Raw genomic sequence first — 60948 nt, forward strand, 5'->3', positions numbered from 1 at the left:
TACTCTCACTCTGGTTTTAAACCCAGCAGTACCAGAAGTATACTCTTGCTCAAACCATAATCTTACAGTGATCTTACCCTCCTAAATTTCATTTACATTTCAGTTAGAAAGCCAGATGTGTCAGCTGCAATTTTATACTTTGTAAAGGCAGACCTCCCCAAAGTTTTCACTTAATTCTTAATGACTGCTCATAAAAGTTGTTATTAGTAGTCAAATGGGAATGCTCTGGCAAAATAAAAAGTAAAGCACTATTTATTTAATTAGCTGTTAAACTGAGTCATTTCATACTGGAATATCTTGTCCACAAGACCTTATATAGCAAAGGCTGGAAATTTAAAATTGGTTTCTGTGGGAAATATTCAAATAAATGCTCCAAAAAATCAGATCATGATCAAATAATTGTTAAATACATTTTGATTTTTCTGTTTTAATACGGAATAGGTCATGTACAATATTATCCACCTTGAAATGATAGGAAACTTTTGTTCTGGTCTGACATATTACTAAATATTCAAGGTCTTCCAGATTTAATGCTGTTTGAGAAGAAACTGGCACAAATTGATATTTCTTTGATGAAATCCAGCATACTTATCAAGAAGGCAGTAAATTTCATTTCCCTGAATAGTAGAGGGGAATGAGATACAAACCAGGAATTTTCCTTCCTTACACTTTTCCCATCATCCTGTTCATTACATGGTGGCTCGTTTAGTTGGAGACATGGTAATGACTTCTTTTCCTCTGTTCCTCCTTCGATGCATCCTCATGAGTGAGTCTCTAGCTACTGCCCTTCCTGTCTGCATCTTCTCCCCCATCAAGCCAGCTTAACTAGAACTGAATTTGCAAACAGCAACTGTAGTCCCAAGGCCTCGCAACTGAGCTGCATTCCATACCTTCAACAGGGGTATTATTTCCAGTTCTAAGGAGTAAATAAATGGTTAGGTCTCAGAGAGCTGTGCCTTTTGTATAAAGTTATGAAAACTACAAGTAACTCCAAATCCTCTCATCAAACCTGCTCTATAGGCTAGTTTAAGTCTTTGCCCCATTCCTATTCTTGTTGTAAAGCTTCACAGTCATATTTTGGGGAAAAAATTAACCACACTTTGAAAGTAGATTCCATCAAAGAAAGAGTGTCATCTCCTGCTATTTTTTCCCTGTATGTCAGTACCTATGTGGGGGGACAGGCTTACATGTCACCTCTTTGATATGAATCTTTATTACGCTGATGTTGTTATTAATCTAATTTTACCAAAATGAAAAGCCTCATAAGCAAGGGTGAGTCCTTCCACTGCTGAACAATTCCAGTGAGGTATTTTTCATGCTGTTTTAGGTGGATGATAGACACTCTATCTAGCAGTTTACCTTGCTCTAGTCTCTGTGGGTGCAACCCTGAATGCAGTTTCAGAGAAAGTCCAGGAAATTTTTATTCACATTGGCTACAGGTGTGTATCCATCTGTTTATTTAAAGCTGGGAGCAACTTTTATCCCATCTGCTCTGGAAAATGTGTCCTTTGATAAACAGTGGGTAGGGATGTTGACCACAGGAGTCCTTCCCATGGAGACCAAAAGTGATCAATGATCAAAATCCCCAGGGAGGGCAGGGAGATATCCCACTGCAGAGGATGGACTATGGCAAGCTACTGACAATCTTTAGCTCAGGCATGTGGACTCCTGGACCTGTATCACGGAAAATCTGGCTTTAAAATATTCCACACTGTAGCTGTCTAAGGCATCACAGCTATCATGTATTTTAAAAGGTTTGGATAATTTGGATATGTACAACAGTTGTACAAATTACCTGACAGACTTGCTGATAGGTGAATATACAATTTAAAATGAAGATACAAAATGTATGCCATATATGAACTGCATCTACTACTCAATATATACACTGTAGTTGTAATTCAGCATGTGTTTTCTTCAAAATGAGTTTAGATAGGTAGACTCTATTCCTCTTGTAAGCCCAAGACATCCTACATCTGTGTATCTGTATCTCTACTACATGGTAAATGTACACACGGGATTTCGTGAGCCAGAAGATTGGTACTGCTAAAGCCCAGGTCACTGGATTAATAATAAAACACATGAAAAATGGGCTAAATTTAATAACACTGGAAAAATTAGGGACTTTGTGCATGTTAGTTGTTTTACATATCCGATAACTCACAGTTGCTGCTATGACTCAGCGATGCTATTAAAAGGTACCAGTAACAGATATTACGACCTGATACATGATCCTCTCTAGGGAGGCTTATACCTACCTCAAGCCAAGGTCTGGTCAGAAATTACCTAAAATCAGGAACTGAAGGAACATGAAACTCCTAAAACTAGACTGAGAATCCTTGACGTCATTGGTAGTCAAAGTCTAGCTCTCAAGTTCAGCCATGGATTAGATAAAAATATATTAATTCTTGTGAACAATAGTCTGCAATAAGAGATGTCTTCTGCCCTGATAAGTGAAGATACATCATCTACGCTTCCTACATTCTTCAGATTGCATCACTGGTATTTGGGCAAAAAAAATCTCATTACTCCATGGGAACTGATTATTTTAAACAAAGTATTGAAACTTGTCAAAATATACACTGTCACTTTTTGGGCAGCAATTTGAATAAATCTCAAAATTTATGAGGGTGAGTCACTGACAGAATTTATTACCTTTTTTTTTTTGCTGCACTGTTATCAACTCCAAACAATACATCATGGTTCTGATCGCACAAGGAACCCAGTGGATGTTATAAAGTTGAGCTTGCAGGATTGGCCCATAACTGAGATTAAAGCTTAATATACATTAGTCTAATCTAAAGAGTGAGCACACCGAGCAAAGGACTGAATAAGAAGTTTTCTGACAGAACGTACTTGGATAAGAAACCCAGGAAGCAGCCGTTTGAACCTGACTGTTTACTTCAGAAGTTCTGCTAATGGCAGGATGGAGGATAAGGGTTATGGAGCTTAAACCCTCCTGATTTAAAACAATTCCAAGTGTCTTCTCAAGAAGAAATTAAAGTCGGGACAGGAGTAGCTTTTTAGATTAAAAAAATCCCAACAACAACAACAACAAAACCCAGTTTACCCAAGAGGGGATGAAAATGCCCCTTTCTGTCTGAAGGCAGGCAAATTTGGAGGGCTTTAGGGGTTGAGGGGGGTTTGAGTTGTTTTGTTGTTTTTATCTTTAATGTCTTATCCTTATCTTTAATGTCTTATCCTTTTGTTTTGGCAGAAAAAAACACCATTGGAGGGTTGGGACTTTTTTGTTGGGTTGGTTTTTTGTTTGGGGGTCTGGTTTACTTTTTTAAACCAGGGGCTTTGTGGCACTTGGCTGGTCTGGCTGGGACACAGCCATCCTTCCACATGACCCAATCTGCCATTGGCACATGCTCCCATTCTGCTGGCAGTGTCTCATGTAGCACAGAAAAAAAGGGAACAACCTGGAGATCTACACTGTATTTATGATACATTACCAGGGTGAGTGCAGTGTGTAGCTCCCCCTGGACAGCAATAAACCCCTAGTCCTCAGGGTGTCAAGGAAAGGTACGTGGCTTATCTACAGTAAAAAGTGACACTGATTACATACTTAGTTCTATTCTGCACCATACCTCACTCTCTTACCCTGCCAGCAGGGAATGCAGGAACGTACCCACCCTCAGCACAAGTAAAGGGGCACTGCTCCCCCCTCCAATCCCTGTCCACCCCTGCAGAGAAAGAAGACCTAAGAGGAGACTTCATGACCTGGCATTTCTAGCTGCAAGAGAATGAAAGATGAAGGTGGGTTCAGGACAGCATGAGTGCTGTGAATTGCTTCAAAGAAGAGTGTCTTGGGAGCAGGTGACTGAAAGTGCTAGAATTGTGATGGCTGCTGGGATTTTGGGATTGATTTGTGCTGATGAGATTTTATTGACAGGATTTCTGGACCTCCCTCACCCATTACTCTGTCATGCAAGGCAACCAGCTCCTTTGGTGATACCTGCAGACAGCCCTGGGTTTTATTAGGTCAGTTAACACAGTTGTACGGAGAAAGCCAAGCTTCCAAGCACTCTTTTTACTGACTGCATTTACACTCCAGGAAATAAACTAGTCTTCAGACTAATTTAGAAGTTTTTTATGCATTTTGTCTCTTGTGGCCTTAAATATGAAGTATGATGTATCTGTTGCTTCATACCATCTTCTCTTCTCAATCAAGAACCCACCAGGAGAAAGGGGGAGAGAATATAACAGAATCAGAGAATGGGAATAGTTGGAAGGGACCTCTGGAGATCATCTAGTCCAACCTCTGTGCTAAAGCAGGATCACCTAGAGCAGGTTGCACAAGAATGTGTCCAGGCAGATCTTGAATATCTCCAGAGAAGGAGATTTCACAGCCTCTCTGGGCAACCTGTTCCACTGCTCTGCCACCCTAAAATATGGGTGAAATATTTCTGACTATGAAATTGTTACTTTCCCTTGCCAAATTCTTGATGCTATCCAGATCTGCAGTGGCAGATAAATAAAAGGCAGTTGGGATATCAGTATCAGGTACAGCTAACTGCAGTAGCTTAACAAAAATGCAGCAATGAAAGGTATGACAATGTAGAGCACTGCAGCTGCAAATGAAGATGGAATACAATGGGGAAGAGAATTGGTGCTCAAGGGTGTAGGAATGAGAAGAAGAGAGGGAAAGACCACCAAAAAAACCCCAAACAAACCAAACGCACCAAACCCCAAACACAAACCAGAAAAACAATGACACCTACACCAGACCTTCTGCTGAAATGAGCAAGCCACCTCTGGTATGTGGTACTGGACATCATAACACAACTCTCCACTGACTGCACTGCGGTTGCTTACTTGCCATTTAAAAGTAAATCACGAGGAAAAAGCCGTAATTGTCAAACACGTATCACATGAACCAAGCTAAACCAGTCATGTGATACCAGGAGGACAGGCTAACAAGTTGGTTGGGATTCCTGCCAATGCCTGTTATTTAAGTGATATTTTTTAACAATGACCCTGCACCTCTCAAGATGCTATGCAGTAAGGTCCTTGTAAGGAAACAAAGAAGCAAGCACATAAGCATGAGATTTCTTAACTGGATATGGTAAGGATACACAAGAAGCTGTTAAGAGCCCTGAGTGAGATTCTGTAAAGATTATCTCTTTACATTGGCTTGCTTTTTAGCTGTGATTGCCATTTATGAGAAATAGGTTTTCCTACCCATATCAGAGATGTAACTGACCAAAGAGAAACCCAGTGCACAAGAGGAAGGAAACCAGATTGGGAAGAGCCTAGAAAAACAGGGAATGAGGAATAACACATGTGCACATTCAGAGGGTAACAAAAAAAAGGCAGATTTGGAGCAAAGGTGGTCAGCTGCAGGGAATTACTCATCCGCAGCTGCCATTAGCTTTTTTCTCCTGCTTTGTTGACCTATAGAGATAAGGATGGCTTTTGCAGACCTGCGAGTTCTTACACACAAAACTCAGCTGGCGTATCGTTTCCCCATATTCCCCAGGAGCAGGGGAACTCAGACTTCTAACCAGCAAGGTGTCGTGGCTTCTGTCCCACTCCACCACCTGCCGTCCGGCCGAACATGGCACCTGCAAATCACAGCATGGAGAACAGCCAGTGTTGTGCTACCAGTCAGTAGGAATGTAGACTAACCTCTGAGTCCCCACCTATCAAGCAGCCCTGATAAATCAGGTGCTCATCAAACACAATGTAAGATTGCCATCTTTGTGGCAGTCCACAGGTTGTCTCAAAAACTGGGAAAGAAAAAGCTGCTGAGGTCTGTGCCAGGCAAGGGTGGGGGGGAAGTCTTCCTCTCACCCTTGCAGCTGCATGTGAAGCCTTGGACTTAACAGGTGTTGGTCTGCAGAGCTTGGTACCATGTCCAGGTTTTCTGTTGAGAACATAGGTATATATTTCATTAAGCCCCAATATGCAGAGAAAAAAAAAAGGTATTTTATTTCCCTGTGCTCATTCATGAACTGAGAATTGAGCTCTCCTCAGTGTTCCTATTTAGCATAAGTGACTTTTTTCTTCAGGTTTCTCTAGAGGTGGCTAAAGAACTTTTACCTCTGACCATGTATTGCTACTGTTCTTTAAGCTTCATTTTTCCAGAAATGTTCACAGGTAAGTCAAAAGAGGTTCAGATACATTTTTATACCCGTTATATCTCCTTGTTTTTTTGAGCAAGACAGCATTTCCTCACATTTGCCTCACAGCAGTAGAAAAAGTCACAACCTGACATTTCAGACTCTTGAAACACTCTGCTTTACAGACGTGCGGCCACCCTCAGAGCTGAAAGTGGGCATTAGTGCTTGGTTTCAGAGGCCAGCAATCAGCTTTTCCATGCTATCTCCTTGAACTCTCTTAGCTTGTTTATTAATTATCCTGGGATTTTCAAAATTAGTATCTCATCTTAGCAAATTAATTTATGTGAGAATTTGATTACATGGCCCTGTTACTGATGCACATAGGAATAGATTAGTGGATTGAAGTTTCTTGTATTTACATCAGCCAAGGAGATGTACATAGTGCCACACATCTGCTCTGCTTAAATGCAGGTGGTGGTACCTCCTGGTACTGAGCCTGAATTAATGACTCACCATGATGAACAGACGGGTAAAATATTCAAGAGCTCAACAAGCTTCACCTGAATGCAGGTCAACTAGATTTCCTCTAGAAGCACACAGAAAGGAGCCTTGGGGCTGAATTTGCTGTTCACACCATCTGGATGTGATACCTTCAAAACCAGCTTTTTAAACTGTCTCTCCAGCTTTAACGATATGAATCCCATTACCTCATACTAGTGCGGAGCCACTTAAACCACCGATAAAGATGTTTTTAAGCTAATCTTTCTGACTGAAATGGATTTGAAGCCCTTTCACTGTCAGCTCTAGCTGAGAAGCAATTCAAGAAGATGCTGCCTTGCAGCTGTTGATTGCAGCAGCTCAGCTGAAGCACAATAGCTGACTGGAAGTCTAGTCCTTCCCAAGGCAAAGCCAGACAGGTTAATTAAGCCATAAGGAATGATGATGTGAGATACATTTAACTCATTATTGAGACAGACCAGGTGGTGACTGGTGAGTGACAGCAGCTACAAATGCTTTTGTGGACTGCCATTGCTCCTCAGAGCAGCCAGGCGCACAGGTGAGGCTGAAGCAGGTGGTGGGGATGAGGATGCTTCCCCCTGCGAGGGGAAGGGCAGAACAAACAGGCTGGATCCTTTGGGTCTCTGCTGCTAGTATGGCTGGCTCATGGCACTCAGGCTGCCAGGCCAAAGCTCAAGACCCACGCGTGGGCTTTCCTTACACCGATTTCCCACTTCCTTTCTGACGATGAAACGCTATAAACGTTTATTTAGGAAACGGGAGCAGCCCATGAGGCTTCCACCAGCGCTTTCGGCAGCCGTCATCCAGCCCGAGGCGTGGGGGGTCCCTGCCAGGTGCCTGGGGAGAGGCAGCAGCCGAAGGCACCGCCGGAGCGGTCTCTCCAGCTCTGGGGACAGCGTGGGGGCTTTAGGGCTGAGCGGCGAGAGGACGGCGGCGGGCTGCGCCACACCACACCGGGCAGCGGAGAGCACGCTGTCTCGCCCGGGCCGCTGGGAGCAGTGCGGAACCTTTCTGCGAGGCACCGGTTTTCCTCCGGCGCGGCCGAAAGAGGACCGGCCCCGCTCCCGCAGTTGCCTGGTAACGCCGGTGAACGAGACGGGGTGCCGCAGGGAAAGCGGCCCGCTGCAGCAGCCTGCCTGTGGGCAGGGGCGCCGCGATGCTGGACCCGGACAGCGGGCTCTCCCTCACCATAGCGCGGATCGTGCAGCGGCTGAAGGGCTCCAGCCTCCACTCCCAGCTGGAGCGACAGGCCCGGGTGAGCCCCGGCCTGGCGCTGTGCCCCCAGGCCCGCCTCCCTTTCCCGCTACCCCTCCCCGGTGCTTTGTTCTCGGCCGTCGACCCCAGCCCAGCCTACGCGGCCTCCGCCGGGGACGAGGAGCCGGGGGCCGGGCTGGGCCTGGCGTTGCCTCCCCTCCCTCCTCGGCTAAAGCTGTATTTGTAGTTTCTCCCCATGGGACTGCGGGATTTCGCAGGGAGTATGAAGGCTGTCCTTTTGAAATCTCACTGCCTCAAATAGTTCCTAAAATGAAGCGCTTTGTCTTTTAATCTCTCATTTGGAGAGCTTTAAATAACCTCGTTCCCCCCACTTCCCCCTCCTGAGAAGATGAGGATTTGGTGGAAGGAAGTGAAAATAAATGGAAAACGTGTGCTTTTGTAGCTGGGGAAACAGTTGCTCTTTATATTTAGTAACTTATCTGCACTACAGATTTTTGTATTTCAGCTGAACTTCATTTAGGATGTTTCAGATTAAAGCTGGGTCAGTTTTCATGGCAATAATAACCTGGTAGTTGTGCCGTAACGATTATTGAGTGTTATTTTGGGTTGGGTTTTACAAAATCTCAGTGTGGGTTTTTTTGCCAAATATGCAGTTTCGGTGTGGCATTTTTTTTTTTTTTTTGTTATTGTTGTTTGGTTGGTTTTGGTTTTGTTTTTAGGATAGTATGTCCATTATCTGCCTTAGTTTTGTTGGGTTTTTAAATGAAATATGATTTTCTTTTCTGAATGTCCCCAGAGCTTTCCTTAGCAAATGATGTCACTCTTTGACTTCTCTGGTTTTTGTTTTGTTTTTAAATTTGCTGCTTTGATCTCTAAATGTCTTTTAAAATGTATGTCTGCTTTGCTGCTCTTGACTGACTGCTCTTGGGATGTGTGAGTAAGCAAATGTGCATGAGTTGAAGGGGGCTGAAACTGTTGGGTTCTGCTAAGTATTGGGGAATTCAGTGTCCCAAATAGCCTGACATGAAATGTGGAGAGTCAAATGCAAGACTTTGTCCTCAATAAAGGCAGTGATGGGATTTCAGAACAGGAGTCTCTAACAACTTCATTGCTGATTGTAACAAAACCTGTATGTACTTACACAATTCTTCTGCCTGCTTCCTGTGTGGCCTTGTTTCACAGTCTTGATATTTTGCTTGTTTGCTCTGAAACACGAGGAAGGTTGGTGCTTTCAGCACTTGGCAGGGTGTTTAAATGCTGCTGGTGGGTGGCTGTTCTGTACAGGTGGACACTGAGGACCCTGGCAGTGTTCTTTCGTGGTGGTTGATATCTGAAAGGGCACTTACATGCCCAAATCCCTCCCTGACTATAGTATATCAATTTACTCAATACAAGTAGAAACTTTGTATAGTGAAAGCATAAAGGTAACAACCTGTAAAATAAATAAGTGTAATGACACAGCCAATACTGTTTTACAGATTTTTTGGGGAAAAAAATAAAACCCAAGTCTATATATAAGTCAAAAGTTGATGCTAGTCATTTGAAGTGCCAAGGAAAACAAGCACGGCAAAAACTATTCAGGTTGATTCTTAGAGTAGGTGCTCGAAGAGTTTGTAATAGAAGGTTAAGTCAGAGCTATAGTTCAGTGTAGTGATCTGAAAGACTAGAAGGTTTTTAGATGCATCTAGAAGATGTAAAGGATTATGGAGCTTGTAGTTTAATAAGGTCAAATGTGCACACTATTTCTCAGGAATGATAATGTACTCCTTGATTTTATTTTTTTTAATTGACTTTGCATTTGTGTTCTTTCATTTACAGAAGAGAGTTTATAATGCTTGTGCAGTCATATTATTGCTGTACTGTGTGGTTGCAGAGGCCCTATCACAGAGTTCCTTATCTTTGTCCATCCTTTAGCAGCTGTATAGAATTCTGAAGCCTTCTGACTTTTGCTACTCTCTGTACTAAACGAATGCTTGATTCCTCTCCTGTTACATGGGTTATTTCTGAAGTTGCATTACTAAATATGAAGTCTTTGCTATTGCTATTCACCACACCTGAACCCCAGTTTATTGATAGGCTATGATGGAGTGTTTTCTGTCTGTTGGTTGACAGTCAGTTTCTGAACAATGCTTGGTCTGCACCAGCTGCAGTGTTCATCTACAGGTCGTTCCTTTTTTAGGTGGTTTTAAGCAATTTTGGAGATACATACTGTATTTTGAGAAGTCTTTTGAGGCAGTGCATCAGCATAAAACTAACTTATTGCTCTGGGTATTTATACTACTGTTATGCTTTACTTTTACAAGCATTCCTCTTCATCTGTCAGGGTAGAAAAGGATGTTGCTGATACTCGTTCCTCAAAAACATTTACCAACTCCTAAAGCATGACAGTCAGAGCGGATTGTGAGGTCCATTAAATATAACATTCCATGAAATTTTGGAAGGGTCAGGTAGTGTCACAAACAGTAGTTGAACTACTAGCAAATTCTGTGAATTCATCTCTTCTTTTAATGTCCAGCGAGGAGAGCTCAAAATGAACAGTTTCTTTCATGAGTTAATACAGTTTTGGGGAAAATCCAATATCCTGACACTATTTGCAGGAGGTGATAGAGTAGCCCTGTGGTTATGAACTGATCATGCCAGCGCTGTGCTTGGCTGTCACTGGGAGCCCAAGGTAGTGTCAGGGACTGTGATACACAATCTCTTTGAAATAAGTTTGGTATGGACACCAAATGATTTGCTGTCACAGCTTTAGCTTTGGGGATACCAAGATAATAGTGTTTTTGTCCCAGGACTGAAGTAGAAGTAGGCTCACATGCTTGTTAGTGACTGTCTGGAAAATAAGTGTTAGGTTGATCTTATCTTTCTTTTTTTAGGTTGAGTTTTGGTATATTAATAATGTGCCTGAAGGTAATACAAAGAGATTAATGCCAGAAAGAGTGTAAATGTGCTGGTTATTTGCTTTGAAACTTTTTCACTGCTTCTGAGCAAATTTTGTAGTGTTTTTGAGAGGAAAAAGTAACAGCTACAGAGAAAAAATATTAGACAGTTGACTTTTTAATAGGTAGAATCACTGCTGGCATTGTTGGGGTATCAGAGGAGAAGTCTGATCTTGGTTTCTCAAGCATAACCAAATTAGTTTGCTTTTTTTTTCTCTTCCCATTCTGAAATGTAAAAATGTGGTTGGAGGAGGAACTGAGACACAGACATCTTCAATCACAAAATACAGTTTAAAAATGATTTATGAAATGTTTTTGGGAAAATCTTTGTCAGTGAACTAGCATGGATAAACATGTAACAGTTCAGAGACATGGAAAAAGTGCTACCTTTTGAACACAGCTTTCATTCATAGACCATTAAGAAACTTTGTTTTTTATCATGTTTGAATGAAGCTTTATTAATCATTTAAGACTAATCAGGCTTAACTTTTGCTTTCTGCAAACCAATAATAGAAATCAGTCTGACTCTGAATTGCCTAGAACTTCTAGTGGCCAAAGGCAAGTAAGGTAAAAAAAACCAAACCCAAAACTAACAAACAAAAGGCCCAGTAGCTTATTCATAAAAAACTTCTCTAAAACAGGAGTTGAAAATAAAATGAGAGAGAAAGGTTCTAAATTGTTTTAATTAATGAAAGAAAGGCTCACTCACTGTGAATTCCTGTGGGCATTTTCTGTGTAGACATTCTCAGATCTGTTCCTTGTAGTGGGAAGTGAGTAGGTTCTCAGATCTGTTCCTGTCTGTAGTGGGACAGCTTGAAGGAGAACTTGCTGAAAAACAGGATAATTGCTGTCACAAGCAGTGACTTGTGTGTACGGATCAGCCCTGACACCCCATCCCACCCCACTCTGACAGATAATAAGTTTGGGAGCGAGAAAAGATTTCAGGAGGTACCTGAAGAGATGAGCAAGGTGTAGAAAGATGTGCTAGGGTATGTCATGATCAGAATGATTGTCCAGAGGGAACTCTGCTGTCACTCTTTGAACAGACCTGTGACTAGTACCAGAAAAGTTTAAAGAAAATAGTAATCAAAGTGAGAGGTAAAGGTCTTCACAAGACTTCCCATGGGAAAAGAAGGGAGAGGAGCTTGCTTTGGGAGCACTGGGAACATTGCAGGTGGGGTATTGCCTCACTGCTTCTAAAGGGAGTCCAGGTGAAACTAGCTTAGAATGATCTATGTGGAGTGAATGGTTTGCAAGATATCTGAGGATGTTATTTTCTTAATGTTTTTCTCTGAGTTAAAAAAAATAAAAATTGCTACTGATGATCGCTTAAGTAAAAGATCAAATTTAAAAGGAGAATGTTCTGTGAAATGTAGCATTTATTAAATAAAACTTAGCAAATAAACATAGGCTCATGAGTCATCATAGATAATTAATGGTTCCTTTTCATGCATTGTATTTAACAAAGGGCTTACTATGCACTCCTGATAGAGCTTGTAGCTTGGTTTAACTGGTTCAGCAGTAACTTCTGTGGTGCAGTGAATTTTAAACTGAATGCAGTTGTGATCCTGTTGAACAGATTATGGAGTTCAGAAGGAGTGCAAGCTTCATTCAGATATTCTAGTAATGTTTTACCTATATGAGTGTATTTTCTTAGCAGTCCTAACTTTGTATTGAAATAGGACCTAGAAAATTTATTAAAACATCCATCAGAATTATATTATCCAAAATGTATCATGCATATCTTGTGGGAGAATGTAACACTTGCAGCTGCTTACTTCTGTATGAGGCTAATTGACGTCCTCGGTTTCAACTGCTCTGTTACCTTTACTTGTAGAAGAAAGTTCACAATACTCTTTCCCTCAGTGTAATTACTGTAGAAATGCAGAAGGGTTGGAAAGTTGTCAGTGTAATTAGGGTTTTGTACTTACTGAAATTTGTTTGGTTATGCTCTGAGTTTATTCCTTTTTCCTGTTACAGAAATGTATAAACCATAATCACTCCCTTAAATTTGTAGGATTTTAAGTGGTTAGAGAGTGTTTAGGTTGAAATTGTTGTGGTTGTGCTAAAATGGTTTTTTAACAAGTTGACTTGGTCTCAATAAAATCTAGCTATGGCAGAAGGAAACATGTGAGAAAAGATCAATATTAGCTTTTATTGAATTTACTTCTGCTAAAGTTGGACTGTATTTGGGGTGGTATGCTTTTTGTAAAATAATAATACCAATAATAGCTAAAAACGTGTGCTTGTGCAAGAATCATAATGAACGGTAATAAATGCTCTGAAAGTGTTCATGCTTGTTAAAACAAAGACTTTGAAGAGAAATTATGGTGAGGAGCCTGTAAAAATATTTAGATTGTGTAAAGTTATTTGCAGAACTGTTTGCAGCAGAATAAAAGTATGTGTTCACCTGATGCGGTTCAACATTTCAGTATAGTTGGATCACTTCTCAGCAGTGTTTATTCTTGTTGAGAAGAGAAATAGTTTAACACAGGAGTTATGCTGGAACACTTTGTTCTGTCAAGCCTCCTCTTTGTAGTATGTTGCTGGTCCTCTAGCTGTTTTACTATACTTTGAGTGCCCTGCCTTGATGGCTTATCTGCCCTCTTGCCTGATCAGTGCTGCTCCAGTCATGATATTTGAATGCCAATTCCATATTTACATTCTAAATTGCAAATAGATTTGTTCACTTAGTCTACAAATCAATTTACTGCACCCACCAACTAGCTGTGTGCTCTAACCACTCTGGTTTCTCCTCCTTTCTAACCTGAACCTCCCCTGGTGCAACTTCCTCCCTGTTGTCCTGTTAATACTTCTCTAAGAGAAGAGGCTGACCCCCAGCTTACCACAACCTAAGGTGTCCCCTGAGCCTCCTCTTCTCCAGGTTAGACAGTCCCAGTTCTCTCAGCCGCTCCTCATAAGACTTGTGTTTCAGGCCCTTCACCAGCTTTGTTGCCTTTCTCTGGACATGCTCCAGGGCCTCCATGACTTTCTTGTAGTGAGGGGCCCAAAACTGACTGCAGTATTTGAGGTGTGGCCTCACCAGAGCTGAGTACAGGGGGATGATCACCTCCCAGGTCCTGCTGACTGTGCTATTCCTGATGCAAGCCAGGATGCCATTGGCCTTGGCCACTTGGGCACACTCCTGGCTCATGTTCAGGTGAGGATTAAACAACGCTTCCAGGTTTTTTTCCCTTGTACAGCTTTTTAGCTACCCTGCCCCAAGCCTGTAATGTTGCCTAGGGTGAAGAAGTGCATAATGATAGCTTGTTTTGCAAAGGGATGTCTAACAGCCAGTTGCTTCTGGGTTTGCACAGAGCTGATCGACCCTGTAGGTGAATGTGGACACCCAGCGCCTGAATCCCAGGTGACCTATCCATAAGAATATGCACAATGCTGGTTATATTGGAAGAGAAACTGGTAGTGATTCACTCTTATTAAAAATCATTTGCTTCTGCTTGCTGAATTCTGGTGTGTTCATTCCTGTCTCCTTTTGGGACTCTGTCTGACTGAGCCCCTGAATAGCATGAGTTCTTCCCTTCTGTGGTTGTCGCTCTTTACCTTCACTGGCTGTTCTCCTCCTTGTGATGGCCTCCTGATGGTATGAGATTTTTTTAAATTTTTTTTAAAAAGGAAGATATTTGTTCATATAGATGTGTGTAAGGAAACCGTAGTTTTACCTGGGTATATGCTGCATTTTGATCATGCAGGAAATTCAGTTCATCACTACAAATTTCATCAAGGTTTTTCCCAATAAACCTTAGCCAGATGTTTTCATCAGTGTAAATGATAATAATGCTTTTATATAAGTAAAATTTTGTCAACATGTCTTTCATTCTACCAGAAAGCCATAGTGGATGAAAATGCAAAGGTTTCTTAGGCAGTACATTGTATCGACCAGCTTAGAACAAACAAACACACCCTACCAAAATACCTATATGTCTTCTGCAACATAGTGTAATATGGGAATAAGGTAGACCAGAAGGTACAAAAGGACAATAGAAGTATGTGGGAGACCTGATCAGTAATTTTGGAGCATCTGCTCTGCTAAGTCTCCTTGACTCCTCAATCTGGTGCCTATAAGCACCTCTGTAAATTCCAAAGTGGTACCTTTCTGTTAAGTGATGGCAAATCGATTCTGAAGGGATTTCCTTTCACTTGCTGAAATAAGTATTTTCTTCTTTGGTTATATTGCATAGAGAGGGGTATGGTGTTTGGTGTTAGAGCTGGCTGCAGCTGCTAGCTGCACCATCTGCCAGATTCTTCCCTTTCAGGTGTCCAATTTCTGCTTTGAAAACTGATCAGCAGCCCAGTATGCAAGGAGTCCTTAACAGTAACAGTTCCCGCAGCTCTACAGCTCTGTGTGTAGCACTGTAGGAATCTATTGATCATAATCCATAAGTAAACAAAAGGAAAAGGGGAGATGGGAGGAGGCTTTGGCAATTACATACTGAAATGACAAGAGTGGGGACAGACATGCCCCTATAATTTGGGGGTGAGGGGGTGGGTGTATTTCTGTGCATTTATATAAAATTTTGTCTCGGTGTTTTGCAGTCAAGAGAAGGAAAAGGAGACAAAAGACACAATTTATCAAGGCTTTTCCTTTTAGACTAAAGATTAGCATAACAATATTGAATTATATCAGCATAGGAACAGTGAAATAGAACTTGACTGAATGAGCAGGTATGAAGAGGTGAAGGTAACTGATGGAGATCGATGCACTAATATAATCCTTGGAGGAAGTTTTTCCTGAAGTGCTGTTCAGCTTCCTTTTTGCCTGCCATCCTGCTACATACAAGAGAGTCACTGTTACTTTGTTCTGCAGCTGGGGAACAGACTCTTGTGGGAGCAGCAGCTCACAAGCAAGTCCTCTGTTTTATCTTTTGGCCTGGGAGGGAAAATGGGAGGTAGTCTGTGTGGGCTGAAGTCCATTATGCCCTCTAATGCAGTAAGTTGTATCAATTTCCAGGAAACCACAAGGAAAAAACCCCCACATTGTCAATATGTGTCAGACTTTCCTTTGAGCCAGAGGTTCACAAATTTTACAGATGTGTGAAGAGCAGAAATTTAAAATTGTGTTCTCCTGATTGCACTTTTGTCACTTCTTACACTGTTAACAGTGTCAAGACGATGAAAAAAAGCATGTGTGCTGGGCCCCACAGGTAAATAGACCTTGGGATTAAAATTGGCCATATTTAACCCAGAAGACAAAGTTGAATGCTTAAAGCATGTGCAAACACTTCTGTGGAATAGTAAAGCGTAACCTGCTCTGTGTAATGCAAGTTACTGTATTTAAAATTCATACAGGAGAGGTACAAAGCCACTGCCTTGCAGCACAAAAATAATTAAACTCAACCTGACATAAGTCAGGCCAAAACTAATGTAGGACTTTCCATCACAGTAGGTTCAGAAGGGATCATTCATAAAATACTCCTTGAGGTGGTTGCTTAAAAAATGGTATTTTGTGAGTTGCCCAAGCACTCCCATGAAATTCTTTGTTTTCCTGCCTTTAGCGATGATCCTTTGCCAGCTTTTACCACTCTGCTGAACAGAATCATGTTTGACATGCGTTATGCAACTCACCACACCTTATAGTTTGTGTTTCTCATCACCTTTATTTCTCAGAAAGCTTGCTTACAGTCTCTTTGCTGTTGCAGTTGATGAACCAAGTATTAAAACCTTCCTTACCTGAAATGGTAAGGTGACTTAAAAGCAGAAATGCTGATGCTCTCAGTCTCTGCAACACTGTCAATTCCTCCTTTCAACTAGGGCAAATGGAAAGATTTCCTTAAAATCCTGCCTCCTGAGTTCATCCAGACCACCTTTTCCAGCGAGCTGTGCAGCACGGCAGATAGCCTTTTCTCTGTATAAGCTGTAAGGCAAATGATAGGACTGTGGAGTTGGTTAGTTGTGTGCAATGGACCTAAAGCATGCCATGCTGTCAGCAGTGCTGTTAGGGCTGGCAAACTGCACAAGCTGGTGAGAGCTTGTTTTTAGTAGCAGCATAACTTTCTGCAATAGAATGAGCAGCTGATATGCCTCCAGCATATTGCTGAGTAGTTTTTGATAAGAGAGATCTCACGTTTCTAGGTAGGTCATGTGCCATATGCTTCTAACATATGCCTTGAGCTGTCATGGCAGTGAAGTAAGTTGAAAATACACTGGGAGATCTATGTGCAAGTTAGCAGCTAGGGTTTTTAGTCTATTCTAAACCTCCAGCTGTATCCTGTGGTGTTAATTGGCTATTGCCATACTCCAGATTTAGGAACATATCTATTATAGGTCATTTCACAGAAACTCCTGAGTTTCTGATTGTTGTCCTTTTGAACCTTTGTGGTCTCCTTTCTCTTCTAAGTCTAACTACAGAAGGAGGAGATGCTATAGCAGCTGCTCCTGCTGTTGCTGAAAAATCTGCAGCACCATCTGGGTGGTAGTGTCATGGTACTGGTAAAGCTGGTTGGTGCCTAATTGTCTGTGTTGAGTGCATTTCATTACAAGAGGCTGCAGGGGGGAACGTTGGGTCCACAGTTTCTATTTGAAGTGTGAAGGTGGCATTTCTTATCTGAAAGATGTGAACTGTGGGAGGTTAAGTGAGAAGCTGTGGAACACTTTCAGTTCAATTCTTTCATGGAGAGTACAGCAAGTGGTGTCTAGTTATTTGCTTGTGTACCTTATGACTGATCCTTTAATGTGTAGAGTCTGGGTAAGTATGTAGGGCACTTTGCTCAGAATATTAAGCATACGTATCACTACATTTTCCCTCTCCCTCCTTCTCTCCCAGTCTCCACACATAGGTTTTAGCACTGATGTAAGAGCAAAGACATCAAATGAGGAATAAGTTTGCTTTCTGAGTAACCTTAAGCACATAAATTTCTTATTTCATAACTTAAAATACACAATTTAATTTTCTGTTTAGTGTTTGCTTGATGGTTATTTAGTTTTTATTCCTTTTTCATATTAGGTTAGCCTACACAAACCAGAAATTAAACTGGAATCACTGAAAGAAGATATTAAGGATTTTCTGAAGACATCAGGTTTGTAATGCTTCATTGATAGATTTGCAAATAGTATAGATCTATGTGAGAACATATGAGACATACATGATGAAAATAGCAGTTCATGCAGCTTCATATCTAGTTGCTGACAGTATCCAGAAGCAGACATTTAGTGATTCCAGATTATAAATGAGAGAGAAAATTAAAAGGGAAAAAGTTCTTGGATTCCAGCAGCATTTTGATAAATATGGTTTGAAAGTTCTGAATGATATGAGAGTTCAGTCACTTCTGAAAATGGGAAATTAGCATTCATGGAGGTACACTTGACAATTTTACCCTTAGCCTGCAGCTTCCAGTGGAAATTGGAAATGTAACTATATAACTATAATGTGAAAATCTGATGGTAAGTTATATAAGATTTATAATAATTGGGACCACTTGCCTATTTATATTTATAATTGTTTTAAATCCGTCATATTATTAATAATATCATGTAATTATTTGAGCCATAGATGGAAATAAAGGATATTCAACCCTTATACAAATCTTAACTTGTAGCTTTTTTTCTATCTTAATTAGGTTTATGCTTCTTCATCTCTTCCTGTCTAGTAGGTAGACGTGAATTGAGACAGGACAGAAAACTCCAGTGACTGCAAAGCAATCTCTGATGCATGTTCTGTTAGCATTCATTTCTAAAGTTGTCTTCTGGATTTTTTTTTTATTTTAACAGGTTGGGAAAAGAAGCTTCAGAATGCTGTTTATAGTGAACTCAACGTGTGAGTTTAGTATTTTTATTTTATAAGTTCTACTCACAAGATACACTTTTAATTCATTTGTATATATAGGTGTATGATGTGTTACTGTTATCTGCAAGATCTGTCATACCAAGGGTGTCTGCTTCATTTCTCCTTTTCAAGTGCCATTATTTCTTTTTAATCCCAGGGCAAATATTGGATGCAAGCACATTTTTACTATTTTCAGGTGTTTATGGTTATGGCACATATTTGTTCTGTTGATTATTTTTAAAAAATCTTTGAGATACTGGATCTCTAGACTTAATGAGATTGGTGGTCATCATGCTTAGGATATGGTTATAAACACACTGAAATTTGTGAAATTCTCTTTTGATTATTTTTCAGCAAATGGTGGACTATTTTTGGGAATCATAACATGCCTTTAATTCTGGATAATTCTGATTAATTTCATAAGTTATAGCCATAAATACAGCTATATAATAAAAAAGTGTATGCAAATTTATTTGTGCTAATTTTAAATAAGCTTGTTAGTTACCTGCTTTGAACAATGTGTCTTAGTAGCATGAAGGACTCGATTCAGCAAAATATTTATAAATGTATCTGTCAGTAAGGATTAATCTTCCTCATATCTTTCAAGGGAAAAATATTTACCTGTCATTTGGACTAATGCTTATACTTTCTTTGAGTTCACAGAAATGAACTACAAAGTAATGTAATTAGCCCTGGAAAACTATAAAATTAACTAAAAATACCATGTCATCATAAGCATTGTGGGAAAAGTCAAGAAACAATGTTGCTGAAATCTGTTAGTATTGATTCCATTTGACACGTAGGCACAGAGCTCTCTGGAACAGATTAACAGCAAATGCAAGAATGACTTTACCAACTAAAAATGGGAAGAAGTTTGGGGTAGGTGTCCCATAATAGTATGATAGGAACTGGTTGAATACATTTAAATGAATAAAAGTTCAGGCTAACTGTGAGAGGAGCTTTGTGTAAATTTTGTTTTGGGAAAGACATATGAGACAATCAAAATCAAGCTGGAACAAAATGTTTGGCTATAACTCACTGAAAATATTCTGCACTATTGGCAGATAAATTAATAGTTTTGGTTATTTTATTTCAGGTTTTATGTTTTGGCATACTGCAGTTTATGAATGGATATTCAGCATGTTTGCTATTGAATTTTAAAAGGAAATGCTTTAAAAAAATACTGTCCCTTGAAAAAATAAAATATCCTGGATTGTAAAAGTTCCAGTGAGTCATAAAGATGTCATGATGTGAAGAAGACACCCTTGTAAAATACAGGATTTCTTCACAGAATTATTTGACTTTATTTTACAAGTATATGAAATTATGAGGAAGTATTTTAATATAAGAGCTTATATTGAAATGTTATTAATACTTGCATGTATTTATACTGTTTCTGTCCATAGGAAAGGATGAGGAAGAAATACTTCTAAAAACACTGGTGTTTTTAGTTTTGCTCAACACACAGAGCAATTTTACTAGCACTTACACGAAAGAAGTTATGGTTAGGTTTACAAATACAGGATTAAGCAACATAAAAATCTGAACGTTTTAATATGATGTACGTTCTTTCAGGTATCCTTCACCCTGTCATCCTGCAGCACCACCTGAGCATATGAAAGAGCCATTAGCTTATATGAGGAAAGCACAGGTTGGTTGTCAACAGCTTTATTGTTCGTATTGCATCTTGGATTAGGCTGTGTGAGATTTACTCTGTATAATGTTATTGTATGATTTCTAGTTTTTATACTTTAGGAAAAACACAGGTTTATAATTGCATTGAAGATAACAATGGTGTTGTATATATCACTTTACATACATTCAAAAATGCTAAAGTAATTCTACAGCCACGAAAGAAGTAGGATTATAGTGGCAGGTAGGTGAATATTGGAGAACAGAGATGATGTGAACTATGTCAAAGAGGAGAGTTTGATTTTGTTGGGAAGAAGACAACGTGTAGCTATAGGTTGTTTCACTTAAGGTTAGAAAAATACTGTTTTGAAGAGACATGGGCAGGCAGTTTTACAGTGAAAGACAACAAGCCACAGAAATAGATCTTTAGAGAGAAGAGGTATTTAGTACTTAGAAATGTGAACAGAGGATGAAAAGTATAAAGCTAAGGAGCTTAAGTCATTTTGAAGGAGAATAAGAGCAACTGGACTATATAAGATTAAGGATTTTTGGTGTCAGGAAAAAAATATTTTTGCTTCATAGGTTTTATTGTTTTACCGATATATGCTATTTGAAATGAATTTTTTAAATCCCTATAAAATGTAAAAAAAAAAAAGCTTCAAGAATATGATTGAACCAAAATATCTGAGGTAAGGATAAAATTATATTTAACTCAGCCGTGCCTAGAAATATATTGCAGTATTTTTTTACAAGGTATTCAACAAATTGTGTTATTCTTTTCAATCATGTTGCTGCTTATTCCAGTAAGTCTTATCTTGCCATCTTGGGTTTCAGTCCTTAGCATTTAGGGACAAAGATTGTATTAAGCATTCTTTTCTTCTGTGGTGTGAAATGTAATGTCACAATTTACTGCCTGAAAAGAATCACTCTTAGGAGTTTACTAATGCGAAAACCGCAGAGTTGTATGTATGTCTAAATGAGTTTCAATGGTTACCGCTTATAAAAGCATATACAGTACTTGTGGTAATCAGTATATTTAGTTCTATGTGGAAAGGACTGTTTTTCATAGTTTAGGAATGAGTAGGAAAAGGCCTTCATCTTTACTAGTTTCAAAATTTCATAGCCATATTTCAAAGATTATTACTGGGCTGGGTTCACCCTAGTCGGCAGCTCGGCCACTCAATCCCCCACCAGTGGAATGGGGGAGAAATTCAGGCAAAGTGAGAAAAGTTGTGCTAAAGGCAGTTTGGTTGCATGCAAGCAAAGCAAAACAAGGGATTCATTCACCACTTCTCAGCAGCAGGCAGATGTTTAGCCATCTCCAGGCAAGCAGGGCTTCACACATTACAGTTTCTTGGGCAAACACTGTAACTCTGAGCATCCCCCCTTCCTCCTCCTTCCTCCTAGCTTTTTTATTCAGAGCACGATGCCCTGTGGTATGGTATGGAATATCCCTTTGGTCAGTTGGGGTCAGGTGTCCTGGCTCTTTTCGTTCACAGCTTCTTGTGCACACCCAGCTGGCAGGGAAGCATGAGAAACATAAAAGACCTTGAAGCCATGTATGCATTTTTAGGCTAAAACATTAGTGTGTCATGTCACAACTCAGAACCATGGCAAGATACCAGCTTCTATGAAAAAAACTAACCCTGTCCCAGCCAAAACTAGTAGATCTTCTTTCTAATCCTTTCCTGAAGTTCTCTTCGATAAAGGGTTCTGTATGAATGGTTTTCATAGAGAAATACTGTTAAAGGGTGATAGTTGCAAAAGAGCAATAAATACATAGTTACAGAATTAACATATTTTGTAATACCACTGGGGTACATGTGTGTGCACCTTGAAAATCAAATGCTCACATTTGTAGGTGCTAGGTCCGTAAACAGCCAATCATGATCAGTCAAATTACAGCTAGATTTTAATTTTTTAATTATTTTTTACTGAAGTATGATAGACAATGTAAAAATCTTACAAAGTCAGTCTTTGGATAATTTTTTTTTTAAAATATTTGAAATAGCTAAAACACAAATATACAGCTTGCTAATACCTTCTAGAAGAGAAGTAAAAGTGGAAACTTAGCAATTTGCTTCTCTTAGGTACTGGAAATCTAATTAATGTTTTGAAGATAGAAGACTGGCTTTGTTTTATCTGTAGGTAGAATTTTTTTTGTCATTTGTCTTTTAGTATCACAGTAGTTGGAAAATAATATTTTGATGCTATCAACAAAATTTGTCCTGGTAGAAAAATGTTTTCCATATAAGTCATAATCTATTTTTATTATGCACAGCCACCATTCAAGATACTGTTTCCACTGTTATGAGCTTGTTGACATTTTCTATGTCCTTTTCTGTCTTAATTAATTTTGCTCTACTTCAGAATTCTGAAAAGAAGGGTAATACTCTCTGAAAACCGTCTTACTTTGATAGCAGTTATTGGAATTACTCTGAATCAGTAATTAAAACTATATTAGTATTTTTCTAGAGTAGATATTAAAACATTGATAATTAACCCTTTTTCTTCTCAAGTGGGTTCTGTTTTTCCATTCTTAGGTAGCAAACTAAAGTTTTTATGCGGTATTCTCTCCACTACCTCAAAACAAAACTAGGTTTCTAGAAAAGGACAAAACGTTAATGGCAACAAATAATAATGCTGTAAATCACTTGTGTAGTTGTGGTATTGTCCAGTGTAGACAAAGTACTGCCAGTGGTGTTTACATATCTTTAAAATTTAATGTACCATGTTGTGTATATTGGAGAGCTGGTCCTGCATTTGTGTTGAGACAGACCACTGGCTGTAGATGCTCTAGACTGTCATTGTTTAGGTCTTTCCTAGACAGACAAATACTAGGTCTTAGGGTTTTTGTTTCCTGAAAAATGTCATACACAATGTTTAGGACACTTATTTAAACTGTTGTGTGATTTCACAACCCTGGCGTTTTCTGAGGTATGTGATCTGGTACGGTTTTGGGGAGATAGCTTACCTCTTCCTGCCTTGTTAAACAGCAGAAGTATAGCTAGCTTAAAAATTGTGCATCATAATGCAGACAAAGTGTTAACACTAGATTTTAATACTAAAAACTTGAACTTTGCTCACTTGCATTTCCTGCCCAGCAGAGACTGATGTGAGTTGAAACATTCCTGAATCCATTGAACTGGTTTCTTGACTACATTCATATCTACATTTTGATGAGGTGAAATGATTGCAGACCTCTTCAACTGTTCGTTTTACTGAGTTCACTGGGAAAGCCTTTGCTAGATTAAGGACTACTCTGCTGCAACCAGCAATGAAGAAACTAAATGGAAAATATAAAAATATGAGCAAAAAGAGAGAAGCATAAGAAGCTGGGTCCAAAGAAATGTCAGAAAGTCTTTCCACAGTCTGATTTTACAAAGGTTGTAACAAACCAAACACTGTAAATCAGCAGGAACTCTTTATCATGATCATCCCATAATGTATAATTCATAAATGTGCATTGCTTTGTTTTAACCCATACAAATCCTCTTTCCTGTTTTTAGCTGTAAGCTAGAAGCTCATTTCAGGGTTTTGAGAGAGATGTGAAATAAATGAGGAGATTGGTGGATAAGAAACAATGCTGCATCATCTAGTTACAAAGCATAAGGAGTAGGAAAATGGGAAAGGAGCAGCCAGCTCTGTGTTGGAGTAGATCCGCTTGGCTCCAGCAGCCACTTTCCACAATAAAAATGGGATAGGTGTTGCTTTCCAGAGGAGGCAATGTGAAGTTAACTGGGCATCTGCAAAGGATATTCAGCTGGCTCTGGAGAACCGGAATTGTTTGACTTGACAGTGCTCATTTTTCTTTGATTTTCTTTACAGTTTTGTTCCATCACTTCTAATTTGTTTCTAATAAAAAAAAAGATAGATTTATCTGAAATTAGTGCAGTCAAAAAGATAACTTTGGATAATCTTTTGCAATATCCTCCTGAAGGTGGGACAGCTCTTAGAATATTGCAATACATTCATAAAAAAGAGAATTCTGATGTACTACTTCAGTAAAGCTTAGGGGTAATGCATTGTGTTCTACTTAGAATCACAGAACCATAGAATGTATTAGGTTGGAAGACCTTTAAAGGTCATCTAGTCCAACTCCCCTACAGTAATCAGGGACATCTTTACTAGATCAGGTTGCTCAGAGCCCTGTCAAGCCCAACCTCGAATATCTCCAGGGATGGGGTCTCCACTATGTCTCTGGGCAGGATTCTTTTGATGCAGCCCAGGACTCAGTTGGCCTTCTGGGCTGCAGATGCACATTGGTGGCTCATATCCAGCTTTTCACCCATGTCCTTTTCCTCAGGGCTGCTGTCCTACATATTATCTCCTCATGTATATCGATGACTGGGATGGTCCTGACACAGGTGTAGGACCCTGCACGTGGCTTTGTTTAACCTCATGAGGTTCACCTGGGCCCACTGGTGAACCTGGTCAGCCTGTCCAGGTCCTTCTGGATTGCATCCTGTCCCTCTGGCATGTTAACCTCCCCACCCAGCTTGGTGTCAGCCCCAAACTTGCTGAGGGTGCATTCAGTCCCACTGTCAGTATTATTAGTAAAGATGTTAAACAGCACTGGTCCTAGCACAGACCCTTGAGGAATACCACTTGTCACAGTGTTCCATCTGGACATCGAGCCATTGACCACCACCCTCTGGATGTGACCATCCAGCCAATTCCTTATCCACTGATCACCCATGAAATTCATATCTTTTCAGCTTAGAGAGAAGGATGTTGTGGGGGACTGTGTCAAAGGCCTTGCAGAAACCCAGATAGATGACATCTAAAGTCTAATAGATTCCTATCCAAATAATCCCTGAAGAACAAACCCCACCTAAATTAGTAATTTTCTTCCTTGTAACACACTGATGGACTCTGAAAAAAATAAAGTGACAGTGCTACATACTCTAATGCTGTGACTGCTGAAGATCTGCTTAAAACATCTTCTATCAAGAGTCAATTCACCTTTCTTAGTTTCTGAATGTCTTTGAGAAACTAGACTTGAGTGCTAGAACTGTTGATAAAAAATGTTTTTGAGAAGTGTTAAAGTCAAACAAAATTTGATAACATTTTTATTATTCCTAAAGGAATTTGTTTCTTGTTGCAGAAATTGGAGTAGGGGATATTCAGATCTCTTAAATCATGTATTGATTTGATTCTTGTGGCCTAAAATTAAGTTGTGCCTCTTATCGAAGGCCAGATGAAAAGTTCGTGAGCATCAGAATGAGAGCAGTACCTCTGTAGTTTCTATGTCCCTTCTCTTTGAATGGTCCAGATTTTGATTAGAGAAAATGTACCACATGAAATCTGCCTAGGCATGTTGGATTCTGCCCACAGAGTAGGACTTACTAGGGGCATTCTGAACAAATCACATCTCTGTCTAGTCGTCTGGAAGACAGGATTTTAGGATTCATTACTGTGGAAAAACCTGTAACTCAACCTGGCTGTTTTATGCAGCGGTGACTTATTTCTGTTTAGTTTATTTGTTGTTCACCCAGGTTTGTTTTACTTCAGTGAAAGTTTATAAATGACTTTGCTACAGGATAAGATAAATGTGATATGTTAACAGGCATGTTTGAGATATTTTGCAAATTGCAGTACTTCCTTCCTCAGTTTTGACTATTTTGCTGAAGGTTATCATTGTAACCATAGTAATCCCAGCAACGTGGGGTTTTTAGTGTTAAATTTCTTCATAATATTAGAGCAATAATCTTGGAAAGTTTATTGTTCCCATCAATTAAATGACTTTATGAACTCTGCCTCTGGCTATTATTTCAGTCAAGGACACTGCATTTTGCTTCTGCTTATTGCAGGTAACTCAGCTGTCCTGGGGAAGGGGAGGGCTTCTTGCTTGGAGAGTCTGTGTATGCCCTTGCTGTTATTTTGGCTTGATTGCTTTTATTTGAACATATTTACTGGGCAGTCTTGAAGGCTGAATTATGGCACACTTTATGAGTATCCAGAAGTGATTTATTACTAACGTGCTGGATCCCCAGTGCAATAAGTGTGTTAATGTCTGGTTTGGCAGTTGTCAGTCACACTAAGAGTATCAACCTTTGTTGCTTCTTGGAATGAGCTGGTTCTTTTTTCTTTTCCCTCCCTCCCCTCCACCCTCCCCTTAATTTTGATGGGATCAGGTGTACCCTGATGAAATTTGCCAATAATACCAAACTAAGTGACACAGTGGATGCTTTGGGAAGGGAGAGCCACAAAGCAGAGAGGCCTGGGAAGGCTGGAAGTGTGGGCTAACAAAAACCTTATGAAGTTCAACAAAGTAAAATGTCAGATCTTGCTCCTGGGAAAACATAATCCAGGAGTGCAGAACAGGCTGGGTAAACTACCTGGCTGGGGAGCGGCTTTGTGGAAAGGGATCTGGGGGTCCTGGTGAACAATGAGCTCTGTATGAATTTGTGTGCTGCTGTGACAAAGAAAGGCAACAGGATGCTGGGTTGCATCAAGGGCATCACCAGCAGAGATAAAGATGTCATTATCCCAATCTACCCCGAGCTTGTCAGGTCACACCTGGAATATTGTGTTCTATTTTGGTTCCTGAGAGACAAAAAGGATGTGGCCAAGCTGGAGAGGGGCCATAAAGATGACCAAGGGACTGGGAAGCCTGCTGTATGAGGAAAGGCTGAGAGCTGGGTTTGTTCAGCCTTCAGAAAAGAAGACTTGGTTGGGAGAGACCTTATTACCATGTTTTAGTATTTTAAGGGTGGCTACAAAGAGGAGTCACGTGGAGAAGATGAGAGGTAATGGGTACAGGTTACTCCAGGGGATATTCCAATTGCACATGAGGTAAATTTTTTACAGTACATTATCCATTGGAATAATTTCTCCAATGTTGGATACTTTTAAAATTTGGCTGGATGGGGTGCTGTGCTGACTTGTCTAGAATGTGCTTTTGCCAAGAAAAGTTGGATTGTTAAGATCCCTTCCAGCCAGGTGTTCTCTGATTGGTCTTGATGAGTTCCCTTTGTTTTTTAAACTTCTCCTAACACCTCTGTTTTGCTTCTACTTTCTTATCCTATATGGCTTACTAGTCTTTTCACTCTCTTACATCTTATTTCTTCCAGCAACAAAACCACGCTTCTCAGCAAAATAGGGTACTGTAAATGCTCTACACCGCCCCTCTGAGAGAATAACCAGTGTGTGGCATGGTGTTGTGTAACTGCAGCATTTGGGAGGCATTTGAATATGATAATGCAATTAAATAAAAACATTATACAGACTATTATACAACATTCTGATGTTTGGAAAACATTCCTTACAGTCACAACTCAGATCTGTTTTATTTATGCAAGAGATGCTTAAGGGATGACTTGATTGTGAGAAGTTGTTTCTGGTGAAAGACAGCTATGTAATGCGATGGAGAAAGTCACGAGAGGCTCTTGTCAACAGAAGCTAAAATGAAACAATTATGGGCAAAATAAATTCTAATTTTTTTTTAACAGAACATTTGAACATGAGGCCTCCCTTCATTTGCTTCCTGTCTAATAAACAGCAGCCTTTTTCAGACAGAACTTTAAGTTTGAGGAACATGTGGTTAGACAGTAACTAACTGTTGTAGAATTTGTGTCTAGGGCAAATTACAAATAATAAATAGAGCTAAATGACATTAAGAGGAGTCTTTGCATTCATTTGATCGGGGCCTGACTCATCATGCACAGAAAATTAAATTAATTATGAAACCCACCGGTGCTGTTGTAATCATAGAAGCAAAATCATGTCAGTTGACTAAAAAGTCAATACTAGTTGGCATTAGCTTCAGAAGAATCATCCATGGATTAGGCACCATGTGGTAAGCTTGAAGTCTAATGCAGTAGTCTGAAGAATCTGACTGCTCTTTAAGCTGTCCACTTGCAAATAGTCTATTCCTGGTTTTCTCTTTGATTAGAGACCTATTTCCTGAGCATTATTTTAGAATAATTATTTTTCTGAGCATTACAGAAAAACAGATTTCTAACTTTTTTTAACCTCTGAGAACATCTAAGATACCTTTTGTGGAGAAAAACACATTCTCTTTAGGTCATAAAGTTTAGAAGGCATTAATTGCCCTGCTTATAATAATTAAAAAAACCTTGTTAAATGTAGATACAGGGAAGCTTGATCATTAGGTATATGTCAAATATCAGTAATTGTGTTCAGTGATGCTTTTTGGAGATCTGAAATGTGGGCAACTCCTTTTTCTGGATCTTAATTGTGATGTGAATGATGAAATCTGTTTGCCCTATCTAAACAGCTTGTTATAATATTCAGTTAATGTTTTTGCAGATGTCAGTCAGGGACTCTTGCAATCCTTTCTTATATATGACTTAAAAAGCTGTTTGTTATTACGTGATAAATGCATTTGGAGGAAAAAGAAATTCCACGTAATTTAATTTCTGTGTTTTAGGGAAGCTGGGAGAAGCGAATTCTAAAAAGTCTAAACAGCATGTGCACAGAACTGAGTATCCCACTGGCACAGAAGGTAATGTATTACCAACTGCCTGTTGCCAACCTGACTTTTTGGGAATGAAGCTTCATTTGCACACTTGTAATGTTCATTCTGCTGATGGCTCTCGAGCTGCGAGGCCGCTATCCAAATAATCTTTAACACACGGTCATTTTCAGGGATAGTGGCACTGCGTGCATCAGCTCAGCTTGGGAAAAAGCAGTCTGTATGCAGATCTTCCTCTTTGCTGTTGCAGTACTTAACCTCTTGAGGGAGCAGCATGTCGAAAGCTAAGCGCCAAGTTTCCTGCTGTTAACAGAGCATTTCTGTGTGCAGGCTCAGCTGTACTACTGGCTGCGTAGCCCATGCACCATGCTTGGTATGCTGGAGAAAGCTGTAGCTGAACTGGTAATTTAGGGGAGAGAGATACTAGTAGATTGATGAATTTGGCTGTCATTCATTCTGCTCTGGTTTAGTTTGGTTTTTATTAGTTTAGGGGCTTGAATTTGAAAGGATCATGGAATTGGGGAATAGTGTTAGAATGTTGTGTTCTTTATCTTGCTCCTGTTGAATATCTGTGATAGGTAGCAGAACCTCTGTGGTGCATCATATGAGATAAAGGATGCAGCTGTGTTTGCTTTACATGACTGTGCCAGGGACAGGAATTGGATAACAAAATCCAACAGTTCTACGGAATGAGCAGTAAATCTTCAGTAATATGAACCTGACTATTAGCCTGAAATTCATGAGTAAACTTAAATGGGCTCCTTTTCCCCTTGAATTGGAATGTGGACTTTCTACAGTGGGGTATATCTTCAGTCTGGGAATAGTTTGTAAGCAAAATAAGTTTGTGCAGCTAGTGAAATTTAAGTTTTTAAGTTTTATATTAATTTATATATTTGAAATAGGCTTTTTTTAACTTATTCTGTTTAAAAAAAACCTAAAAAGAGTTATTCTCTTATGCCTTTCAGAGGCCTGTAAATGAACAGAAAGAACTGCTTAATAAATGGAATGAAATGGGAACTGATGAGCCAGGTACGGTCAACTCAATTTATCTGCATTAAAATTCTGTACACAGAAAAATGGCATATACCTCTTAGCAGTCAAAGATTAATGTCATCACTCTGAGGTAAACTGGTTTTGATCTCTCTTTTATCATTGATCATCTGTCATTATGCATTAAGTAAATACTCATTCCGCTGTTATTTTGTTGCAAATTATTGTAGTAATTTTGAGTCCTCGCTAAGAGAATATGGTATAATACTTCTCATTCCTGTGTTTTGGAGATTGATGCAGCTAGGGCACTACTACTCTTAGTATAAGCTCTAATTAAAAAAAAAATAGTTCAGAACTATGGATAATTAAGCTCAGATATTTTAGTAACAAAAGATAAAAATATTACTTGCACAGAATAGTCATATTATTCCTTGTGAGAGCAAGACTAACTGCTTTGTCAGTTCATATCCAAGTTCCTTAGTAGAAATGGTTTTGCAAACTTACTACTTTGTATCACAGCACCACCACTGCAATGGCAAATACTCTTCATGGATTGTTTATGACTAGTCCCTATTTTTTATTTCACAGTAGTAACTTTAATTCAACAGTCTATGCTGTTGTTGCCTCTCTTTTGAATATCACCTCTCCTGTGTCTAAGACTGGTTCAGTCTAAAGACTTACATGGAATAAGTAAAAAGCTTCCTGTGACTACTGTTCACTCACTTGGGATTTTCAAATGTAAGGCACTAACAGTAGCATAATCTTAGAGAATATGTGGTGCTTGAAACCATGATGTCTATGATAACCTTATTTTAATCTTTAATATGTTACTGAAATTGCTAGATTGTGCTACGGGTATGGGAATATTGCCTGTGTGTTTCACCTCTTCGTTTTAACACAGCATCATTGAAATCTTATTTCAGATCTAAGTCTCTTCCGACCTGTTTATGCACCAAAAGATTTTCTTGAGGTAAGCATTTGTGAAACTATGACAGTCATTGACTTACAACAATTATATTCTTCTACGTGAAGTGGGGAAAATATGTAAGTGCATTTCACACCATTTGTCCTTTATAGCAAGTGAAATTTGGTATGCCTTTTATGACTCCCATGTTTTGTTTACAGAACAAAATGTATTGTCTCTTTTTTTTAACTGAGTTTTTAAATTGTACTTGTGGTAAACTTCTCTTTCTCCAAAGAACAATCAGTTTGGAGCTAACTTTTTCTCTGACAGCAATTCTCAAAATGATTTCATAAATCATTTTACATTTTAAATTGCGATATGTGAAACTGATAGATTGTTTGGTGATAGACAGGAGACCTGTACGCAGGTAAAATCATACATCGTCTCTCAAGACTGTGAAAAATCAAACATGAGACTGGACTGTGTGGAATTTGGAAGCTTTTGTCTGTAACTAAACCAGACCATTAAGAAATGGTGACTGCTGAATCTTTAAAGTCAGGAGGGACAGTATCACTAATCATTTTGTATGGTTCAAGCACAGACTGTCTTAGTAAAACAGAACTTGCTTTACTTGCTTTACATCAAACATTGCTGATGACAGTGAACTTCATGGTGACACAGTAGATTTTAGATTAAAATGTGATTGAAGATAAAACTTTAAAAAAATCAGTATCTATATATCCCTTGAGTATATAGGAATCAATAGTCAGAGCGTGACAGCAGTGTACAATTATAGACTTAAGATAGTCTTGTAATTTACAGAGTAAAATTTAGAAGTCTACTACTGAATGATCAGTTAGAATTAATGTATTAATATTTTGGTTTTATTTATCACAGTGCCTTTTATAATGGCAGAGGAGACACATGGTATTTCTGACAAGTTTAAATTGTTTCATGGTTATGAATTGTGAATGCATTTCTGAATCCAACAGCAAAATTTCTAACCATTTCATTACATTTCTGAAAAGATTCTCTTGATCAGTTAGTGATAATAATACTGTAAATTTAAAATTTACTCTTTTTGCCATCACAACCAAGTTGTATATTTATTCTTGAATCTGTAAACAAATCTGTATTCATTTTAGCTTTAGCCAGTGACCCTAAAGGTCACTCTTTTTTTTTTCCTCTTTTATACTGTTTTCTTTATAAAGTTTGCAGTTTCTTGCATTAATCTTTTTATTTATGAGTCTGACAGGGAGTTTATATGGCATTAGAATACTTACAAGATTGACAATTGTACAGGTAGGATGTTGTGGAAGGGTTTCATAAGAGATTAAAACTCATCTTGGAAAGAACACTTGACACCTCAATCTAAAATATCCAGATCTATATGCTAGAAACAGTATATCAGTATATAGAACATATAGAATAACAGTATGTAAGAGACTACAAATTCCTTTATAGGTTAAAGTTACTTAGCTTGACATGATACCTTGTCTCTTAAATTTTATCCTTACATGAGGTTTTCACTTCTGTAACCTATTTTTTGTTCGTAAACTAAATAAGATATTTTGGTGTATTGTTATTTAATAAGAAAATATTTTATTAATAAATCGTGTAGCACTTTGAAAGCTTCCTAGGATTGCCAATGTGAGATAAAAGTTCTTTCAGAAAAAATTAATACTGAAGAATACCCTAGATATTGTAGCTATCAGAAAGTACACTTGGCATTTGAATGGCTTTGAGGAAGTGAATTTTATTCAACACATTATTATTGTGTAGCAAACACTTAATCCCACATCTAATAAATTATTTCTGCTTTTTTATTTCATAATTGGAGCTTATTTTACATGGAATAATGTCGTCATTTTGATTTTGAAAATGTTTAGATATAATTTGGGCCTGTATGTATGAAGACAGTTGCAGAAAATGGTTTAATGCTGAATATGATGTTTGTAATACTGATGATGTTAAAAGAAGTTCTGAATGTAGACAAGGAATGACAGAGCTACCATTTTTAAGGTACTGATGAATCTTCGAAACCCAAACTATGACAACGGAGAGCAGCCTAGTTTCAGAAATCATCTGGGGCTAATTCAGGTTCCTCTAAAGGTTAAAGATATCCCAGAATTGGTAAGTGTATTTTTTTTCATACAAGAGGCTCCCTTAAGATTTATTTTCCCTTGTTAACAAATAACATTCTAAACAATAAGCAAGAATATTGATATCAAGAATATTATGTTTCTCATTTAAAAAATTAAAGTCAGTTAAATATGTAGTTAAAACACACACCATGAGGAAGTCTTATGAAAAGACATTTTTTGTTAAAATAGGAAGTACCTGCCAGTAGAGAAGCTTTTATTGTATGCCACAGAGCTTTGATTTGTACTTCTGTATGTTAGTCACTTATTTTTTTCCATAAAAGAAACCTTTAATTTTGTGGTTTATCTTAATTCTACAGTTCTGTTTGATGCTGCACAAGATGACTATCCTGTCAATCAGTTAGCTTCAATTTTCTTCTTAAAGTAATTCTAAATCCTTTTATTATCACATTGTAGATGAAGGAAAATGCTCGGGTGCTAGTATTATAATTGGAAAACATGACAACTCTTAACATTTCACTGAAGTTTCTTGAGGATTTTATGCTTGCCACCTGGGTTGGGAAGGGGCTGGGAGTAGACATCCTTAATCTAATCTTCCATTCACCACTTCATTACATCCAGGTGTAGCTCATAGTGGACATGAAAACTAGGGCCTATAATTAAAGCTACAGTAACAATCAATTGAGAGTCTTCTTTTCAAAAGGCTGAGCTCATGTTTCATATGTATGCATTTAAAAGAACTACAGTTGGTTTAGAAAATATTCACATTAATCCATTCATAAGAAATATTCAGTGATTTAGAGAAGTAACCATTGTTAATTATCATTTTATGTTGGTTTTTTTCTTTTCAGAAAGAAGACTTCAGTGAACTGGGCTTAAATACAGGACAGCTGGGTATTGATGATTCAGCACAAGTGCCTCCTGGTTAGCTAATGCCATGCTTCTGTCACTTAAATAGAACTCTAACAAGTAGAATACTGTGCAGTTATTGAGTACTTTGTGTATTTTCTTCCCCATAATAAACCATAAGTATTTGTTTTTTAACTATGATTGTAATGATTTGCTTTGTAAACTATAGCTAATAGTAGAGAATGTGGCAAATATGAAGGGCCAGCTTTGGAGAAGACTTAAAATCATCACCTTACATTTGAAATATGTTCATTTCAGTATGTTTGAACACTTTTGGTTCTATAGAATAATATTGCCTATCTCCAAAAGTACAGAAAATATCAATAAATATTAAGCCAACTGACAGGCATATCTAAAAACATATTTTTAGTAAGTATCTTTAAGAAAGACTACAAAAAATATCCATATATTCTTAAATAGTGTGGGATATCTGTCATGTTTCCATGTATGCATTTATTCTTGTAGAGCCATGTTTTAAATGGTCTTTCCATATACAAATGAAAAACATTATAGTATCGAGTGATTATTACTTTTAAATGGAAACTGGCATAATTGAAAGTCTAGGTTCTTTCAGTATAGAGTATAGCACTATGGTATTTGTGTCCTGCAGAGAAGAAAAAATTTGTTAGTATTATTTCTTCCTAGTTTCTGAAAAGGAACATCAGTGCTGATACAAGTTAATTTTTAATGACATTAGCTATAAAAATCAGCTGAATGTAGTGGTGTGTAGGAAAAAATAAAATATATGACTAGCTGCAGTGTCTTTTATTTAATTTTTATCATTCTTTCTATTTATTTTCTAGAGTTCTTTGAAAACGAACATGTACGTGTTGGACAGAAAGGTATGGATCTCGTAATAAAACTGTCAGTAGTTAGGAACACATTCACTAAATGCCTGTCTCAATTACATATACCTTTTCGAATTTTAACAGTTTAATGAAAGTATAGTCAGTAATACCACTGTAATTTAGATGGAGACAGAAAAACAAGCATTTGCAGTCTACCAGTAGCTACCAGATAAATAGCTCCACAGATATTTCATTAAAAATTAAATAGAAAGCATATAGACATAACTTTTTGGTGATAGCTTACGCCACTACTGAATTTCATTTTAAAATTAAAAGACTCTGGAGTCCCTTCTCAGCCCACAGAGTTCTCATTAGTGTAATGGGGCTTACGCCTGTGTATGAGAACAGAGTCTCTTAATTGTTATTTGCAATTGCTGAACCTATGATGTATCCCAATACTTTGCCACCATCGACAATCCCATTCATTTGTCTCCTTATGCTGCTCTTTCTGAAGAAATTCTGGAGTTTTTGTAGGTTAAGAAATAACCTAGAAAAGGAAGAGAAAGATAAATGATTATTTCTTTTATTATCTCAAGTTTTCTTATATAAGAAACATACAAGGAATGTTTGAAAGCCAGTATCTGATCCTTACTGTCTCTTGTGATTCCTGCTAACCATCACCATCAAAGAAACCATCCCACTACTGGGAAAAGTCCTCCATCCTTTTCATTCTTCTATTTTTCTTTTGTGTTGCAGTAGCAAAACAGTGACCGTTCTTACTTCTTTCTTACTTCTCATGTGGTCCTTCTTCTATTCCTTATCATGTGTTTTCTGATCCAAGAGCAGCTCATTGGGGTACTGTCCATCTCTCTTTTGCTCTTCCAAATAAATTCCCCATCCAGACTTCATGAGCCCTCATTCAACTCCACAATGTAATTCTCACTTCTCATCTCTTGCCTGTGTAGAGCAGCCTCTATTGCAGAGATTGTATTAGCTTTTCCTACTTGGAGAGACACAAAATGTGAGTTAAGAGTTGACTGTAAACTGAAAACTCAGCTCATTCAGTGGCAGTTGGTACACATGCTCTGAGTGCTGGTTATGACTTTGGTTGTCACTCATGTATTGATTTGGCTCTTGTATTAGATGTATTGCCAAGTCTGCATTTCCTTTATTGTATTTAGTAAAACCCACATGGTATATAGCAAAAGTTTTAAACATTTTGTTTAAATAAGGTAAACGCTCATGGACATGGAGATGAATCATGGTCTTTTTTAAAATTTGAAGGTAAAGTAGATGTGTTTTTCTTTTTGCCCTCTTTGTTTAGGAGAAAAGGATCACATGCCATCTCTGTTAGAGCTCTGCAGGCTAAACAGAAAATTGGCACTGGTCTATTCAGTATAGAAGAAAAGAGGGAAGGAGAGAGAAGTCAAATAGATTTATAATTCTAAACCTCATCCTTCTATGCCATGCCAGGATAGATACCACAAATTCAGTGAAATTTAGAAAATCAAGTTGTTTCTGAGTGACTTGAGAAAAATCAGAGGGTATGGATTTGGGAACTTCTGAGTACCAGTATGGTGCCTATCTAATGTCAGAATTATTTTCCCAACTGTGACTCTGTTGTGAAATGCATTTCATGTATGAGGATACAATTAATCACATAACCTTGAGGGGAAACAACACTTCTACCAGATTAGGATAGCTAAAGATCATTGTCTTTCAGGTTTATAGATTTAGGTAAGGAATGAAATAATCTGCTCTAAGGTATGTACAGTAGCATTTTCAGGATGAGGCCCTTGTGACAGAGCAGCCTAAAACTTCATAGCAGTGACTCATCTAGGCAAACCTGTCAACAGTAGAGTATTTATTTTATGTCAGTCTGAAGGAAAAACAAAATCTTCTGAGAAGGTCTTTGTCCTCCAGAGTATGTATACAAATAGTGAGAGAAGATGACAGTACACTCTAAAATAGAAGGTTCTTTTCTCACAGTTGTCTGAAGATCTTCATATAATTAACATAAAAATAGGGGAGAAACAAAAAATCAGAATGAATGGCAATCTCCTGTTTGAACTGAGATACCACTCATAGTTAAGCAGGAGTATTTTGTAGCTGTATATTGCAGCTTGTTCTTGATGTTAGCCTAGTAGCTGCAACTAGCCTTGATAGAGTCACAGATATATATACTAAGAGGATACATACTAAGTGGTACTTTATGACAGGAGGTAGTACAGCCTTGGTTATTTAATATCAATGGCCTTGTTTCCCAGAGAACTACTTCAAAATTGCATTCTGGAAACCAGACCTTTTAGATATTTTTCCCATTAGCTGATGCTTACAGCATGGTAAATTAATTTGTAAAGTTAAAAATTAAAGTACTTGATAATTTGATAAACATTGGGAGTCTTAAACTACATCAATTCATTACCTGCTTTGTTTCTTACAGTTTTAGCAGAGCAAGATAGTGCTGCAGCTCAACAGTATGTTCGTCAGGGATGCCCAACAGCACTCCGAGCTGATCTGTGGGCCCTCATTCTCAATATTTCTAATCAGCCAGAGGTAAGGAGCAAAGTGACAGTGAAATATGAAGACTAGTTGAAAACACAAAACTGCAAGAACATATCTTCTAGTTAAATTTTTCCAAAACAGAAACGCTCTACCAAGTTGTTGCAGAAACAGATATACCTTTGATGAGAAATGTATCCAGATTCACAGGATTGTAGGGGTTGGGAGGGGCCTCCAGAGATCGAGTCCAACCTCTACATGCCTGTAAAAAATTCCATGCTGTGGTGAAGCCTCTTATATTGAGCTGTCTAGCTCCTGAAAGGTTTTCCTGAATGGTGCTGACTTTTTTCAGAAGGGGACAAGAAAAATTCTTTGCAGAATCCTAAATACTTTGGTGCAAGGTATTATTGCAGTAAAAAAATAACACGCATACGCACAAATTCTCTGAGAAATGTGACAGTTTTTCCGTATCTCATGACCTTCAAGGATGTGTATGTTTTCTTGGAATACTGGGGCATTTACTGGTAACTACATAATACAATCATAAGATCTGGCCCTCAAACAAATGTAAATTTTATTCATTAACAGCTTACCTAAGGACTGCAGTTATTTGGTCTAGTATTAGAATTACTTCATTTATTCCTTTCTGAAAAAAAGAAAAGATTGAAATCTCTGTAGAAGAAAGAGCTGTTGAAATAATACTAAAATATTTTATATCTTAAAATGCTTAACCCTAGATTTAAGTTACTTTAGATTGTTGAGACAGCTTGAATTTTAGAAGTCTTTCTCTTTATGAGAGCAAGAATATTATAGATAGGAAATTAATTTTGTTGATTGCATTGGATCTGTTAAATGCTACATGCTCTAAGAGCATTTTTATCTTAATGTGGCAAATAAAATAACACCTGGCTTTTTTATTCAATTCTATTTTGATTGCTGAAAGTCAATATAGTAGTCAGAAAAATGATGAAATAATTAATTTAATCTCCAGGTAAAGCATGAGTAGTTATGTAAATAGATTTACTAAAATCCATTTCCTGAAATTCACATGGGCAATTTTCAATAGTTCTAGAAGAGGAACAAGCTATGACTGACTGTTAATATATGTCAGCCACGCTGCTTGGTCCTTTAGAAGTTAACTTGAGCTTATAACATTTTTTAGTGTATGCTTATTCTGTGCATGAAGGGTGAGTGGTTTAGACCTTCTCAAAAGGTTCGTCTCTGTGGTGAGGGTGTTAACTGATTTTAATGTTAGGTACACTAGAGAACAGGATGTTAGCTGTTTGATCACAAGTACTCCTGTGTGTGCCTTCACTGTGTAATAAATAAATGGTAACTCAGCTCCAACTTACTGCAAGGAAGCATGGGGACCCTTAGATCAGGGCAGCTATTACGTTCTCATTTGAGGTAACTTGCTACACACATAGGAAAGATGCTTGTTGACTAAAGATGAAGAAGAAAAGTAAAATATATACACATACAGTGTTCTGAGATTCATTGCTGAAGACATTCTCCTTAAGGAGACATTCTACAGAGTCCAAAGCATTGAGGCTGAACTGAGCAGACTGCATGCAGGGAGTTACTGGTGAGACAGTATTTTGTGATGGTGATGGTAGAACTTGAGAAAGGTGATAAGTGGATAGATAATGTCAAGAAAAAGTAGGAAGTAAGATGGATGAAGTGATGCAGACTGCGAATTTGTTGCTGCTTTGAGATTGTTGAAATAAAGAACTGGAATCCTCCCTCCTCACAAAGAACAGACATTTTCAAGTCTGTGGACAACTTACAGTATCTTGGAGAAAAGCATCTAAGCTGGTGATGTAAGCGTGCATGAATGTTCTTCTGTCATGCTAAACTGAAACTCTGTCTTCTAATATAACAGCTATTGGACCCTTTTATCTTATTTTACAAGACTGTTTTTGCAGTGCATGGTATAGTATTTGTTATGCTGGGCTCCAAGTTACAGTTGTTTTATGGACTTTGAGTACTAAAAATACAAATTCACCAAAGGGATAGGCTTATGACTGAGACCTACCAGACTGCCTGTAGGTCGGGTAGAATAGCACATGAGTTACTGTATCTATGTTACAAGCTGAATGTTCATAGTTCATTTTAAGGATTGCATTTACTAGCATTGCACAGAAGTAAGGCTGTAGCTTCTGCCACAGTGCAAACACCCTCAGACGTTCTTCTTGCATATACTCAATATACTGCTTTGTGTTTTGTAAAGTGTAGCAAAGCACTCTTCAGAGCAGATCATAAAACAGCTGCATGTATTTCACGTAGACTTCACTGGTTTATCTAACACTTTTCTAACTTGTGTACTGTTTCTCTGCTGAAGTTGAATCGTGTGGCTGCAAAGATTTCTTGCTGTAATACTTCTGATTTGCAGGTCTATTACATTTATAGCTGTATAAGTCTATAACTCATAAGCAGTGTGAATTTCCTTTCTTTAATGTAAAGCATTATTGAGGGTTTGGTGTGGGCAGCATTGTGTGTCTTAGCATCCAGTATTGTTGTTTGGAACATTTTATTCAATAAAGCTCTGCCTCTGTATAAAGCTAATACACAGCCAAGCAAGGGACGATCCGATCCTAGCAATCTACCATTGTAATCGTAACAATGATGAACTGTAAGCTCTATATGCAGGATTATTTAGAAATGTGTAAACACATTTCCTGGCAATGAATTGTTTATTAGTTTTCATTTGTAATGGTACATTTCAGAGAAACTGTGTTAAGAGTATTTTTAAGGTTACAGAGTCAAATATTTAAAAGCTTAACAGTGTCACAGTCAATATAGTCTGTGCAAATGGCCCAATTTGAGATATATGTATTTCATCATATGCTCTTGAATCACAAAATCACAGTTTTTCCTGTGGGATATCTGCTTCATTGATTGCACAAAAGAGTTGGCACATGCTTTCTGAGAATGTATTTATATTTTTTTCCTTCTGTTTGCTATGTTATCCTACTTTTTATTCACTGCATGCTGTTCAAGCAGTGCTTAAAAACCAAAATTCTTCACAATAGGCTTTTACCCTCTATTTTTTAAAGTTAATAGGTTGAAAAATGATCTTAATTCTTAAAACCCCACCATGCAGAAATTAATAATGCTTTGCTTTAGTACAGCTTTTACTGAGTGTAATTTCGTTAATAAATAGGTGAGGTGGTAAGTTCATAATGGAGCATGATGTAGGGTTATTCAGATTAGGATCAGTAGCTGAAGGTACCCACTGTACTAGTCAAACAGCTGACAAACCAATGGCAGTATTAGATTCTCATCATCTTTGGATGTACTTCACAAGTAGATTTCACATGTGCTTGGTAAAAGGAGAACAAGTTTTGGATCCTCTTCCAGGATTTGCTAGGAGGGACTTTCTTTAGCTCTATGGTCCGTTATCTGTTTGTGTAATTAGTTTAGTTTTTCGTTTTGTACTTGTTTCTGGTACTTCTGTTCCAAAATCTGCAGCTCACCTAATTAATGCTGGCTGCCATTCCTTAGGCTTCATCCCGTTTCCACAAATCTGTGTCTCCTTTCTAGGCTCCCTAAGGTCGATCTTTCTTCACATTCCTAGCTCTGTGCTTCACCCACCCATTTCTTGTATCAGATTTGAGAGGCAAGTATAGACGGTGCAATCAAATGGTGAGGGTAACCTAAACATGAATCATGAGCTGCCTGCAGCTCAGCAGTGAGAGTGCAGCTCCTGTGCCGGGGATTTCATGGCAGGCCACAGGTGGACTGTGCCTGTACAGGGGCAAGTGAGTAATCCAAACCTTAATTTCAAAGAAGGTGAATCATCGGGTTCTGCACGAACTAGCTTTGTTGGGTACTGACGAAAGATAGTGCTCTCTTGCCTGCAAGCTACTTTCAGGTCTCCCTTTTCCTTATGCTCTCAGGTGGATACAGTATGAGGTTTTTGGGTAGAAATTTTGGTATATTGCTTTGTAAGGTCAAGAGGGATGAGCGCTGCAATCTTGAAATGTATTTTTTTTCAACTTGGAGAGATGAGTATGTTTGGCGGTGCAGTATATTAAAAAAAGTATTATAAGCAAAGCTATGGTCTGTATAAAAACGCAACACATTTCACAAAAGTAAAAAGTTCACAAATCAAAGTTACATTAAGATTTGGCAGACAAAGAGAAAGGTTGAATCAGGTGAAAATGGTGAGATTTTGGTTTTGTAAATGAAAACATTTTAGGCTAAGAAACCTCCTACCACACTGTTGGACACTCCTGAGACATCCTTCACATCTGGAGGTAGAAACACAAGCAATAAAATAGTAAAACAAGACTTGAATTTTTTTGAAGCCTGAGTTGAGGCTTTTAAAAGCATGTGAGGAAAAACTGATCGCCAAGCAACAGGGTGGTTGGAAAGCAAATCTCTGCCCAATCTTGTTTATGATTCAGATATAAGGAATAAATTTATTAATACAGCATGAGTCACAAGTGCCTTGTCTTCCTAAGACACATGGGCAAGATCGACTTGTGGTGAAGTTGCATCTAAAAAACCAGTATGATTTCCAAGCTCTGTTTTGGTTTTCTGTCACAACAGTCACAATTTAAGAGAACTTGAATGACAAGCAATGAGTTGAAAGCAGTATTCCTAGAATGGTTATCATTGTTGTTGCATTGCACATCCCTTTTTAATAATCTCTGATTTGTTTCACAAATGTTAATGTTCAGGCAGACAGGCTGGCCTTCTTGCATTCCTACTAAATTACTGGACTGTTAAATTATGTTTAATGTTAAATCATGTTAATAATGTTAAATGTTAAATTATGTCTAATGTTTAAAAGTGCTGTTTTACTCTGATCTTTGTAATGTATATTTACTATTAATTTTTTCAGGGTAGAGTTTTGAGTTTGAAATTTTAGTTCATGTTGAAATTACAACAGTAACAGCAGGTGGTATTTTATTTTCTGAGAAATGGCCAAGTTGGCCAAGTGGGTTTTTGTAAGAACAAAGGAGAAGCTATTATTTAGGGAAAAAGAAAGGTGATTGACTGTTTACCCTTTTTAGTCAAATCATACTGAAGAACTGTAAAGAACTTCCATTCAATTTCTGAGAGTTGCTGAGGAATCTGAGCACAGTTGTTCTTTCTTTTAAGACAGTGCCCTAAGCATCAGTTTGCTTATCATTACCACTTTTTAACCACTTGAAATATTTGCACCAATTAAAACAAATTAAGGAGGAAAATTGGGAAACATATATATTGCAGAAATTTCACATGCTGTTGGTTAAGGCTGAGTGATTTAACTGTGTTCTAACTCAAGCAGTATTTGGTCTATATTCTAGTAAGTGGATTGTTTTTTAAAATAGGTACACAAATCTGAAGGGTGAATAATGGAAAGTTTCTACAATTCCTTCTTTATTGATTCCTTTGCTAAAACAAAAAGCTATTTTTAGAAATGTTTTAAATATATGTGTCATTCTGGATTAACAAGCAATAGATACTCTGTTCTGATTAAACCTATTTCATTTATGGTTTTCACTGGTTTTCTGTTTTCCTTCTGTGGAAGATGCTGTTCACTGCTGATACTAAGTTGTAATTTGTACATAATTGCAATTAACATGATTCTTTATAGACTTCAGTTAATGCAGTTGAATGAAGTTGAAGCTAGTAAATATTTTGGAGATTAGTAACGAAACAATAATAGTTTAGGATGATGCCATAAACAACTGCACTGGAACTAGTGCTCTGAACTCACAAAGTCAGTACATTAGGTCATCACTTATCAATATTTCTTCTTCCACAAAGATCTGGTCATTGTACATTCATTAAAGTCATTCCTTGTGTGCCAAATCGGTAAGTCTATTCTAAATGTGGCTAAAACTGCAGCAATTCAACTTAATACCGATTTATTCTGTTTAAATGAATTGACCATGTACTTAAGTGATTACTTTGTAACTGTGGTTTTACAATAATTTTAATAAAACCAGGGAAATGGACTCTTGTAAGCAAATGTAAAACACGATGGAATAGCTTCCTAATGCAGGAAGGAAAAGGTTAGTACAAGATACCAGACTAGTCATCATGTTAACTTGGAGCCACCATGTCACCTCAGATGAAAGTATTTTAAGGAGAAACTTGTTTCTGCATATAAAGTGTGATGATCCTTATGTGTGAATCAAAAGGTAACTCCCTTCATACCACTTTCTTCTCCCGCTTTTGAACAGCCTTACCAAATTCTCTGCGCAGTTCTAGGAGACTAAGAACTAGTAAGTTTTAGCAAGAAACTATGAGGTAATTAGAATCTCTTTCCCAAGTTACAATAAATTAGTCATTGTGTTATCTGGTACCCTTGTAGCCATGAGTTTCATTGTACCGTTCCTTATGCAGCATGTACAACAGGGACAGTTAATCATACAATCTGCTTAGCTTGAAAAAGAAGTGGGGTTTCTTCATTAGCTCCTTCTGTTCTAATGTATACAGTCATTTGAGATGGAAAAAACCCTACTTCAGACGTTATTCATTTGGCAATGTTGCACTTAATTAGACTACAGTATTGATGCTTTAAAATTGTGCCTTGAAAACTCGAGTAGTTCTCTGTAGCTCTTAAGAACAGAGTGATACATTCGCACTGTGATTAATTTACATTTAGTAAATATTTGTGTCTGATCCTTCATAAAGAAATATACTACTATTTATATCTCACCTTTCTGTTTTTCAGAAAGAAAAATATAAATATTTTCCCTGTGGGTAGTATCAGTACTTAATAAATACAGCTTTTGTCCTCATTTCAACCTAACAGTCTAATAATGTATTAATTGTCATAATTTAAGTGTATGAGATTGACTACTTCTCAGTTTTGGATTAATACACAGAAGAGTTACAGTGTTCCCTAGCCACCTTTTCAGTCTTTTTCTATTCTCCGCCTCTCAGACTTCCATTTTACTTCCCATTTGTTCTTTAAATCCTTACTCCAGGCTTACCTTCCCCTCCAACAAAGAAATTAGCAATGGTTATTATGTAGAGTTTGGAATATAAAATCATTTATGTGGTGCCTGTAGAGACCCACTGAAATCAAAATAGGTTTATGAAGTGGGAAGAAGCTGTGGGACTGCTTATTTCAGTATATAAATTTATTCAAATCCATTTGAAACTGGTATTCAATTGTAGGCATAACAACAGAGAGGTATTCAGGGATTTAGGAATTACGTGATGATAGTATGATATTTAATTTTTTGTTTCTTTTACAAGTAGAATAGAATGATTCATAAAGTATGCAATGGGTTTTTCAGCTGAATGCACGCTTATGATTTTATTAATTTATAAAATTTAATTTCTATTTAAACCAATGAATCAAAGTTATGTCTCCAGACTGATGATGATACTTTCAATTTTAGGATATCTTGTATTACGAGCAGCTTAAGTCAAATGTGATTCAGCATGACCTTTTAGTGGACAGCCTGATTTACAAAGTAAGTGATTCAATGAAGAGTGATTCAGTGATTTTATATACTCATCACACCAGTATTCTGGGTTTTTTAAACAAAGAGAATGTTAGATGGATTAGTTTTAATAAGTGTAAGAATAATTAGTGTGGATTTATTATTGTAAACTCTCTCCTTGTGCCTGTGTTGGCTCTTTTGTAAGATACCTGGGTTAAGCTGTTAAGTCATAAAGAAACAGTAACTTCGTTTGAAGGAATAACTGGGTTTGAAAGGAAGAAGGCACTAGGGGCTGAGTGCTTCAATTTCAAAATTCAATTGTAAATATTTTAATCACCGAGTTATTATAGCGTTTTTTAAATTTAAAATGTGTACAGGCTTAACTACAGCTCTTCCATGCTTCAGTGGTGAGACAGTGTCTTCTACCACTGTGTTAGGTTTAGCTTCTATGGGAGTCTGAAGAGGCGTCTTTCATTTTCAAACTACTATCTTTTTTGATTACAGGATGTAAAGCTGACAGCAAGCAATGATGACTACTATTTTGTATTTGAGGATTATTTATATCAGGTATGTAGCTTTTTTCTTCTTAGAAAAGCTAAAAAGTATACTCCTGTGGAATAAGGGTTGCCTTTGTGTTTCATGTGTCAGCAGAGTACAGTGGGACCCTAGGCAGCATCTGTTTGCTGTGTTATATATACTTTTCCTTCTGAATAACAATACTGTATATTAATCTTGTACACTTACACAGATGAAACAGGACAGGCTTCTATAGCTGCTACTCTGAAGGACCCTACACAACATCTTTCCAATGCAGTAAGGCCAAAAAAGTCAGCTATATTCTTCCCCTTTCCTGCTTTGCAATAATAAAATTATTTACAGCTGTGGCATGCAGACAAATTAAGACTTGGGAAGTATATTCAGGGTTCCAGTTGAAAATAAATATCGCTTTACAGTGGCCTACTGCAATAAGCATAAAAGATACTCTATTGACATTTTTAAATTGAAGACAGGGATTCTGAATTAAGATAGAGATACATATGGTTACTGCTTCCATTCCAAAGCTGCTTCTAGCAATAGGGAACCCAGCTAAATTATAAAGAGTTACATTCATTGCTGCCTGTCAAATGCCCTTAAAGAGAAGGACGTTACATTTATGAATTTCCTAATGTCTAGCTGATTGCAGTGTCAACATAAATGTCATGCAGCAAACTTACCATTTCCACAGTGCTTTCAATTTCATTAGTCACATCTGTTAGCTTAGACTTGCTTAATTTTCTGTTTGAGCTATGTGAAACAAAATAATTTCTTCTTGGCTGGTAATATGTAGAACTATTAGCAATTTAACTAAGCAGGAAGCTGTCCTTAATGCTGCTTAGTCCATGCAGGTATAAAAACATGTGTTACTGTTTAAGCATGCTAGTCAACTATGTTTGCATATGAACTAGTATACAGTATAATCTTTGGTTTTAAGACCATCAGAAATTTTTGTTCATCATTCTCAGTATATAGTATAGTTGAATATATTTTATATATATATATATTAACTAAAAGAATGTTTACAAAGTGAAAATCAAACGCGTCTAAAATACCCAGAGTAATTTGAAGGAGAGTCACCAAAACTTTAAAAAGTGATGTGTCTAGTTTTACTGCGAGGCTTTGAGGCAAAGTGTATCTCAGACTTCTAATTATTAGTTGCTTTAATTTTGTTTGGTACTTGGTGGCATTTTTCAGACTCTTTTCTAGAAGAAAGTTATGCATTTTCCTTGATCTCTTCTAGTTTAGTTTGCAAATGCACTCTTGCCAAATTATTTTGTTCTATGGCCCCGGAAAAATTCTGCAGTGTGAGTCACTCTGATATGGAATATTAATTGATTTCCTATAATAACTGGAATTAAATAATGGCTAAATAAAACAGGTAATGAAAATGTTAGTTTAAACCAGATAAATTATCATGACTGATACTGCCTCTGAGGTGTGGCATTTGTCTTTGTGTTACTTAACAGGTAAAACATTGATCAAAACCAGAAAATTTGGGTGTAAAATAATAATGAGAGTATTTGGTTGGATTAATGGCATCTCTTTAGTAGAATGCAGTCCTTTTCAGGAAGAACACTGTGATGTAATTTATTTCCTTTATTATCTTTGCTTTCTTTATGCCAAACTTTACATGTTTCCAATTCTTCCTTATAACTATTGAAATAGAATACAGTTACTTCTGATATAGTAAGTTCTAAGCTTTGGCTTAGTTTGGGGGGGTTTCTCAGTGCATTGAATTCAGTGAGGGGAGTGTTCAGTTATTCAAACTTTTCTGTACCTAAAAAGGGGTTTGTCCTATTGTTTTCTTTTGCATTATCATTTTTCTGAACAAGAAAAATAATACTCAAATTAATAAATTTGTAAATTAATTATTTCAGGCCAGAGGTTCAATGTGAATACTTTAGTCTTACACCCCGCATAATGAATACGTGCGAAGAACCTCACCCAGCAGTTTTTTAGGTATAGTTATAACTTAGGTTTGAGCTGGGGTGTATCTCTTATACAGATGCATAGTCTTAATTTAAAGACTTCCAGATACTGGTACTGGACACTGTGTTCCTAAAAAAGGGGGCCTCAAATTAAGGTTACATTCTTTCCCCTGTGAGAGAACATAATTTATGTCCTTTTTAGATTAGTTTCTTTTTCTTTTGCCTCAGTTAACATACACAGAGAATTAAATTTGCCTGTGTATTGTTATTGTCAGCTATATTTTGGCAGCGATGAAAATGATTGTGTATTGTGCAAAAATAATATTTAGCTTAAACTGAGATAAAAAAACTATTTATTTTTTAAAAGATGTTTGTATCTCAGAAATAGTCTCGAGGTTCAAAAGAGGAAAAAGTCTCAAAATATGGCCTGCTTTCCATAAAAAAAAATTAAAAAGCAATGATGTTCAGCTGTCTTTGTGTTTTGGTTTTGCATGTTTCCTTCTGACAAATGCTGATATCTGGAAGATGTTTGCAATAATTAGTGGAAGGAAAAACTCATTCATTTTTATGCACATTAAATTGCGCACTGAAACACCATCTAAAGCATTTCCAGCGTTTACACCTTGGCTGCAGCTGAAACAAACAAACAAACTCTTAAAACCCGCCAGAGCAGTGAGGGTTTAAGACATGCACAAAAAGCCGGCGGCTTTTGGAAGTCTGCCTTACTTCTGCCCTCTTGTGTACATCCTTGCTAGCGCAGTCTTTCATTGCGTGAAGACGTGGAAACTTTGAAGCACAATACTAATTAGTACTACTTTTTACAACTGCACATAGGATGAGATTGTTCATTGTTAATGTTTTTAGGGATGCTTTCACTGTTTAAGTTCATAACTCAGTTGCCGCCAATACTGAATTTTTAATTTATGTAAACAATAAAAGACACAAATATTTTACAAAATACAGTGTGCATTTCTGAGTTTAGGGATCTGATATGAACATTATCCTGCGTTCTTCTGGAAAGAACTGAATATCATGCAAGCATTCTGTAAAGCTCCTGGGAATGAAAGTGAACGTAAGGATCAGCCTCCTGGAACTGTACACATGTGGAAATGTAAATGTTTCATTTGCTTATTCCCTTACTAGGACTTCTTCAGGTCATAGTAACTGAATAGAAAAATAACCTAATGGACATCAAAGCAGCCAGTTGCACGCACAGTCACTAATGATGTGACAGAAGGGGATAAGCCCATGCTGAGAGGCAAAGAGGAGGGTAGGAGAACAGGGATGTTTTACTGACAACAAATGAATGTGAAGGTAGAAGCATAGCAAGTTCAAAGCAACCCTGGAAAGTTGAACAGGAAAGTAAATTAAGTTGGTCAAGACCTTTCAACCATATTAGCTGTCTTCCATAGCATCTAATAGGTGCTAATTAAGGCAGGTCCTTAAAACTGTTGTCAGTGCTTTGTTGGTCCTGTGAGTCAGCTGTTTTTTATATGCTATCTTTTCTGCAGGTATTACTCTGTTTTTCCCGAGATACCTCTGTATTGGAGCACTTCACTTACAGTAGTGCAACCCCACCCAAATCATATATTCGAGGTAAAAGGAACTGTTTTTTAAAATTGTAAAATTCTTTGTTGACTGTTGAGAAGTAATACAGTATCTAAATTTCCTTGATGTTCATTTTACTTCGAAGACTAGACTTAAAATAACCTTAGTAGCAACATTGACCTCTGCAACTTCAATCAATTTAGCAACAGGAGTGGTAGTAAGATGTTATCTTCTCAGAGCAGTGAGTTTTGCAGATATTTGTGGACAGGAGCAGAACATGTTGCTGAAGAACTGTGGGCTACTGATTTTTTTTTTATTATTTTTTTTTTTCCCAAAGCATGGCATTTTCCAGGGTATTAGCTTACTTTTGGGTGTTCTTTGCTTAAGTTTCCATGTGAGTCTTAACAGTCCTAAATTTATAGGTTCAGTCCACTTGCCTTCTCTGCCAACTCCTAATGCCATACCTCTGGGCTGTTCTTTGCTTGCTTCTTAGATCTTCACCAGTCTTGGCTGTATGCGGAGGTTCCTAATTTTGTCTTCCTCCTTGAATCATTCAGCCACCCAATCACTTTGTTTTCCATGGACCTTTACCTTCTGCATTACCATTTTCTTCCTCGGTCCCTCGTGCCAGTGTATTTAGCCAAATGTGATCCTGTACCACGTATTTCTTTTGCACAGGACTTCTGCTGACAGTTTTCCTCTGGCTGCTGCTTATGTCACTAGAGGGGATGTTTGCTTTCTAATTTTTCTTCTCCCTCCCTTACTGCTTTGTAGGTCTTTACTCCCCCTGTAACTGAATTAGGGAGTTTTCTTTACCTATTTCTTGAAACAAAGGTCTCACCTGAGAGCAGAACAGCAGTGGGATCCCAGGTCTCCCCTCAAGCACAGAGCCGTGGCAGCCCAGAAACACAGCTATGTGGAACATCCTACTTATTCCTAGACAAATCTGGGGAATGAAGTTGCTGAAATCTAAATCTCTGCTGAACCTGTGCAGCGTAAATCCGAAAGGCTTGTAGGTCCTATTTTTGGCTAATTTTCCAAGAGATGTGCTTTATGCTAAAAATACTTTCCTTCCAGATTACAAGTCCCTGCTGCGCAGCAAGCAAACTATTGAAAGGAAAAGTAAAAGTAACTTCTTAGTCTAATAACTGATTTCTGTAATTGGAAAATGCTGGATTTCATTTTAATGGTGTAGTCAGGCACGAGCTTTGCAGGTTAAATTGTAATTTAATCCAGTCAATTCGTGCTACATGAAAATATCTTAGGTCCAGATTTAATTGAACCTGACAAAAGTTCCCTGTGCTAAGTTATTCTGTAACAAAATACACAGAGATCATAAATATCTCTGAGTATTCTGTAAATTTTCATTTAAGCAATTACATTTCCTAGTTGAATTTTCTTATTGTAAAATAATTAAAACTTTTAATTAGTGGTAATTATGCTTAAAACATTTCTAAATAAATTGTTAAGTTTTTAATAGTGGATTTTAAATTATTAGGTTCTGTAGTCAAAAATGTGGTTAACTAATTTATCATCTGAATTTGTAAGGAAGGGAGAGTTATGTGTTCAGTCTATACTGTCTTGACTTAATTTTTTTTTGTATCCAACAAATTACTTTTTTTGGGGTGTTTTTTATTTGTTTCTGGTTTTTGTTGTTATAGCAAAGCTATGCCATCCATCTTCCTCTCTCTTGCAGGCTTAATGAAGCCTCGAGTATTTTTTTATCCATTCTTAGGTGTTTTTTAATGCCTTTCCTGTCCATAGGTCAGTCTGCCACAGCATGGCAGAGTTATCCACTTCAATTTATCCCCTCACAGAGCCTCACCATCTTCAGGGTCTGCAGGAAACACCTTTAGAACTCCTAAAAATCAGCCCAATAAAATCTCTATGGGATAGCAGTGCTGAAATCTTCCTCCTCATTTTTGCAGTTTTTCATCCTCCCCTATTGGAACTGCATTTTAGTTTTATATCTGACACCACACCTGTCCTGTTGCACTGCTTGCTTGTTTTAGACAATACCAAATGGTTGGTAATGGAACAAGTTATGATTTTTATAACTGCAACTTAGAATCTACCTTTTTCATTTAAATCTTTACACCTCCTAACAGTTGAATCACATTTAATTGTGGTCTGATGATTCACAGGAAAACTTGGAATGGAAGAATATGCTGTTTTCTATCCTCCAAATGGTAAGAATTATGCTGTTGCCTCCTCTAGTGGTAGATTGGAAAGATACAGGTTTTTTTTTTCTCAAATACATTACTTATTTTTCTATTACAAATAATGTTTTGCTTATACTCTGCAAAATTCTTTAATTAAAAGGAGTAAGCTGGACTGGAGCTACTGCAAAACTACATTCAGCCTGGTGTTAGTAGTCACATACGGAGTTTGTCTATGTGTGTGGGAAGGAGAAAGAAAACAACTTCTGGTGCAGCAGCTTGTATCCCAGTCTTGTATCACCACTTAGAGGATCTGAATGATACGTGCTGAAAGTGCCTGACCCCCAGCTTTTCATCATTAACAAAAAACACCTTAAAGTCTTTTCCATTCAAAAGTTTTGTTCATTTTAAAAATCCAGACATAATGAACCTGTTTAAGTTAATACCATTGCTGTTGTAGTTAAACTACTTCAGTAGTTAAAATTAATTTTTTCAGCTCGTATTTTGACCATTTCAGTCCCTATTAAATTCTTTCTGTTTTTTGTGCTGGATTTATATTTTAAGTTCAAGCTCTTTGCTTTCAAGGCCTTACGTCACTGATCTTAAATCTGTGTCTCTGGCCTTGTCTTTTATGTCATCTGTATTCCAGTGGTGTCAGTTGGAGCACATATGCTTGTTACCCTTTCTTTCAATTTTGTCTCTGATTCTTTGCAGCTTTGTAGCAGCAAAGCATTGTCCTTATGACCTTCTGCCAAAGCAACTCCCTCTTACTGGTCCTGTATGAAAATTAATGAATGGGAGCTAAGATCAGCTGGAAGGGAGGAGAGAACTGTCAGGGTACAACTGCCAAGTCCTCTAAATGTTTTATCTGAGTACTACATGAATTACTAGAGGTCTTGGCTTTCTTTTTTCTTGCTCCCTCCTTGTCAGTGCATGACATTTACGGGTTGTCATTTATCAGAAATTAGGTTCTGATTTCAGCAAAGCCCATGAATAATAAGTTCACAGAAACGGAGCTTTACTTGTCTTTCTAGGAATTATAGCATGTGTTTCAGCACATAGTTCTTTGTACTGAAGTAAGAGATGTAATTCCTGTACTTAAATATTTGCAAGATTGAGGTCTAAGACTGTAGGTGATATGACAGAGAAATACTTTATTCCTACAGTGGGTAGAATATCATTTAGAAATATGGGGGAGAATACATTTTTTTTTTTGCATGGATAAAAGGAAATACAAAAGATCAAAAAGATAAATATTTTTGTTTTGTAGGCGTAATTCCTTTTCATGGCTTTTCTATGTATGGTAAGTGTGATGACTGTCATAAACTCATAAAACCTCAGGATTGCTTTATCATACTGTAGTTTAAAGCTCTAGGTACTTTTCTCCATCTTTAACTTGTATGTAGTCTGTTTCTTTGTGTATGAAGACTGTTGTCTATAATTTTTAAAATTCCAAGCTGTTTCTATTTGCTTGTATTACAGCTCACTGTTGTGTGGGAGTTCCTTCTCTGACAGCTAAAAACAGAGATATGCATCTTAATGTATGTCAATAGAAGGATAAAGTTTGTTGACAGAGTGCTCTTGTGTTTCACTTCTGGGTGGACCAAGTTACCTGTGAAAAGAGTTTGGAAAAACACAAATTATATGAAAGGCCAGTTGCTGTATCTCTTTGCTTAGAATGGGTGTTAAAGGAGCAAAGCTCAAATGTCAATGAGATTTCTAGGAAAAGAGCAGAAAAATCTCCTTGGGTCTCAGACTTAACAAGGCAGGGAGTGCTGAGATGCTCCAACTATGTGAGACTGTCACAGCTTTTCAGGTTTTTTTTCTTTTATAAATAAAAGGCGTTTGTGGCACCACAGGGCAAGCAGATTTTAAGGTTATACTTTAAATGCTATGTTTATATATATATATGCAAAATTTAATGATCACACGGTCATTCAAATCAGGCCGTTTACAGATGAAATGCAGATTTGAACTGGAGTGGGAATCTTTAAGAAATGAACAGCTTAGTTACAAACTCTTCCTTAGGTACTCCCTAGCAGACTTTCACTTTTTCTGTGTGAAACAGCTTTTCAAAATGTTTGTATTTGATTCTGCCCTTGAGAATGGTGTCTCTCAATCTGGGTGTGAGCTTCTCTGCCTCCCTCCTGTCCTCTCCCTTTGCAAGGGCTCAGAATACGCTGGTTGTGAGAAGGAGGGAGGCTGAAGAGCAAAGCAGCACACAGTAGTGGAACTCCAGGCTGTGGGTGCACTGCCTGGGACCAAGCAGAGCATCCTGTGCATTCCACTCTGTGCTGCTGGGGCCTTATGTAAATCCTATACACTTTGCATGTTTGCATGCATGCACTAGTACGGTGCCAACTGCCAGGTTCTGTTATCCTCCTGGCCTTTATGTACATATGCACGCTGCTGACTCTTCCACCTCCATCCTCCATCATTAAAACCATACACACTGGTAACACCCTCTGCTTTTCTTACCCTTATGTAAGTTTACCTTTCTGTAAACATCTCGCCCTACCTTAGCACCTCACCTCTCACACACAAATGCCACTATTTTCTATTAAGTCACCTCTAAGATACGTACAAACATACATACATATTTATATATGTAAATTAATTCACACGTGCATACTCTCATATATATATATATATAAAGTGTACATAGATCTGTGTGCATATGTAGACATATGTATGCAGACGATGTATTCCTATCCCTGGCTTTCTGTAAATAAAACTGGAAGGGAAGTTGAATATAAAGATAGAGACTCTGAGTGTGTTAAAATGTAAGCTGTCACCTATATTGAATGTGACTGTAAAACGAAGCCATGGATGTGATGAGTGGACAGATAAAAAGGCTGTTAACACAAATGTATATAGAACAACTGGCTGTGAAACATGCCTTGAATGAATGGAGTAGCAATCAGATTGTGCAGCATTTCCATACAACAGATTTATCTGTATGCTAGGCTTCTACAAAAAGGGTGCAAAGAAAGTTAAGAGAATTGCTGCTTTACAAATGTGGCTGACTGTTATTTTGAATCAGGTATACAGCAAGACTTCTGAACAGTAAACTACCACATGTCCATGGTTTTCAGATCTATAAGAAACAAACAGGTCTCTCTATTCATCTGTCATGCTTATTGTGATGTTATTGTGGCAACTAACAGCTATGTTTTTTTAATATCTTCTCATTTTCACAACACCCATCTTCAAGCAGTAAACTTATTCTAGTCTTAGAAATGGGGAACCAATTCAGAAATGGTCACTTGACCGAGACACATTGGAAGTTCTAGACACCTCAATCAAAAACTTGCCCTGTTCAAAATACTGTTGCTCTACACACCAGAGAAGCTATCCTTAATGTGTGTGTGTTATGCTTTGGAAGCCAGCATTGTAGTAAGCAGGTTCTAATTAGTTTAGATTCTTGAAATATGTAGAAATATTACTTGTACTGTATTCCCTTTCTTCTTACATAAAATCATAGACTCTATTATGAAATACTTCCTTCTAAATAACAGGTTTGATATTGTTTTTGTAAATTGTACTACTATAAATACTTGTTATTTCCTCATACTTCATGCACTTAATCATTGAATTCTTATAGCAGTTTACAGTGTTGAGTCAATTATAATTCTTTTATCCTTTCAGTTGCTCCACTTTGTTTTCTGTACCATGAACCTTCCAAATTGTATCAGATATTTCGTGAGATGTATGTGCGTTTTTTCTTCAGACTCCATTCCATCTCTTCACATCCCTCTGTAAGTTCATTAGGAATTAAAACCCACTCACTCGATATTCTGTTTGCTACGGAGCAATAATACACAGTGGCATGATTTTTCTATGTGATTTAATATAACCTTTTAAATAAAGTATTTCAGGCAAGCTTGGAAAAATTATTAGGTAACTCCAGCTTAGGTAATTTTGTTTTCTACATCAATGTTAGTCTTCACTATAGAATATAATGTCCTTTAAAATAAATCGATTCTCATTTTATGAGGGCATGGGTTGGTTTTTGAGAGCCAAGTCTTTTATGTAATAGATTCTCACTTCAAGAAGTCACATACATGCACACTCAGTTTCATTTTATTTAATGCCATGTAAGTGCACACATTAAAGTATTTTTCTGGGATGTTTCAGAAACACCAAGTTAAAGTCTGTTTCTTTTAACGTAAGTAACTTTGTGTGCTGCTTAGCCCTATTTTAATAATTTGGCTCAGTTTATGACCAGAATGAGCTGTCTCAAATGTAAGACAGTTGTAGAAAATGGTTTATCCTCTTCTTTTTGAAGAATAAAAGATAGCAACATTTTTTTTTCTCCTTCATAAAGTGTTGACTATTTATATTACTTTTTGACAACTTTTCCTGGTTAAAAGAAAATCATCCCCTTGATACACTGTTTCAAAACTGTGCATTGTGCTTTCAGTCATTAATAGCAGGGAAATGGGTCAGGAGTCTACTAATTTTCATGGTAATTCTTAACAGCAACTTTAGAAGTGTTTATATGTAACATTTTTTGTAGTTCTCCCCATTGCTGTTTTTTCTTTTAGTTACCAGAGAGATGCTATTTCTCACATCCTCTGTTTTTTAGTGCAACTGAGGTCTATTTCGTTAGAGTGGAAATACTTCAAGTAGGTCATATTATAATAACCCACTAAGTACTTAGACCCTGACATACAAATACCATAAGTAACTTAGAGCTGAAAGGGACTATCACTACATATTCTGTTGCTAATGCATACAAAGAAGTCTAGGAGCAAGGCTTTACTGACTGAAAGCATTAGAGCTGCTTGTGCCCTGCTTCCCTGAGCTGTATATCATAAATGGTGATTTACTGCGTGAATTAAAAATTCATGCATACTTACACACTAATACTGTTTTCTTAGATTTGACAGGCTGAATGTTAGTATTCAGGATGTGATCTTGTTTCATTAGGGCATTGTATCATTGTGTTTGCTGTTTGAGACTCTTCTACAAACCCATCTGCCCCAGCTCTTTTATCACCTGCGAGAAATTGGGGCTCAGCCGTAAGTACTTCTGTCAGACGTGCTCCGAAAGAGCTGTTCTGTAGTATTTTAATTTAAAAGCTATGGGAAATGATTCCAAAGTGCAAACATCAGTGTGCCATTTTTCCTTGAAAGTCAGCTGGAATCCTCTGCCTAACCTGTGCGTTTGCGCTTTATGCGCTGCTTCTGTATGCTCTATGAAAAAGGGAATTGCTCTGTGAGAAACACCGTGTTACTCAGCTGTTTCAGTTATTCATGTCACATTTGATGGTACAAAGTGATTTATTTCCTCAGGGACAGAAGATGCAGTGATACGTTCATTATAGAGGAAGCTACTGGAAGGGGACAGACCAAGGGGCTGTCATTCCCTACTGTACTCATGGCACCAAGTGCAATAGAACCTGAGAATCCTCTTGTTAGAGTTGGTGTCCATCACGGCAGCGTAACAGCAGAAAGGATGAAATATTGGGGGTGATAATAGCTGAGGATCTCTCTAATGTGATTGTTTGGTCAGAATACTTTAAAGATATTAGTACTTTGTCAAATGAGATACTAAATAGTTCTCTGATGGCTGTTGCAAAGGAAAATACTGATTATAAATGCAGCAAGACCAAATGGCTATTCTTCCTGGAAGAGAAAAGCAGAATAATATTGAAATATTTTCAATTTATAGAAGATCTGTCTGATGATAATAAGAGGCAGAAATACAACAACTGTTTTTTATCTCTTGTTCACAGGCTACGAATTTCATTTAAATGGATGGTACGAGCTTTTTCTGGTTATTTAGCTACAGACCAGCTCTTGCTTCTGTGGGACAGAATCCTGGGATACAACTCTCTAGAAATCCTTGCTGGTAATAGAATTTTTTTTACAAAATGTCTGAAGTCCAGGTGGATGTAAGGCAAATATGAGTTAGCTTCAATGTATTTTGTGACAAGGAGAAAACAGTTGCTCTTTGAATACTGAAGTAGATTACATACATGTCACTGAAAGCTAGGATTGCATAAATACTGCATCTCTTAACAAAAATATGTGAGGTAATTTTTCTTTGTGGTAGCACTCCAAAAATACTAACTGCTCTCTGAACAGAACATAGGATGTTCTCCAAGCTTCGGTGGTAACAATAACTGAATTAATCACATTTCACAAAATACAAGATTTATGTTACTCATTTATGGCTTCTTCAGTACTTTACAACTGAGTTCCCCTGATTTTGCTCAATTTCTTCTTTCAAAGTCCCATCTTTTAAGAGACTTCAAAAGTTTTCTACTTACTTTTCATAAAGGAAATAATGTCTCAAGATTTATGCAAGGTTTAAGATGGGGATTCTAAAGAAGATGCGTATCTTTAGTTGGGTCAGTTTTTAAATACAAAGTAAGTAAAGAGACAAGGGTTTGATTCCATTTGTACATACAAAACAGCTATGTAGAGATATGTAAGTACAAAAGAAAATTACTTTTTTAATGTTACATAACTTAAATAGAAATACATCAGTTGCGAATGTAAAATTATTGGCTTAGAAATTAAGTAATTGTAAAATCATCCTGTCCCTTCTAATTAAAAGTTACTTATCTTAATGTCAAGCATTTTCACTGAGAGCTTTCGGAAAGAATGTTGTGTTTTTCCTATCTGTTTTAGGAAAATAACTCAAACACATAAAAGTATGTTATTCTTCAGAATCGAAATAATGGAGTGAGAGCTGGTATCTTGCATCCAAATGAATTCTAACCACTAATTAACAGGTCAGCAACTTAAATATTGGGCATTTTCTTTCAGTCCTGGCAGCTGCTGTGTTTGCTTTCCGAGCAGTCAATCTGATGGAGGTGACATCACTGGCTGCGGCTGAAGTAAGTATAAGTTTCAGTCAGAGGAGATTGAAATAGTTTCTGATGTTTTGCCAACAAGAGTAACTTAAGCTTCACATGGCACGTGGTACATAGTGCAAATCTCTCTGCCCGAATTCTTACCTTAGAAAAAAACTAAGGAAACTGTGAACACGCAGTACATCAAACTGCCTTTCTGGAGTAAAAGGAAGTAAGAGTCTATTTGCCACAAAAGCGCAGTGTTGTCAAATTATCTTCTACAATGAGATGTTTTTTATTTGAGGTTTAATATCCCATAAAGACAGATTAGATATTGTTTTTAAAACCTTGTGGAGATTTATGCGGCTTGTTCTTAGTACATTTTAATATAGTTGCTTCTGTGCTTTTTGGTATTAAAAAGATTTCACAAGATTACTTTTGTCAATGCTAAACCTGAAATTTCATTGAGTACTGTCATATGAAATGAAGAAAATTAAGTCATTAAGATAAAGATTATTATTGTTTCTCTCTAGTAATCTGCTAAAACATACTTTTTCCAAGCATCTGGTGATGTATATTTTCAAACTTTGAAAGCTGGTGATGACTTTTACTCTTTAAACATACTATCATGAGAAGACATTGACTATTTGAGTCATTACATTGGACTTACTTCACAAGTACTAGCCAAGCCACAGGATAAGGATTCTTAATTCCCAATTATTTTTAGAAGCAAGTTGAAATGCTAGACCCCTTATTCACCCATGATGCCATGTATATTTGAAGTAAGGCTAAAGGCTAAAATAAAGTTACTTGGGTTATATACATAAAAACATATGCTTTTTCTTTGAAATGCTAGAATGAAAAATAATACAATAAAACAGTATCATGAAACAGCAGTATTTCTAGCCAGGCCTGAATCTAATTCTTGTTAGTACTGTAGTCAGTATTTGAATCTTTCTGACTTCTTGACTTGCTTTAAAGAAATTTGATTCAAATGTCAAGTTTAACAAGCCTTTTTGGTTTTTATGCTAGGCTGTACTTGCTGACCTTTCAACCCTCAAAGTTATGCCTCTTCTTCAAATCTTCTTGTTTGCTACTGTCACTTGATCTGCTTCAACAATACTGGTACCGCAACTCCAGTCTTTCTTAGAAGCTAGTCATCAACTATGCAATGTCTGCATAAAACCAAAATTCAACTGTATGTATAATATTAATTTAGAAACCACAACCTTAAAATTTTCTAACTGAAGACAGTAATTTTGCACACGAACCTGTGCAGTGCATGCTACTGAATTTCAGCGTAACATCAGCGGTTTCTGCTTGTACATTGAGAATGACCACCTGTGCAAATAAACAAAATGATGAATCGGTGTCTAAGATGCATGTTATCATAAATAAAGTGTAATTCCCAATCTGAGTTTTGTGATGTCAATGTTGGAGTTACAAAAGCTCACTTAAGATGAAAATACTTTTTCAAGCTCACAGCTTAAGAGGGTATCAGTTCAAATACTGTCAATTGAGAAAATAAAGATACTTGCATGAATTTTTTTCTCATTTTCTGAGAAAACAGAACTGGTGTATGATCCTATCTTCACATGGCATTTTCTCCATGTTCCTTCTCATGTTAGCTACTTCCGCTTATTCTTTTCATATGCAGAGATGCAGTCACGCATTCCCCATCATCTTCAGTTAGGTACACGGCTAATCTCAGCCGTCTTCTAAACTCTATCCAGAGTCCCATCAAAGGCCCCGTGTTGTAAAATATGTCCCCCTGCAGAGAAGGCCTGAGCATAGCTTCCTTCAGAACTTGTTGGAGCCAGTCAGTGCTTGAGCTGAACTATTCCCCTGAGAACGATGCCAAGAGTTCTTTTGCTCTGCCCCACACCCTCTTCGGGGGAGCAGTGTTACGCCTTTGCCAGTTTTCCAGCCTCTGATTCAACAGCTCAGGCTTCAGTTCAGAATCCAAACTCATATCGGTGTGTGATGGATTGTCCCTGCACTGTCAGGCTGTTTCGTTGGCTGTTGGCGATCATACTTTTGTGTTAGGTCTTCCAGCTTTTTCCACTGATTTAAAACAAAGTTGGAATCAATAACCTGATTTGATAAAGCATACCTGAAAAAGAACCTAAGTCAAAAGAACACATGATGGGTTATGTAGCCACTGCATTTGCTCTACGACTTTTATCTTTGTCTGATTTACATAGATGGGGTTGTCATAATTTGTCATACATACGGAATGTATGACAGTGAAACATGAATCCTTCATAGTTTGCTGAAAAGTTGTCTGAGAAGTGATCCAAGCTGTAGTCTAGTTACGAGCTTTCTGCCTGTGATTCTTCTTGTCTGTCAGGATAACGTAGTAAGACACTTACTGCACTTTACCGGTAAATTTATAAAGGCAATTTTAAGAAAGGTAAAGTTGTGGATTCGGTATGATCACTTTTTATGTAAAGAACCAAACTTCTTAACACATAATGACGTACTGAATGAGAGTATTTGAGGGAATCCTTCTTTCCCATAATATTTGCAAGAAATTATTTCAACTACTTAACTAGAGGCTTCTCTATGGCATTTAGTTTTTCAAAACTGGATATGTGATGGCTTTTATCTGTACAGCAAGTATTACCATGTTCTGTATATGAGGTATGAAGTCATAGAAAGATTAAGTGATTTGCTAAAGATTAGAGTAAATTCCTAAAAGAGGTGAGCAGTATCTCCTCTCTGGAGTTCCTGTTCATACTTTAGGATGCTCTGTTTGTGTATTAGCTACAAGACCTTGTTTCATTTCCAGAACAGCACATAAGGCACAGGATTTGTGCCTTTTAAAAATGCAGGATTTTGCAGGTTCTAAAATCCATGAGATTGGGTAGCAATTTACAAATTATAATGTTACAATGCAATCACAAGGACTCTGACTCAGTAAGGTCATTACAAGGTTAACATGTTGGGGTTTTTTCAGGACTTAAAAGTACTTAGTAAATAGCAAGGGAGATTCCCTGGAGGCCTGCTGATTCTCTTAATTCCCTTTGCCCTGTGCAAGCACACGGTGCAGAATCTGAATGTTACCCTAACCCATTCCATACTGGGATTTTTGAGCAGTACTTTTTTCTCTTGATAGTTTTGAAAATGCTGTAAGTAGGCAGAGATGGAGAGTGTTGGGTTCTCATTTGAACAAGCAGTTGTGTGACTAACAGAATACTGTTAGTCTGTTTTCCTCTGATTTAGCAGCTTCTTACTCATCCTAAGGATCCTGCTTCTGTCTTATGTCCCCTCTGTCCCCTGGAGTAGTAAAACTCCTCTTCCTGTCTTCCACCTGCATTTCTCCTGATGGCTGGATGGGAACCTTAATGCTTTGAACCTAGTGTAGGTCAACACTCAGCTTTGGCTAGACCACTTGAGCTGCCTGCCTAAGATGAAACTAAAAATGAACCAAATTCTCTCCTTGGAATTCAATTATATTGTTAGATACATTTTTTTATGTCTTCTTTTAAAATTATTTTTTAAATTTGCTTTTTACTGAAGAGGTTTGTTTTCCATGTTCCACCCAGTTTCTCATTTTAGTTCCAAAGAATACCACATTGCAGATACTGGCTGATACTTATACTTTTAATCTCCCTTGCTTAAATAATGCTAATTTTAAGTATTTTTTTCAATATTAAAATGACTATTACTATCTTACAGCTATATATTTGTATACAGAGGCAGTATCAACTATTTGTCTTTGACTTTACAGACCAGTTCAAGGCTGTTGATGACTGTAAAGCTATTGTTTGACTTCCAAATTCCTAAACT

General features: G+C 37.5%; 1 protein-coding gene across 2 annotated transcripts; it reads left to right on the plus strand.

Moving 5' to 3' along the window:
- Window positions 1–7743: 7743 nt before the first annotated feature.
- On the plus strand, window positions 7744–58562 carry TBC1D19 (TBC1 domain family member 19; the record flags this gene model as incomplete). Of its 2 annotated transcripts, XM_084266819.1 has the most annotated exons (21): window positions 7744–7842; window positions 17700–17772; window positions 18464–18509; window positions 20094–20169; window positions 28546–28620; window positions 29556–29619; window positions 30504–30550; window positions 32507–32617; window positions 33438–33510; window positions 34299–34337; window positions 36727–36839; window positions 44135–44209; window positions 44684–44746; window positions 48156–48240; window positions 50337–50381; window positions 51622–51654; window positions 54000–54109; window positions 55284–55375; window positions 56092–56207; window positions 57131–57201; window positions 58189–58562. In XM_084266819.1, the coding sequence occupies 21 exons, from the start codon at window positions 7744–7746 to the stop codon at window positions 58261–58263; spliced, it is 1581 nt and encodes a 526-aa protein (XP_084122945.1). In that variant the 3' UTR covers window positions 58264–58562. The 2 variants fall into 2 exon arrangements, with proteins under 2 accessions (XP_084122945.1, XP_084122946.1); XM_084266820.1 differs by lacking the exons at window positions 17700–17772; window positions 18464–18509; window positions 20094–20169.
- Between the last annotated feature and the right edge of the window lie 2386 nt (window positions 58563–60948).

This window comes from Gallinula chloropus (genome assembly GCF_964237585.1).
Source record: "Gallinula chloropus genome assembly, chromosome: 7".
In the NCBI taxonomy this organism is placed as follows: domain Eukaryota; kingdom Metazoa; phylum Chordata; class Aves; order Gruiformes; family Rallidae; genus Gallinula; species Gallinula chloropus.